At 45.6% G+C, this 72,089-nt stretch overlaps 1 protein-coding gene and 1 non-coding gene across 2 annotated transcripts; both read left to right on the top strand.

The window, feature by feature from the left end:
• The first annotated feature begins 58,601 nt into the window (after positions 1-58,601).
• LOC123043695 (WEB family protein At2g38370) lies at positions 58,602-61,262 on the top strand. The gene is made up of 2 exons (XM_044466226.1): positions 58,602-58,979; positions 59,277-61,262. Exons 1-2 carry the CDS (start codon positions 58,749-58,751, stop codon positions 60,927-60,929), a joined length of 1,884 nt encoding a protein of 627 aa, XP_044322161.1. The 5' UTR covers positions 58,602-58,748; the 3' UTR covers positions 60,930-61,262.
• An 892-nt stretch (positions 61,263-62,154) lies between these two features.
• Positions 62,155-62,236, top strand: TRNAS-UGA (transfer RNA serine (anticodon UGA)). The gene has a single exon. It is a non-coding gene; the product is annotated as a tRNA-Ser (tRNA).
• Positions 62,237-72,089: the final 9,853 nt, after the last annotated feature.

Raw genomic sequence — 72,089 nt, 5'->3', positions numbered from 1 at the left:
ACCAGAATAGATCTACAGGCAAGTGGCCCGTGAATTACATACAAAGTCAAGCGTGAGGAATAACTTTGGGAACAGGGGGTGTACAGGAGAGTCAGGTTTCGATCCTGTGAAACTGTGGGTTATGGGCCCACCATGTGGTTAAAAGTAGAAGGTTGGTGACATCTTGCACGATCATGTAAGCAAGGCATGTTAGAGGAGAGTCTGAGGGTCATGTCGGCAACAACATAGGTACCAAGGGCGAGGGACGAAGAGAACCATTTTCCTGCTCGTTGAACGAGGCGGACCAATAGGCAAGGTTCTCGTCCATCGGTGGTTACTGGAATGTCATCAACAATAGTAATAGGGTCTTACTTACAGAGTGGTACAACGAGGTGCTTACCTAAGCAGGGGATTATCACTGCTTAGATTATATAGGTCACAAGAAGGGTCAAACAGACCCATGGAAAGGAAAATGTGATCATTAGGTTAAACAGAACAATGGAAAGGAAAAATGTGTTTAAACACATATTTCGGGGGTATATCCTTCCCAAGGATAAGCAGAGCATGATATCCATGACAGGATATAATGTAGAAAACCCTTTAGGTAAGGGGAGAGAAATTTCATGACATTACCCATACAACGGTGTTCGGATAATTGAGCAAGAAACATTTAGCATTGGGCTTCGGATGTTCTTGTTGAAAATCAGAGTATCGCAGACATGCTTCGAGATAGCATTGACATGGCCTTCAGGTGAAGATCAGACTTTGGAATCACGAAGGATCCATCTGGAATAACTTGTAGAATAAGTCTTACAATTTCCTCATGGATGAATGGATAACCTTGCTGAAAAGGAATCTATATTGATAGGTCCTCCAGCCGGGGGGGGGGTGCTAGGCATGACATCATGTTAGCGGGTCATCAAAGGATCAACATCATAACTCTTGGAAAGGTGTCCCAACCATCATATCTGACCGAGATTCAGATCCGATTGGTGTCAGGATACCTGAGATTCAGGATGTCTGAGAAGAAAAGGCGCAACACAAATCGTTGAAATGGCATTGAAAGCTTCTCGGGAAATGAACTATGGGAGAGGGTTTCTGAAGCAATAGTTCACCATTAAACCAAGGAGAGGACAAGGAGGTGTCTGGTGAACTCAACGGCAATTCACCGAGATTCCCAAAAGATGGATTTCCACCATTAAGTGAACAATGGGATAACATTTGTTAGATCAAATGATATAAGGAAGTATGCTCGAGGAAAACATACACAATTAAACACTGGTTGAAGGGTGCGCCCGAAGTACGGGTTGGGTTGCACGACCAATGTTAGAATGGTGATTCAATTAGCGAAGGACTTAGAATGAACTATCGCCCATTCACTTCAAAGCAATAGGGTTGTTAGAAGTTTTGAATTCACATGTCATAGCTCCATTGTCGGTATTCCGGTTGAAAACAATACGGGGACCAAGGAATGAACGAAGATGGCAAGAAGTATTATGATATCAAGAATTATTAAGAGGTGGTGAAATTCTCACCACATTCTTGACAAAAAGAGATGGTAATACTTCCAAGGTAAGGAAGATCAACTGCTGGGTAGCAGTGATCTCAAGGTTTACACAAAACACGAACAAGTTGTGTTGAACGGAAGGCAATAAGGTGGTCGATGAGAACAGGAATCATCGAGGGGCAAGGATGGTATTACCCATTATGAATTCAATTGAATTCCTGGAAGAGCTCATAAGGTTGATGATGACCACGACACAATTGTCGAGAGATTTCATGCAGATGTAGTCAATCAGCGATGACATCAAGTCAAAGGAATGATGAAGCAAGAGGTTATTGGAACCACAGTTACGACACAAACTCGAACTCAAGCTTGTTGTTTAAGGTGAAAGGTTATGACGAGGAAAATCGACGTAAGGTTAGTTCATCGTCGAAAGTTGGTGCTCCGAGAATAAGGACCAGGTAGCACCGTTAGAATCGTCACGACAATGATATAGCCAAACAGGCTAGGAATGGCATGATCGGGTAACAAACTCGTACTTATAGAAGCTTACTGAAGAGTTGTTGAACCGTAGAGCAGACTCGGTTCAGTTATCGGTGTCTTTGAGTGTTCAATAACTCAGAGCCCGCGAAAAATTGGAATCAGTGGGAAGGTAGCACTTGATGAAGAACTCATAAAAAGTTATGCAGTTCCATGATAATCTCGAGATACCAGGGGGGTAATACTCGACACAAGATCAAAGTAAAGGTTGGACTGGTGTATTGATCCATAGAAGACAATTGTTTTAACTTGTCCGAGAAATGAGATCAAAGAAGAACAATCATGGTCGGAACCACGGTTGAAAAAGGCCAGATCCTAGATATAAGATGAACTTATACCAAGGGAATAATTGATTTTAAAAGAAGCTTCGATGAGAAGATGTACATCGTGTCCATGGGCATGAACGCAAAGTTCAAGGTCGACTCCCACTTCTCCAATGCACAACCTTTCATTCACTTCTCGCGCTCAATGAAGTTGTAGTTTTGAAATTTTATCTGGCAAAATACCAGAAAAGTACGACTCGTGAAAACTTTCGAGTTCACACCTATTAAGGAAGGCATAGGTTCAACCCATTGGGGCATCTTAGAATCATATACCAAATCTTCAGAAGTAATTAACTCAAGCTCAAAGGCAGAGCATGGTTGAGAAAGCAAAGGATACAATTTACCAAAGGCATTATGTATCAGAGGAAAGGCTCACAAGGTTATTGAATATGAAGGGCGTTGTCAGATAAAATCCAACAAAGGATCTGGTGGTCCACAAGGGATCTGACGTGAGCATCGGTACTCAACTAGAGGAAGAAGAATGCAAGGAGATCAAATTATAGAAACAACTGACTAACTCAATTGTCAAATGCAAAGGAATTTTGATTTCCAAATCAAGGGATCAGAAGCAATGCTCTGATTAAGGATGGATAAGTTGAATAGCCTTAGGGTACAATCAACGACAATTGGATTGGTCGAGAACCAATTCCAGTTAAAAGAATGGAAGCTCAGCCGGAAAGGTAATTTATAAGGATCAATAATGATTGCGTGTATTCGCAGAATATTGAGTCAACAGACTCAAAATGATAATGACAAGGAATGTCATTAAGACTACGAGACTTATGGGATTAACCATAATGCAAGCAAGCAAGAATTTCAAGAGCCAAAGGCTCCAGAGGATTTTCGGAAGATCGAATATTATTTTGAAGACTTTTGTGAAACACATGAACAACTGGGGATGAGCGGATACTCGACAAGTGCGAGAATTATCCATAGGGTATTCAGGTGACAAGGAATTGCAAGACAGTGGGCACAAGATATTCTCGGATCAATAGAGAGAATTTTGGGGTATCTTGTAATAACAAAATCAACTGGGAATAAAAGTAAGAACGTCAAGTGTATGTATTTATCCATAGGGATATTTCGATGGTAGGGAATTGCAAAGGCAACGGGCACAAAGTCTCAAAAGAGTTTCGGCGAGTAACTTCGAAATCTTCTGGTGCAGCCAGCGATCACCTGGACTGAAGGGGCTCTCCGGGAGAAAGTATTTTCGAGAACCTAAAGTCAGATTTTAGTAAAAATTGTTTAACCCGAATAGAAGAGATGTCAGAGTCCCAGAGCATAGGTCGAGGAATAAAAGATCCTACTACCACCCAATGGCGACGTGGGCCCGTGAGGCACACAGCCAAGTTAGTAAAAGTTTTGCAATGACTAGACTCAACTTCGGCCAAGGAGTTGGAAAGGGGGATTCCTACAGGCAGTCGGCTCTGATACCAACTTGTGACGCCCCCGATTCAATCGTACACTAATCATGCACGCAAATGTGTACGATCAAGATCAGGGACTCACGGGAAGATATCACAACACAACTCTACAAATAAAATAAGTCATGCAAGCATCATAATACAAGCCAGGGGCCTCGAGGGCTCGAATACAAGTGCTCGATCATAGACGAGTCAGCGGAAGCATCAATATCTGAGTACAGACATAAGTTAAACAAGTTGCCATAAGATGGCTAGCACAAACTGGGATATTGATCGAAAGAGGCGCAGGCCTCCTGCCTGGGATCCTCCTAACTACTCCTGGACGTCGTCAACCGGCTGCACGTAGCAGTAGGCACCTCCGGTGTAGTAGGGGTCGTCGTCGACGGTGGCGTCTGGCTCCTGGACTCCAACATCTGGTTGCGACAACCAGAAAGAAAGGAAAGGGGGAAAAAGGGGGGAGAAAGCAACCGTGAGTACTCATCCAAAGTACTCGCAAGCAAGGAACTACACTACATATGCATGGGTATATGTGTAAAGGGCCATATCAGTGGACTGAACTGCAGAATGCCAGAATAAAAGGGGGATAGCTAGTCCTATCGAAGACTACGCTTCTGGCAGCCTCCGTCTCGCAGCACGTAGAAGAGAGTAGATTGAAGTCCTCCAAGTAGCATCTCCAAGTAGCATCTCCAGTAGCATCGCATAGCATAACCCTACCCGGCGATCCTCTCCTCGTTGCCCTGTAGAAAAGCGATCACCGGGTTGTCTGTGGAACTTGAAAGGGTGTGTTTTATTAAGTATCCGGTTCTAGTTGTCATAAGGTCAAGGTACAACTCCAAGTCGTCCTGTTACCGAAGATCACGGCTATTCGAATAGATTAACTTCCCTGCAAGGGTGCACCACATAGCCCAACACGCTCGATCCCATTTGGCCGGACACACTTTCCTGGGTCATGCCCGGCCTCGGAAGATCAACACGTCGCAGCCCCACCTAGGCAAAACAAAGAGGCCAGCACGCCGGCCTAAACCTAAGCGCACAGGGGTCTGGGCCCATCGCCCATAGCACACCTGCACGTTGCGAGGGCGGCCGGAAGCAGAACTAGCCCCCTTAATACAAGAGCAGGCTTACGTTCCAATCCGGCGCGCGCCGCTCCGTCGCTGACGTCTGAAGTGCTTCGGCTGATACCACGACGTCGGGATACCCATAACTACTCCCACGTAGATGGTTAGTGCGTATAGGCTCGTAGCCGACTCAGATCAAATACCAAGATCTCGTTAAGCGTGTTAAGTATCCGCGAACGCCGAACAGGGCTAGGCCCACCTGTCTCCTAGGTGGTCTCAACCTGCCCTGTCGCTCCGCCACAAAGTAACCGTCGGGGACCGTCGGGAACCCAGGCCCACCTCTACCAGGATGGAGCCACCTGTCCTTTCAGCCCCCAACTCCGAACAGTATCACAGGTAATGTAACAGTGTAAAGTATATAGTATATGCCCGTGATCACCTCCCGAAGTGATCACAGCCCAGTAGTATAGCATGGCAGACAGACAAGAGTATAGGGCCACTGATGGAACACTAGCATCCTATACTAAGCATTTAGGATTGCGGGTAAGGTATCAATGACTGTAGCAGCAATGACAGGCTATGCATCAGAATAGGATTAACGGAAAGCAGTAACATGCTACACTACTCTAATGCAAGCAGTATAGAGAAGAGTAGGCGATATCTGGTGATCAAGGGGGGGGGCTTGCCTGGTTGCTCTGGCAAGAGAGAGGGGTCGTCAACTCCGTAGTCGAACTGGGCAGCAGCAGCGTCGGTCTCGTAGTCTACGGGAGAGAAGAGGGGGAAGAAACAATGAATACAATGCAAACAACTGCATAACGATGCATGACATGACAAGTAACGATGCTAGGTGCGCCCAATCACGATAGTAGGTGATACCGACGAAGGGGGGAAACATCCGGAAAAGTATTCCCGGTGTTTCGCGTTTTCGGACAGATGAACCGGAGGGGAAAAGTTGCGAGTTCGATAGGTTAGGGGTGTGTGGCGGACGAACGGACTGCGTATCCGACATCGTCTCGTCGTTCTGAGCAACTTTCATGTTGAAAACATTTTAATCCGAGTTACGGATTAAAAGATATGATTTTCTAAAGATTTTATTAATTTCTGAAATTTAATTATTTATTTAATTAATTCGAAAAAATGTATTAATGACGTCAGCATGATGTCATGCTGACGTCAGCAGTCAACAGGGGTTGACTGAGTCAACCCTGACATGTGGGTCCCGTTCGTCATACTCTATTAACTTAATTAGCCTAATCAAAGTTAATTAACCTTAGTTAATTAGGTTAATTAGTGGTTAGGGTTAATTAAACAGAATTAATTAGATTAATTAAATACTTAATTAATTAATTAATTAACTAATTAGTTAATTAGTTTTAATTCATTTTCATTTTATTTTTATTTTTGTTTTAATAAAAACCGTTCTCTTTAGGGGGGGTGGGGCCCCCATGTCATTGGCCCAGGGCCAAACGGGTTCGGTGGGTTCAGGCGCTGGAGCGGACAACCGGCCAGGGCGACAGGGAGCCCGTAGCCTGCCCGGGGCGGGGCGGGGCCGTGGCCACGGCGGGGTTGCCGCAGCGGGGCACCAGGAGCACCGGGGAGGCGTGGCCGTGGGCGCGGCGAGGGCGGTCGGCGCAGGCCACCGGGGCACAGTGGGGCGCCGGCCAACGGTCGCCGGCTAAGGTCGAGGCAAGGCACGGCCAAGAGGGAACGGGGCCGCAACCGGGGCTAGCGGCGCCCAAGACGGAGGGTCGAGCGGTCCGATGACCGGGGGGGAAACGAGGGCGAGGTTCGGGTCGCCGGAGACGGAGCTCCGGCGACAGCGCCATTCGGGAAGAGGAGAGGATAGGGAACGACGGAGGGGGAGGGGGCGAGCTCACATCGGGGCGCGCCGGGTCTATGCGAGCGGGCTCGGTGGAGGGCGGTGACGACCGGCGAGGAGGCGGGCGGGGGCGAGCTCGCCGGCGTCGGGGAGGCGGAGGGGGTCGGGATCGACCCGCGGCGGCGGTTGCTCATGCTTGGGGGCGACGGAGGGGAGGAGGGGACCTCGGACGATGGAGAGGAGGATGAGGGGGGGGGGGTCCGGGCGGCGGTGAGGCGGCGGGGGCCGCCGGCGAGGTGGGGGGCGATGGGGGTCTCGCCCCGATCTGGATCGGGCGAGGGAGCAGGGGAGCGTGGGTCGGGGCGCGTGGGGGGGAAGTGTGGGGCGGCTAGGGTTTGCCGCGGGGGGTGAGGGGATAAGCGACCGGCGCTGGGCCGGGCCAGGGGGGGGAATGGGCCAGGGGGGGAGGGGCCAAGTGGGGAGGGGGAATGGGCCAGGGGTTTTCCCTTCCCCCCTTTTTTTGTCTTTCCTTTTTCTTTTATTATTTCTCTTTTCTGTTTTTAGTTTACTTAAAATGCCAAAGCATTTTACCAAAATTAGTGCACCCCACCATAATTAGGTTAGCTATTTTAGACAACCCCCGAACATTTTTAGTCTTTGTTTTGAAACCTTTTATCTTTGCTTTTGTTTTGATTTTGAATTCGAACCGGTTTCGAACTAACGCGAGTTTATCCACGGTAACCGAGGTGACGTGGCAACATTAGTGGGGATTACTGTAGCATAATTACCCGGGCGTCACAAAGTTTCTGATCTATTTTATTTTGCAATCTTTACTTTCCAATCTATATCATAAACATACCAAAAATATTTATTTATTATCTCTATCAGATCTCACTTTTGCCAGTGGCCGTGAAGGGATTGACAACCCCTTTATCGCGTTGGTTTCAAGGTTCTTATTTGTTTGTGCAGGTACAAGGGATTTGAGTGTAGCCTCCTATTGGATTGATACCTTGGTTCTCAAAAACTGAGGGAAATACTTATGCTACTTTGCTGCATCACCCTTTCCTCTTTAAGGGAAAACCAACGCATGCTCAAGAGGTAGCAACAAGTACAATGGGGATCGATCATATTCTTCCACAAGAAACACACCATGTCCATGTAGAATAATAAGGAGTGAGAGCCCCTCTTGTGGATCCACCACAAGGGAAGTCATCACCCCCAACACAAGAACAAGATGCTATGGGAGATCATGTACCTATCCAAGAACTAGATCAAGTCCCTCATGTTCGCGTACTATATCAATGGCCCCTTGAACCAATGCTCTCTCGGTAACAAGTACTCACTTCATGCATTTATTTAAATTAGAGTCAATATTATGTATTGTAGCGACCTGACCCGGCTGGATTGAAGTCTCTGTGCTTAAGTGTCATCCCTAGATTGGTATGCTGACACACGCAGTACTCAAGGATTTATAACAGAGGTAAATCACATGTACAAAATAACGTAAATACTATTACCTCAAATAATATAGCGGAAGGAATAACAAGGTTGTGGAGTCCCAACAACACCAACAGCATAGTTGAGTGTAGTCATTGCAACCCTAATGTATCACTTACTCGTCGAATAATTCCTGCAACATGAGGCGTTGCAGCCGTGTAGGTCAGTATGTTGAATGTACTGGCAAATTCACACCACAGAATAATGCTGAACAATATCTATCACAACATGCATATTTGGCTGTTGGAGGCTCTAAGTTTAATTTTGCATAAAGCTATGTTTTCCCTACAACAAAGGAATAAATGTCTTATTCACTACCAAGTTTATGCCATTATTGAGAAGGTTCCTCCAACTCAATCCCAAAAATTCCCAAATTATTAATAACCCAATACATTAATTAAATAGAGTGATGAGATCAACAAATTAATTCACTTCTAGATACTCAAATTTGTCCATAACCGGGGACACGGCTAATCTTGATTAGTTTTTACACTCTGCAGAGGTTTGCGCACTTTTCCCCACAAGACTCGACCACCTCCATGATCGAAAGACCGAGACATAGCCTTTCTGAAGTATTTACTATTTACTCTGGTTAGACAGGTACACCTATTTTCCCCTACATCTGCTAGTTTTCCACTGAAAGAGGTCACACAACTTACTCAACTATGCCAGAGCCCATAATGGCGTGTGGCTGCACACGAAAGTTTCTACGCATGAAATATCGCATGATCCCTTTGAGCCTGGGTGGTGAACCTAGGGTAATCACACGGGTACTTCGGGGTTCCCTTGGGCAAGCACTGGTTTCTCCAGGTGCCCCAAACAATCCACCCAGATGTGTATTGAAGTTGCCACCTTAATTTTCCCTTAGTTATTATTACTCTCACAACTTTCATGAATCTCACATACCAATCCCCGTCTATGAGCATGGCTAAGCACCATATGACACAACGAATATTCCCGGGGTGTTTCAAAGTCATAGGTTCCTACCTCATGAACTACATAGCAATACCACATGTTCCCAATCCTACTCATGCAATCTTTGAGGGTGAAACTAATGCATAGTAAAAACTGGGTATTGAAAAGTATGATCAAAGTGTGAACTTGCTTTGTACTATTGATGAAGATTCTTCACACTCATAACTCCAGATAGTTCTACGTGTCACACTCCGATCAATCTATCATAAGTAAGCAATTTCATCCACACATAAGCAATCACTCAAAGACCCCAAAAAATGCAAAGGAAGATTGCAAAAACTCCAAAAGAACCAAATCAAATTATTTTGCAAGATCAGATCCTAATTTCGGTGAAAAAGTGTGGTGATGGCTCAAAATGTTAGATTATACCTAGGGATTCAATTTGAAAAAGGAATCGATTGAAAAAACCTATAGTTTACAAGATATGATCAAGTGAAGCTTCGAGTTCAAATTTGAATCGTTCAAATTTGAAAAGCTCAAAAGTTGAAACTAATGATGCTACTGGATGTAGGAAGTCAATATGAAAATGTAGGAAAAAGAATTACTAGATTGAAAATAACAGATCAAGTAATACAACATAGCATTGAATCTGCTTAGAATGTTGTGTAACAACTCTTTGGTGGATGTCGGTGTCAAAACCAGCGGATCTCGGGTAGGGGGTCCCGAACTGTGCGTCTAAGGCTAATGGTAACAAGAGGCGGGGGACACAATGTTTACCTAGGTTCAGGCCCTCCCTATGGAGGTAATACCCTACTTCCTGCTTGATTGATCTTGATGAATATGAGTATTACAAGAGTTGATCTACCACGAGATTGTAATGGCTAAACCCTAAAAGTCTATCCTATGAGGTTATGATAGTTGTGGCTTAACCCTAGAAGTCCCAACCCTCTGGTTTATATAGACACCAGAGGGGCTAGGGTTGTACAAAGTCGGTTACAGAGAAAGGAATCTACATATCTGAATCGCCAAGCTTGCCTTCCTCGCCAAGGAGAGTCCCATCCGGACACAGGACAAAGTCTTCTATCTGGTATCTTCATAGTCCAACAGTCCGGCCAATGTATATAGTCCGGCTATCCGAGGACCCCTTAGTCCAGGACTCCCTCATTAGCCCCTGAACCAGGCTTCAATGACGATGAGTCCGGTGCACAGATTGTCTTAGGCATTGCAAGGCGGGTTCCTTCTCCGAGTACTTCAAAGTAGACCTCGAACAGAAGAATCGTGTCCGGCTCTGCAAAAACAAGTTCTGCAAACCACTGTAGAGAGTATAATATTTACGAGTCCAAACTGCTGACAATTTTGGTAGCACGACATTACGTCATTACCCGACCATTATTTTAAATCGTTTTCTAGCAATGCCACCCCATGTTTCAGGGGCGGTTTTTATTGGCACGTCTTGTCAAAGCAGAGATCGTGTCCCCTTATTACGGGATTTTCATCAACACGGGCATGGGTAACCCAACCTTTCTGTTGGCATAATTCCTCGGGAATAGGCATGTTTTCAGGCCACGGAGGGGACGCTTGATATTCTCGCCTTTATAAAGGGGTAAAGGCATGTCCTTTTTCTTCCATGCTAGTTCTTTCCTCCACCCCTCACCTCAAGTTCCAACACCCAAGGGTCAATCCAGTCGCTTCGAACTTCCAGCCATGTCCGGACCCGGCCTTCAGGGCTGGTGGACGGCCTCTTTTGTCATAGAGGAAGACATCTCGAAGCTCAGGGAGGCAAGATACTTGCCTGCGAAAATCTACCACAGGCTTCCTGCTCAAGGGCGGGTTATTCCTACTCCCAGATCCAATGAGAGGGTCGTGTTTATCTCTCACTTCCTTCAAGGGCTTGGGTTTGCTCTCCATCCCTTCGTTTGAGGGGTCATGTTTTATTACGGGCTAGATTTCCACGATCTAGCCCCGGACTCCTTCCTCCACATCTCGGCATTCATCACCACATGCGAGGCCTTCCTCCGTATTTCCCACACTTCGGCTTATGGCTTAAGACCTTTAACGTGAAACCAAAGGTAATCGACGGGAAACAAGCGGAGTGCGGAGGCGCCTCAATAAGCAAGCTTATCAACTCCACTTGGACAAAGGGCTCCTTCGCAGAATCTTCTGATTTATGGCAATGGGAGTGGTTTTACATCACCGAACCGCGCGGTAAAAAACGGGCAGCCACACCCGCGTTTCGGTCCGGCCCTCCGCCACAGATCACATCGTGGATTAACAAGGGGCTGGACTGGGGATCTACAGATGAAGTGCGGACACTGCAAAGCCGTATCCGGAGCCTCATTGAGAAGGACACTGGTCTCATCGATGTAATCCAAGTAATGTTAGTTCGCGGGATCCTACCCTGTCAGCAACGCCCTCTCCACATGTGGGAGTTTAATCCAGAAGGTCCACGGACCTTTCAGCACCTTTCTGGAACGATGCTCAAAGAGATGTGGAAATTGTTCTTCGACGCACGAAAACAATGGCCGGATACTATAGAAGACATCGGTCTTGACTGCAACCATCCAGATACTCCGGTAAGTACTCGACCCCCGGACATGATTTAGTCAAATTATTCAAGACAATGTACTGATAAAACTCTATCTGGCCAGGGCTGGCTAAAGAAGGCGGAGAGAATTAGGTGTTCGGCTCCACTTCCCGAAGATATTGCCGATCCGTTATTAACAAGGATGTTGGCTCCGGCGCTGTATCAAGTGCCGGCGGGGGAAGATAAATAGGAGGACGAAGAGGCCCAAGGCAGCTTCCACTCTGGAGGCTCACCAGGCAATTCGTCAGGGGAGATTAGAACTCCCGCTTCCAAAGGTGGAAAGGAAGGGCGAACTGACATCCCTTCTCCCCATGGGAAGAAAAGGGTCGCCTCCGAAGACTTGGAAAGAGAAGCTTCTAAGCGGGGGAAGGTATCTCAGTCAGGGGGTGAGGTTGACACGCGGTCACCCCATAAAGATAGGCCCTCAGCCGCATCGTAAGTGAATCCGGGTGTTTTAAACATGTCTCGTTCTTTCCTGGCTATAAGGGCAATATTTTAAACTCATGTTTGCAGTCCAGCATGCAGCCCTCCTCAACAGTCCTCTTCGGGGGATCTACTTCTGGAGATGATGGAGAGCGAGACACCTCCACAGATCTCCCTGCCTGATAAGGCAGACGACGCCAAGGTGTCGTCCCGGAGGATCCTTCCCGATCTGCGAGTGGCCCAAGGGACAGTGAGGACCGGGGCCGAAGGTAATACTTTGGCCGCCCAGGGTCCTGGGTGTGCGGCCTCTATAGGAAATAACCAAAGTCCCGGACTATCGAATGTCCAAGGGATGCCGAACACATTGATGGACATTTTGCAACATGCCTCCGTCTCAGAGGAACATCGTACCTTGATGGGTACGGTGTTGGAAAGATTTCAGTCCACGAAAAGCAGATTGAATGAAGCCTTTTCTAGCCTACTAAGGGGCTTCGAGGTATGTAGTGTAATTTCAATTATGTTGTAAGTGCAAATTGCATGTGTGTATAGATAGTAGCCCCTGAGACTCTGCTTGACATCCAAAGGAATGCAATCAGAGGATCAAAAATATATGCCCAGGAAATGATATGACTGGTTGAAACACAGGTTGTTACATCCGTGGGGACTGCCCAAGCTATCGAGGTAGCACATTTGAAGAAGAAAGTTGATGTGGCGGATGATGACATCACGCTTATGAACAGGCGGCTCGACGATATGTCTCTGTGGCACTCAGTACATGCTAGTATTGTGAAATGAGCGTGATATTGAAAATTTGTATATGCATAACTGCAGATAGTTCCACCGTAGTGGAGACCCTTCGGGCGGAACTTGCCCGGGCCAAGGAGCAAGCCAGGATGAGTAATGCAACTCCCGAAAAGGTAGCCGCCGAATTGAAAGTCGAGCAGACTGCTCGGTATCAGTGCGAGGAGAGGATATCTACCATGGCACTCGAGCTGAAGAATGCCACTAGTCAATTCCAAGTTCTTGAGAAAGAGAACAAAGCCAAAGTTGACGATCTTGACAAGGCCTTACAAGAGGCAAATGAAGCCCGGACTGAGTCTAGAGTAGCTCGCGAGGAGATCCCGCAAGCTGGGGAGATCGCGGCTGGTAAGCCCTTTTTATTGCAAACTAAGTTTGGCGATCCGAAGTATGCGCCGCTTAATCAACAGTGGAGTTCTCTGGACCCCTTTATGGACCTGCCGAAGAGTGGTGCTGATGCGAATCAGTTTTCCACGCGCAAGAAGGACATGCAATAGAAAAGCTTTTTTGGTCACAATTTGATACGCCGAAGCATCCACTGTTGAACGAACAGATGGCCCAATGGGTCGAGCTCCAAAAGATGTCCGGCACTGCCATGAAGAATGTCATAGCCCGGCTGTGGCCAACTGAACCCATTCCGTATAGTTATTTCGGTTTGGTGTGGCAGCTTGTTAATGCGGTGCCGCGTATCGACACTGTGAAGTGGTCAACGTGCATAGAAGATGCACGGATGGCCCTTGCCCGTGTCAAGATATAATGGGCGAAGATGACGGCCACCGATATTGCAGCGCAGAGTCCACCGGAAGGCAAGGACCTTAATATGCCAGAACATTACTTTGAAGATGTCCTAGAGGGTGCCCGCTTAATAGAGGGGCAGTGCTCGAAAAATATTATGTTCGAGTAAAGTGTATCAAAATTGTAATAACAATATTATGATATATTTAAGGCTGTGGTTTTATACTTTTTGCCTGAAAATTTTTGGTGCCTCCTGTGCGGCCGTCTTTTTTATAAACAATCTGAAAGTTTGCAGTCATCGGCTTCAGCCCCCTCATATAATGCGGGGGTATTCGGAAAAGCTCTTGATCACACTTGACCCAACGTCTTGGTCCATTAAGGAGGTGTTAGTGCGGCGAACTAGGCAATCAGACTATAGAGCTTTAACACTTTCACTTAGCCAGAGGAGTTTGACTGTGGGGCTACTATATAGCCCCTGGTATGTCCGCGGTTATCCGAATATGGTGCGTGTACATACGTGACCAGAAGGACGGTCCTTCGTTTAACACGGAGGGAATCGTGAAGATTCTGATGAGTCATCGAGTGGTTAACCAGCTCTCGCCACATCATGACAGTCAGTTTTCGGCTTTCTCTACTGAGGTGCTCATCCGGGCTAGCCGGGACACAATCGCAGTAGTTCTCCCTTTACTACCCTAAACGATATAGCGGAACGTAAGGTAGTAAGCACAGGAGCCGGGCAACCCAACTATTGACCAAAGACATGATTCAGAGATGATGCATATAAGGCCCAACTCGCGATGTCGAACATTCCCTATAGGTGTTCGGACTTTACAATATACACCGGGCTGAATACAGCCCCTGGTGATAAACCCATGGTATCAAGGCACGTGTGGCAATCCGACGTGGGGAAAGAGCGCAGGTGGTGAGAGCATAAATCTCGAAACACAATACGAACCGGGCTGCTTTTATAACATCCACTTTAGTACGGCGAGCCGTATGTTCATAGATAATGCCGATATCTTTCTTGGACATTTTACATGCAAGGAAAGTATAAAACAACAAGAGATAAAAAAAGGTTTACACAGGGTCTTAATCTAAAAAAGAAACCTTAATGCGGGGCCCTGCTGCATGTCTGCGACTTTGTCTCCGTTGTGAAGTGCCCTTGAAGGGTATAGTATGATGGCCATCTATAAAGAAAAAGGAAAAAAACAAGATCAGATAAAGAATCTGGTGTGGCCGTGAGTAAAGCTGGTTCGTTTTAATGAACCGTGAAGGATGACTTCCAGGGTCTGAATAGGGTCAAGCCGGACTATGGACCTTTTGTGTGCAGAGTGCCCCCGAAGCCACCCAAGGAATTTTGAGTATATCTCCTTATGGGGCGGTCAATGGGGGCGTAGCTGCTAATCGAGCTCAGGTTTATCTAAGCCACCGAACTGAGGTGTGCACCGGACACATTTAGTTGTGTTTGCGGTCTTAACGACCGATGAAGTGTTCGGCTTGAATAAGCCGTTTTGTGCTTCAGCTGCTAGAGCCGACGTGTATTCCACTGTGCAAAGAGAGCGCTCCATATTTCCACTGACCGTAATGACGCCACGAGGTCCAGGCATTTTGAGTTTTAGATAAGCATAATGCGGGACTGCATTAAAACGGGCGAAGGCCGTTCTTCCGAGTAGTGCATGATAGCCGCTTCGGAATGGAGCAATGTCGAAGATTAGTTCTTCGCTTCGAAAGTTGTCCGGAGAGCCGAATACAACATCCAATGTTAGAGAGCCTGTGCAGCGGGCTTCCACGCCCGGTATAACTCCTTTAAACATAGTGCTGCTTGGCTTGACTCTTGATGGGTCTATCCCAATCTTGCGGACAGTGTCCTGATATATTAGATTGAGACTGATGCCGCCGTCCATGAGGACTCGAGTGAGATGGTATCCATCAATTATTGGGTCGAGCACTAGGGCAGCCGAACCCCCGTGACGGATACTAGTCGGATGATCCCTACAATAAAAGGTGATCGGACAGGCCGACCATGGGTTGAACTTGGGAGCGACGGGCTCGACGGCGTAGACGTCTCGGAGTGTGCGCTTGCGCTCCCACTTTGGGATATGAGTGACATAGATCATGTTCACTGTTTTGATCTCCGATGGAAATTTCTTATGTCCCCTCGTGTTCGGCTGGCGAGGTTCGTCCTCGTCTTCGCTCTGAGGTCCCTTCCCTTTGTGTTCGGCGTTAAGTTTGTTGGCCTGCTTGAAGACCCAACATTCTCTATTGGTATGACTAGCTGGTTTATCGGGAGTGCCGTGGATCTGGCAGGGCATGTCTACGATTTTGTCCAGGTTGGATGGACTGTCCTTGTTTCCTTTAAATGGCTTCTTACGTTGACCTGGTCTGGAGCCCCTGAATCCGGCATTTACCGTTGTATTGTCTGGGCTTTCTTCATTGTTCCGACGTTTGTTTTTGTTGCGTCGTGGTTTTCCTTTGCCATCCCCTGAATCCGGCATTTACCGTTGTATTGTCTGGGCTTTCTTCATTGTTCCGACGTTTGTTTTTGTTGCGTCGTGGTTTTCCTTTGCCATCCCTGACCTCAGATGTGTCGGGATCACTGGTGCTGCTACGGGCTAACCAGCTGTCTCTGCCTGCGCAAAAGCGGGTCATGAGTGTATTTAAGGCGGCCATTGACCTTGGCTTTTCCTGGCCGAGGTGTCTGGCTAGCCATTCGTCCTGGACACTGTGTTTGAAGGCCACTAACGCTTCAGCGTCTGGACAGTCGACAATTTGGTTCTTCTTAGTGAGAAACCAGTTCCAAAGCTTACGGGCTGATTCTCCGGGTTGTTGGATTATGTGACTTAGATTGTCTACATCCGGGGGCCGGACATAGGTCCCTTGGAAATTGGCCCGAAAAGCATACTCAAGTTCCTCCCAGCTTTCGATGGAATTTTTAGGGAGGCTTTTTAGCTAGTGTCGAGCTGGTCCTTTTAGCTTGAGGGGTAAATATTTGATGGCGTGGATATCATCTCCGCGAGCCATGTGGATGTGAAGAATAGAGTCTTCTATCCAAACCACAGGGTCTGTCGTTCCGTCATACGCCTCGATGTTTACGGGTTTGAACCCTTCTAGAAAATCATGTTCTAGCACCTCATCAGTGAAGCACAGGGGGTGTGCGGCACCCCTGTATCTGGTTGTGTCATGGATTGGGTCCGACGGTTGTAGTGTCCGGTATTGGTTCCAAGCTGGTAAATGGTCGGCGTATTTTGTTTGATAATCATCATCCCGCGTAGGAGCACGTTCCCTGGATCCGTAGATGGACCTGGTTTTGCCAGCCTTTTTGTCCAGGTCCTCACGTAGATCGTGTTTCTGGTCCTGGGTCGCGACCTTCCTTCCTTTGCGGGGAGGGGGTCCGGGCTTGTGTACGGCATTACTAGCCGCTATGTCTCGACCACGAGGTGGTCGGTCCGTCCTGTCGGTCGTATTGTTTTTCGGAGGTATGGGCGTGATAGCCTCGTCGTCGAATTCGGGCAGCAGCTTACATTTAGGATAGCTCTTTGTCTGGCGATTACCACCGTATTTTTCCTCAGCGTCTAGCACTTCGTTCCATTTAACGTTGAGTGTATCTTGTGCGGCTTTAAGCCGTTGCTTCTGCTTCTTCAGGCTCCTTGCAGTGGTGATAAGCCTTTGGTGGAGGCGTTCTTGTTCTAATGGTTCTTCTGGGATGACGAACTCGTCGTCGCCCAGGCTGATCTCCTCTTCATAGACAAGTTGGTAATTGCTATCTTCGGCGTCGCTGTGGTCAGACAACGTCTCCGGACTGTGTTAGCCGTCCTCTCGCACGCCCTGCTCCAACGTTGGGTCTGCGGGGTCCTCAGCTTGGTTCAGATTATCATCGTCGTCCGTGACAATGTTTTTGTTTTTGTTTTTGCTAGATTGAGGTCGGCACTTAGGACGCCGACGCTTGGGAGGTTCATCGACAGGCATGCTGTTATCGCCGTCGGCCTCATTCTCCTTTGGTGTGTCCACCACATATATATATATATATATATATATATATATATATATATATATATATATATATATATATATATATATCATATGATGATGTAGCTGTCCACTACCTAAAGGTGGTGGTTTTTGTGCCTGCTCCTCTCCCGCATCGTCGTCCATGCCGTCGATGTCCTCGGAGCCGTAATCGAGCGTGTCGGTTAAGTCCTTGACAGTGGCAATGAATTGGGTGGTGGGTGGGAAACGAAGTTCTTCGTTATCCGCTTCCCATTCGAGCCGGACATAGTTCGGCTGAGAATTCCTTAACAAGGAGAGGGACTTCAATGAGCTTAACATGTCGCCAAAAGGCGAGTGCTGGAAATGTCCGCGGAGCTGAACTCCAATACCGGCGCCCAATCGGGTTTGATGGACACGGATGCACGCGGTCCGGAACCCATGGCCGGAGACGAGTCCGAGGTTCCAATAACACAAGCCCAGCCTGATGTTGGGTCTGTGTGTGGCTCGAGCGCCGCTGAGTCTGCGGCCTCCACGGCGGGGTTGAGCATCCCGTCTTCGGATGATGCAGTTCGCTCCGGCTCTAGGGCCAGGGCAGTCACAGGCGCTATCTCCTGTGTACGGCCGGATGACAGATCTAGGTCAAGTTCATTGTGGTAGCCGGGGGCAGCCGTCACGGGCTCAAACCCGTCGAAGATCAAGTCTCCGCAGATGTCGGCCATGAAATTCAGGCTCCCGAATCTGACCTGACGGCCAGGGCATAGCTGTCAATATTCTCTAGATGGCCAAGTGAGTTGGCCCGTAGTGTGAAGCCGGCAAATATGAAGATCTGTCTGGGGAGGAAGATCTCTCCCTGGACTATGTTGTTGTAGACGATCGATGGAGCCATCAAGCCTTCTGGTGACGGCGCAGCGGAACTCTCAATGAAAGCACCAATGTCGGTGTCAAAACCGGCGGATCTCGGGTAGGGGGTCCCGAACTGTGTGTCTAAGGCTAATGGTAACAGGAGCCGGGGGACACAATGTTTACCCAGGTTCGGGCCCTCTCTATGGAGGTAATACCCTACTTCCTGCTTGATTGATCTTGATGAATATGAGTATTACAAGAGTTGATCTACCACGAGATCGTAATGGCTAAATCCTAAAAGTCTAGCCTATGAGGTTATGATAGTTGTGACTTAACCCTAGAAATCCCAACCCTCCGGTTTATATAGACACCGGAGGGGCTAGGGTTGTACAAAGTCGGTTACAGAGAAAGGAATTCACATATCTGAATCACCAAGCTTGCCTTCCACGCCAAGGAGTGTCCCGTCCGGACACGGGACGAAGTCTTCTATCTGGTATCTTCATAGTCCAACAGTCCGGCCAATGTATATAGTCCGGCTGTCCGAGGACCCCTTAGTCCAGGATCCATGAGTGGACTAGTAGAGTAACTGGCTAATATTAAAATTATTGTGTGAATGGAAATATTACTTCAATACGAATCCGATGCAGTTGGGTTCATCAGAAACGGAGGTACGGATAAAAAGATATGATCGAAATAAATATGAGTATGAATGTGAACAAATTTTTGAATTTGAAAGTTCAAAAAAGTTTATTTGATAGATTCACTAGATAGGTGGAGTCAAGACGAAAATATTGCCGTTAGTTTCGTCTAATTTGGATGAACGAGTGAAAAGTTATGACTATTTGAAAAATCAGGGTCAAGCTATTTTACGGAAGAAAAAGAGCTATGGCTAAAAGAATTCTACTCTTAAAATGTAAATACATAGATTAATTTATAAATCTAATAATTGTACCGTACTAATCTAAAAATAATAAGTTATGGAAGTATAAAAATACGAAGAAAGATACATTTATAAGATAGAGAAAAGACGACTTCGATTGATCCAAAAGTCCCGCCAGAGAGAAGAAATATAATTTTTCTTTTGCGAAGCTAGTCAAACCAAAATATTGATTTAACCCATAGTGGATGATTTTTGGAGTTCTATGGTTTTATATTTATAGGTGGAAAAGAGACTTAGGGGTCAAAGGCTAGACAACGTGGGATTAAACGCAGAAGAAAGGAAAAGAAATAGAGGTGAAAGGAGAGGCGCTTGTTTGGCCTAAAAGTGTTCTGTCGGCCGCGCGCTGTAGTTTTTCTTTTAACAAAATTCGACCAAAGTGAAAAAAAAGATAAAATGGCTGGTTGGGCCTGACCCATGTAGGGGAGAAGAAAAACAATGATAGGGCGCCCGATGCCACTATGTTGCGCACGTGGGCGACAGTTCGTTCCAGGCGTACGTGCAGTTTTTGTTTTTTAAAAAGAAACAGAAAAGGAAAAATTGAATAACGAAAAAAAATTGTACGTAGGCATATTATATATCTAAGGAAATAGAAGAAGATTTTCTAAATGATGAACATATTTTCAGCAGCAAATAAAATCTACAAAAATTTATATAGAGCGAACAGTACAAGTACTTCATTTTAAAACCAAATAAAAAATATTTTAAAATACCAAAATGATTACAAACTCATTTTTCTCTACTTTTTACTGTAGGTAATCATTTTACACTATTTTTCATATATTTTATTTTTGGAGAAAAATAATTTGAATAAAAACAAAATAACTCCAAATTGAAAGTGGGTTTCAAAAGAACTTTAAAGGGACTTTCAATTTGATTCTTTGAAACTTACAACTCACTTTCTTAGCATTTGAAGAAGTCATTTTATTTTCTCTAATGAAACTCATTGAGTTGCATAAAGTTTCTGAATTTGAAATATTTCCAAATGGAATTCAAATCTTTTGAAAACCCTTTTCATTTATTTAAATGGAAGAAGTCATATCATCTTCACCCCAGGGTTTTGTGATGAAATTAATAGGAATTCGTGGAGATCATAAATGCAAGGTGAATGTTTGGGAAAGTAATTTCATTCCCTCTCATTCAACTTTTAAAAAGTTTCAAATTTCACTCAATTTCACACAACAAATCACACAAGAAATCATTATTACTTAATTAATATAACATTCCAAAATTTAGAATTTTGGGATGTTACATGTATGTTGCATCTTGGCATGATTAGTACTTTGTTGAGTTTGTGTTTCTTGCAAAATCTTAAACCTCCTTTTTTGCATCTATGAGCAATTTGAGAAGGAGCATACCATGGGGATCTCTAAAAACCATGCTCATGGTTCACTTATCCCAAATATGCCAATTAAGAAATGTATTGCATACCAATTCCTCAAACTGCTCTTATGTGCAATATTGGTAAATTTGCAAAAAACACTCAATTTGATTGTGGTATTTTCTCTCATGCTTAGTAATACATTTTATGCAGATGAGATCAATTTATGCCATGTGCCATGTGATAAAGCTCTTATGCTAAAGATGAAGTTTGGATAATAATGGATTCATTCATGGATATCAAGTTCTTATCTTTTGTACCTTCTTGTGTGTGAAAGTTTTCTGTGGATGCTCATCTTGATGATTATTTGCCACATAAGAAACTTATACACATGAGAAAGTGCATATCTTCCTTTGATATATGTTCATTTTCTATCGGTCATTGGGATTGTCTCTTTTTTTATTCTTTTATGGATCCGGTAAGAGGACGAGTAGTGAGTGCTTGTATGTATTTCTTATATCTTTGCACTCATGAGTTTTTGGATATATTTTGGAGCCATTCTTAGCATGATGATCCTATTGGATACTTCCCATATATCTTGTCCAAAATATGTTCTTTGGATCTTTTGAATGTGTGACTCTCATGTTTTATCTTCTTGTCGCATTCTATGGATCCCCAATATAGTTTGAGCACCTCCATTTATTCATAAATGGGTATGTGCATTTGATTCCACTCACATTTGAGAAATGCACAAATTAAGGAGGAACTCATACTATATTGGCCTTCTAGATTTCTTACATTTTGGCATTTTATGCCAATGGGGGATAAGTTTAGAGGGTTTACGAGAAGTGGGCTGGTTCTTAATTATCATTCATGCATATCTACATTTGTTGTGTTTGCTTGTTGCATGGATGTGTATATATAGAAAACTTCACCAAGTTCTTTCACGTGCATATTTTGTGGGGGAGTTTGCTGTATATAGTGTGGTTTTACTAGCATCAAATTCGTGTGTAGCATTTCGATGCTAGTACAACCGGTTTTGATAACGTCAACTATCTTTGTGATATTTGAGGCTATCAAAACCACCTCAGGTATACGATTTATTCTCCGATATATTGCATACTTGTTTTAAATTCACTATATAAACCCTCTTGTTGAGATTGTCATCAATTACTGAAATGGGGGAGATTGAAAGGCATGTAGCCCCTAAGTGTGGTTTTGGTAATTAATGACAATCTCTATGGACTAATGTTTTCATTGAGATATATTTGAAGGTATTGTCCATAGAAGGTGCATCAAGGATATTAGAAGGAATCAAGGTGAAGTCCATATATATGAAGATATATTTGCTCTAAGCTCTGCTATTCATGAACAATTCCTATGGAGCATCAAGTGCATTGAATCCAATAAGAAGAAATGTTCCATAGTGATGCATGAAGCATGTTGGATTTATGTGGGAAGAATGCCATCAAAATCTTCGAAGGAGTCCTCATGGTATCCCTCTCTGGATACCCCGTGCACACAGGGACTAGGTTTTGGCACTCGAGGTCCCATATCTAGTGAGGTTTCAAGTTGGTCTTTGGGGATTTATGTTGAAGCCATCAAGATTTATTTTAATGTCTAACCAAATATATTGAAGGTGGAGTTCGTTAGAGGATCTGAAAGATTGACATATTTGGGCTTTTAAGGATCAAGGGCTTGAGAGGATAATCAAAGAGAAGAATTCAAGTTATGGTTTCAAGACAAGATCATGGTGAGCTCATGTGTTGGGTTTCGGTTGATCGAGTCTTGAAGCAAGCAACTAGAGGGAAGAATTCATTGTGCCTCTCAAGAGATTATGATGGAGTTTTTAGAAGAGAAAATGATGACCAATGTGATATTCATAGTGAAACTTGATATGATCATGAAAGAGTCTTTGGTGATATCTTCTTGAAGCGATGAAGGGAAATGAAGAGTTCCTTATGGCTTTCAAGAAACCAATATAGAGCTTGAAGTAAATATGTTGGTTGATCAAGATGAAGCTCGAAGATTGTATCTAGATGGTCAAATCACAAGTGCAAACAATGTACCATGTGGTATCAAGTATCTAGTGGTATGGTAAGTAATTGTGAATTGTGCTTTTTTATCTAACACATGACATGTGTTTGTTATGTCTATGTGGGTTAGGTGTTTCTCATGGGCTTGCATCAAAATAAAGATTTCAAGTAGCCTATGTGTCGATGACATCAAGTGGTGATGGTCATCGGGTTCGAGGAGTCCAAATGCAAGATGAGAAGCCGGAGGTTATATGCTTTGAAGCTTGCGGTCCACATCATGATAATGTGCATGTGAAGATGAGCTTAAGTTAAGGCTTCCCTCACTGCAATATGAGGAAGCAGTTCGAGTATCTTCACCAAGTGGTTGTGGACAAGAAAGGAATTCCAACTTGAGGCAAGCATTAAAGTCATCATCAAACTCAAGTTGTACTTGCAAGGCAATGGTATAACTTAGCTAGGTTTTCCTAGTTTTGCTGGTCTCATAGTGCTTGGTGGGAGACCGGATTATAGGTTTGATGGTCGTACTATCAAGAGGGACTTTTGGGCGAGCAACTTGATCACGTTGCACCTAGATAGCTCAAAACTCTTCATTACTTGCATCATTATTTCTTGACCTTGGGTGGTTCTCTATGTGAGGACCTTGGGCTTTTCCATAGCTTCAAAACGAGCCCAAGATCATCAAATTTGGAGTCTGTATGCCAAGTTATCACTGTTTCAGTGGGTTGCTGCAAGCAGTTCTGGGTACCCCGTGGACACGGGGTTTTTGACCCCCGTGGGCACAGGGCCCCGTGCGCACGGGCTGGTACCATGCGCATGGGACCCCGTGGGCATGGGTTCTAAACTCCCGTGGGCATGGGGTGTGTAGGAACTGCCCATTGAGCCCCAACGACTAGTTTTGGGTTTTGGCTATTTAAGGGCTCCTTCCTCCCACCGGTTGGGGGGTTGTTCATACACTTTCTAAACATCATTTTGATCATCATACCACCTCTCCCAAACCCCTACCCCCCCTTCTATGTGAAGGGGGATTTGTGGATGGATCTTGGAGTCATTTGTTGATTTCCTCCATTGCATCCCCTCTCTTCAATCTCCTACTTTCTTGAGTTGCATCTTGTGAGATTGAGAAAGTGAGTTGAGAATTTGTTGCTTTACCTTGCATTGCATTTGTTGCATTAGTTTGAGCTCCCCGCAGCGATTTGTTCGTGTGAGAGCCCGTGAGTTTATTACTGTTGGAGGCTTCACCTCCTAGACGGTTTGGTGATATCTTTGAGAAGTTTGTGAAGAGGCCTAGGTGGCCAAGGTTCCTCCGGAAGCTTCCTTTTGTGGTGTGCTTCGGGGAAGGGTGTGAAGTGGCCTAGGTGGTCAAGTTCCTCCAAAAGCTTCCATGGTTGCGGTGTGCTCCGGAGAAGTTTGTAAAGTTGTGGTGGTCGCCTTCAAGACCAATCCCGAGTGAACCGAGGCTCATCCGTTGGGGTGACTTGGAAGGGAGAATACGGTGAGTCACTTGGTGACGGTGTTGGTGTCAAAACCGGCGGATCTCGGGTAGGGGGTCCCGATCTATGCATCTTAGGCTGATGGTAATAGGAAGCAAGCGACACAATGTTTACCCAGGTTTGGGCCCTCTCGATGGAGGTAAAACCCTACTTCCTGCTTGATTAATGTTGAAGATATGAGTAGTACAAGAGTAGATCTACCACGAGATCGTAGAGGCTAAATCCTAAGAGCTAGCCTATGATGGTATGATTGTAATTGTGATCGGCCTTCTAAGGACCATCCTCTCCGGTTTATATAGACACCGGAAGGGCTAGAGTTTACATGGAGTCGGTTACAAGGAAGGAAATATAATATCCGGATCGCCAAGCTTGTCTTCCATGCAAAGGAGAGTCCCTTACGGACACGGGCCGAAGTCTTGAGTCTTGTATCTTCACGCTTCAATAGTCCGGACGATGTATATAGTCCGGCTGTCCGGATACCCCCTAATCCAGGACTCCCTCAGTAGCCCCTGAACCAGGCTTCAATGACGATGAGTCCGGCGTGCAGTCTTGTCTTCGGCATTGCAAGGCAGGTTCCTCCTTCCGAATATTCCAAGATTATTATGGAACACGTAGACCATGTCCGGGTCTGCTATGACGAATAGTGTTTGGTTCTGCAAGATGATCTTCACACACCATTGTAGGGAACATAGCATAAATCCGTTCTGCTAGCAATCTTCGTACGTCGTGCTCTTGCATAGTGGCCTGGTCCAACACGAACCGGCGTTTCCTGCCCCGTTGCGAGGCGGTTTTATTGGCACGTCCTGCAAAGGAGAGATCGTGTTCCTCTTATTACGGGATCTTTCATCAATATGGGCGTGTGTGACCCCACGGCGACCGTTGGTATGACTCTGCGTATTCTAGATAAGTCTCAAGCGGTCACGCTGAGGACTCTTGATATTCATCCCTTTTATAAAGGGGTCGAGGCCTACGCCTCTTTTCCACCTCCCTTACTTCTTCTCGCACCTCGAGTTCTAACACCCAAGACCTAAGCTCCAACACCCCAGATCCTCCAACATGTCCGGATCCAACGCAAAAGGCCGGTGGGTGGCCTCCTCGATCCAAGAGGAGGACATTACCAAGCTTAGGGAGGTCGGATACCTGACCGCCGATATCCAGCACATGCTTTCTGCTCCAGGGCAGGTTATCCCCACGCCGAAGCCCAATGAGAGCGTCGTATTTGTCCCTCACTTCCTCCGAGGCCTGGGCCTCACCCTCGACCCCTTTGTGAGGGGGCTCATGTTCTACTATGGCTTGGATTTTCATGATCTGGCTCCAGACGCTATCCTTCATATCTCATCGTTCATTATTGTGTGCGAGGCTTTTCTCCACGTCAATCCACACTTCGGCTTATGGCTCAAGACCTTCAATGCAAAGCCGAAGATAATCGAGGGGCAACATGCGGAGTGCGGAGGTGCTGTGATAAGCAGGAACATCGATGCCCCATGGCCAGAGGGTTCTTTCTCGGAAGTATCCGATGTATAGCAACGGAGGTGATTTTATGTTACGGCTCCCAGAGGCACAAAGTGGGTAGCCGCCCCCGAGTTCCGCTCGGGCCCTCCGTCACAGCTGGCGTCTTGGACCGACGTAGGACGGAATTGGGGGCCCGCTGGTGATATACCTGTTGGAAATATGCCCTAGAGGCAATAATAAAATGGTTATTATTATATTTCTTTGTTCTTGGTAATTGTTTGTTATTCATGCTATAATGTATTATCCGGAAATCGTAATACACGTGTGAATACATAGACCACAACATGTCCCTAGTGAGCCTCTAGTTGACTAGCTCGTTGATCAACAGATAGTCATGGTTTCCTGACTATGGACATTGGATGTCATTGATAACGGGATCACATCATTAGGAGAATGATGTGATGGACAAGACCCAATCCTAAGCATAGCTCAAAGATCGTGTAGTTCGTTTAGCTAGAGCTTTTCTAAATGTCAAGTATCATTTCCTTAGACCATGAGATTGTGCAATTCACGGATACCGTAGGAGTGCTTTGAGTGTGCCAAACGTCACAACGTAACTGGGTGACTATAAAGGTGCTCTACGGGTATCTCCGAAAGTGTCTGTTGGGTTGGCACGAATCGAGACTGGGATTTGTCACTCCGTATGACGGAGAGGTATCTCTGGGCCCACTCGTAATGCATCATCATAATGAGCTCAATGTGACCATGTGTCTGGTCACGGGATCATGCATTACGGTACGAGTAAAGTGACTTGCCGATAACGAGATTAAACGAGGTATTGGGATACCGACGATCGAGTCTCGGGCAAGTAACGTACCGATTGACAAAGGGCGTTGTATACGGGGTTGTTTGAATCCTCGACATAGTGGTTCATCCGATGAGATCATCGAGGAGCATGTGGGAGTCAACATGGGTATCCAGATCCCGTTGTTGGTTATTGACCGGAGAGGCGTCTCGGTCATGTCTGCATGTCTCCCGAACCCGTAGGGTCTACACACTTAAGGTTCGGTGATGCTAGGGTTGTAGAGATATGAGTATGCAGTAAACCGAAAGTTGTTCGGAGTCCCGGATGAGATCCCGGACGTCACGAGGAGTTCCGGAATGGTCCGGAGGTAAAGAATTATATATAGGAAGTCGAGTTTCGGCCATCGGGAAAGTTTCGAGGGTCACCGGTATTGTACCGGGACCACCGGAAGGGTCCCGGGGGTCCACCGGGTGGGGCCACCTATCCCGGAGGGCCCCATGGGCTGAAGTGGGAGGGCAACCAGCCCCTGGTGGGCTGGTGCCCCCCCCTTGGGCCCCCCCTACGCCTAGGGTTGGAAACCCTAGGGTGGGGGCGCCTCCACTTGCCTTGGGGGGCAAGGCACCCCCTTGGCCGCCGCCCCCCCTAGGAGATCCCATCTCCTAGGGCCGGCGCCCCCCCTAGGGGCCCTATATAAAGAGGGGGGAGGGAGGGTATCCGCACCCATTCTCTTGGCGCCTCCCTCTCCCTCTGCTGCACCTCTCCCTCTCGCAGACGCTTGTCGGAGCCCTGCCGAGATCCCTGCTGCATCCACCACCACGTCGTCGTGCTGCTGGATATTCATCAACCTCTCCTTTCCCCTTGCTGGATCAAGAAGGAGAAGACGTCTCCCTGACCGTATGTGTGTTGAATGCGGAGGTGCCGTCTGTTCGGCGCTAGCATCTCCGGTGATTTGGATCACGACGAGTACGACTCCCTCAACCCCGTTCTCTTGAACGCTTCCGCTCGATCTACAAGGGTATGTAGATGCACTCCTCTCTCTCGTTGCTAGATGAACTCATAGATTGATCTTGGTGAAAATGTAGGAATTTTTTTATTTTCTGCAACGTTCCCCTATAGTGGCATCATGAGCTAGGTCTATGCGTAGTTCTCTTTGCATGAGTAGAACACAATTTTGTTGTGGGCGTAGATGTTGTCTACTTTCTTGCCACTACTAGTCTTATTTTGCTTGAGCAGTATTGTGGGATGAAGCGGCCCGGACCAACCTTACACGTACGCTTACGTGAGACAGGTTCCACCGACTGACATGCACTAGTTGCATAAGGTGGCTAGCGGGTGTCTGTCTCTCCCACTTTAGTTGGAGCGGATTCGATGAAAAGGGTCCTTATGAAGGGTAAATAGAAGTTGACAAATCACGTTGTGGCTTTTACGTAGGTAAGAAAACGTTCTTGCTAGAACCCTATTGCAGCCACGTAAAACATGCAACAACAATTAGAGGACGTCTGACTTGTTTTTGCAGCATATGATTTGTGATGTGATATGGCCAAAAGTTGTGATGAATGATGAATGATATATTGTGATGTATGAGATCATGTTCTTGTAATAGGAATCACGACTTGCATGTCGATGAGTATGACAACCGGCAGGAGCCATAGGAGTTGTCTTAATTATTGTATGACCCGCGTGTCAATAATTTAATGTCATGTAATTACTTTACTTTATTGTTAAACCGTTAGCCATAGTAGTAGAAGTAATAGTTGGCGAGCAACTTCATGGAGACACGATGATGGAGATCATGATGATGGAGATCATGGTGTCATGCCGGTGACGAAGATGATCATGGAGCCCCGAAGATGGAGATCAAAGGAGCTATATGATATTGGCCATATCATGTCACTGTTTAATTGCATGTGATGTTTATTATGTTTATGCATCTTGTTTACTTAGAATGACGGTAGTAAATAAGATGATCCCTCATAATAATTTCAAGAAAGTGTTCACCCTAACTGTGCACTGTTGCGAAAGTTCGTCGTTACGAAGCACCACGTGATGATCGGGTGTGATAGATTCTAACGTTCACATACAACGGGTGTAAGATAGATTTACACATGCAAAACACTTAGGTTAACTTGACAAGCCTAGCATGTACAGACATGGCCTCGGAACACAAGAGACCGAAAGGTCGAACATGAGTCGTATGGAAGATACGATCAACATGGAGATGTTCACCGATGATGACTAGTCCGTCTCACGTGATGATCGGACACGGCCTAGTCGACTCGGATCATGTATCACTTAGATGACTAGAGGGATGTCTAATCTGAGTGGGAGTTCATTAAATAATTTGATTAGATGAACTTAATTATCATGAACTTAGTCTAAAAACCTTTGCAAATATGTCTTGTAGATCAAATGGCCAACGCTCATGTCCACCTCAACTTCAACGCGTTCCTAAAGAAAACCAAACTGAAAGATGATGGCAGCAACTATACGGACTGGGTCCGGAACCTGAGGATCATCCTCATAGCTGCAAAGAAAGATTATGTCTTAGAAGCACCGCTAGGTGAAGCTCCCATCCTAGAGAACCAAGACGTCATGAACGCTTGGCAGTCTCGTGCTGATGATTACTCCCTCGTTCAGTGCGGCATGCTTTATAGCTTAGAACCAGGGCTTCAAAAGCGTTTTGAGCAACACGAAGCATATAGAGATGTTCGAAGAGCTGAAAATGGTTTTCCAAGCTCATGCCCGGGTCGAGAGATATGAAGTCTCCGACAAGTTCTTCAGCTGTAAGATGGAGGAAAATAGTTCTGTCAGTGAGCACATACTCAAAATGTCTGGGTTGCACAACCGCTTGACTCAGCTGGGAGTTAATCTCCCGGATGACGCGGTTATTGACAGAATCCTTCAGTCGCTTCCACCGAGCTACAAGAGCTTTGTGATGATCTTCAATATGCAGGGAATGGAAAAGACCATTCCTGAAGTATATTCAATGCTGAAATCAGCAGAGGTAGAGATCAAAAAGGAACATCAAGTGTTGATGGTGAATAAAACCACTAAGTTCAAGAAAGGCAAGGGTAAGAAGAACTTCAAGAAGGACGGCAAGGAAGTTGCCACGCCCGGTAAGCCAGCTGCCGGGAAGAAGTCAAAGAATGGACCCAAGCCTGAGACTGAGTGCTTTTATTGCAAAGGGAAGGGTCACTGGAAGCGGAACTGCCCCAAATACTTAGCGGACAAGAAGGCCGGCAACACTAAAGGTATATGTGATATACATGTAATTGATGTGTACCTTACCAGTGCTCGTAGTAGCTCCTGGGTATTTGATACCGGTGTCGTTGCTCATATTTGTAACTCAAAGCAGGAGTTGCGGAATAAGCGGAGACTGGCGAAGGATAAGGTGACGATGCGCGTCGGGAATGGTTCTAGAGTCGATGTGATCGCAGTCGGCACGCTACCTCTACATTTACCTACGGGATTAGTTTTAAACCTCAATAATTGTTATTTAGTGCCAGCTTTGAGCATGAACATTGTATCTGGATCTCGTTTAATACGAGATGGCTACTCATTTAAATCCGAGAATAATGGTTGTTCTATTTATATGAGAGATATGTTTTATGGTCATGCCCCGATGGTCAATGGTTTATTCTTAATGAATCTCGAACGTGATGTTACACATATTCATAGTGTGAATACCAAAAGATGTAAAGTTGATAACGATAGTCCCACATACTTGTGGCACTGCCGCCTTGGTCACATTGGTGTCAAGCGCATGAAGAAGCTCCATGCTGATGGACTTTTAGAGTCTCTCGATTATGAATCATTTGACACATGCGAACCATGCCTCATGGGCAAAATGACCAAGACTCCGTTCTCCGGAACAATGGAGCGAGCAACCAACTTATTGGAAATCATACATACTGATGTGTGCGGTCCAATGAGCGTTGAGGCTCGCGGAGGATATCGTTATGTTCTCACTCTCACTGATGACTTAAGTAGATATGGGTATGTCTACTTGATGAAACACAAGTCTGAGACCTTTGAAAAGTTCAAGGAATTTCAGAATGAGGTAGAGAATCAACGTGACCGAAAGATAAAGTTCTTACGATCAGATCGTGGAGGAGAATATTTAAGTCACGAATTTGGTACGCACTTAAGGAAATGTGGAATCGTTTCACAACTCACGCCGCCTGGAACACCTCAGCGTAACGGTGTGTCCGAACGTCGTAATCGCACTTTATTGGATATGGTGCGATCTATGATGTCTCTTACCGATTTACCGCTATCTTTTTGGGGATACGCTCTAGAGACAGCTACATTCACTTTAAATAGGGCACCGTCTAAATCCGTTGAGACGACACCGTATGAATTATGGTTTGGGAAGAAACCTAAGCTGTCGTTTCTAAAAGTTTGGGGATGCGATGCTTATGTCAAGAAACTTCAACCTGAAAAGCTCGAACCCAAGTCGGAAAAATGCGTCTTCATAGGATACCCTAAGGAAACCATTGGGTATACCTTCTACCTTAGATCCGAAGGCAAGATCTTTGTTGCCAAGAACGGGTCCTTTCTGGAGAAAGAGTTTCTCTCGAGAGAAGTAAGTGGGAGGAAAGTGGAACTTGATGAAGTACTACCTCTTGAACCGGTAAGTAGCGCAGCTCAGGAAGATGTTCCTGTGGTGCCTACACCGACTGGAGAGGAAATTAATGATGATGATCAAGGTACTTCGGATCAAGTTGCTACTGAACTTCGTAGGTCCACAAGGACACGTTCCACACCAGAGTGGTATGGCAACCCTGTCCTGGAAATCATGTTGTTAGACAACGGTGAACCTTCGAACTATGAAGAAGCGATGGCGGGCCCAGATTCCAACAAATGGCTTGAAGCCATGCAATCCGAGATAGAATCCATGTATGAAAACAAAGTATGGACTTTGACAGACTTGCCCGATGATCGGCGAGCGATAGAAAACAAATGGATCTTTAAGAAGAAGACGGACGCGGATGGTAATGTTACCATCTATAAAGCTCGACTTGTCGCTAAGGGTTATCGGCAAGTTCAAGGGGTTGACTACGATGAGACTTTCTCTCCCGTAGCGAAGCTGAAGTCCGTCCGAATCATGTTAGCAATTGCCGCATACTATGATTATGAGATATGGCAGATGGACGTCAAAACGGCATTCCTTAACGGTTATCTTAAGGAAGAACTGTATATGATGCAGCCGGAAGGTTTTGTCGATCCTAAGAATGCTAACAAGGTATGCAAGCTCCAGCGATCCATTTATGGGCTGGTGCAAGCATCTCGGAGTTGGAACATTCGCTTTGATGAGATGATCAAAGCGTTTGGGTTTATGCAGACTTATGGAGAAGCCTGCGTTTACAAGAAAGTGAGTGGGAGCTCTGTAGCATTTCTCATATTATATGTAGATGACATACTTTTGATGGGAAATGATATAGAACTTTTGGACAGCATTAAGGCCTACTTGAATAAGTGTTTTTCAATGAAGGACCTTGGAGAAGCTGCTTACATATTAGGCATCAAGATCTATAGGGATAGATCGAGACGCCTCATAGGTCTTTCACAAAGCACATACCTTGATAAGATATTGAAGAAGTTCAATATGGATCAGTCCAAGAAAGGGTTCTTGCCTGTATTGCAAGGTGTGAGATTGAGCTCGGCTCAATGCCCGACCACGGCAGAAGATAAAGAAGAGATGAGTGTCATCCCCTATGCCTCAGCCATAGGATCTATTATGTATGCCATGTTGTGTACCAGACCCGATGTAAACCTTGCCGTAAGTTTGGTAGGAAGGTACCAAAGTAATCCCGGCAAGGAACACTGGACAGCGGTCAAGAATATCCTGAAGTACCTGAAAAGGACAAAGGACATGTTTCTCGTTTATGGAGGTGACGAAGAGCTCGTCGTAAAGGGTTACGTCGACGCTAGCTTCGACACAGATCTGGATGACTCTAAGTCACAAACCGGATACGTGTATATTTTGAATGGTGGGGCAGTAAGCTGGTGCAGTTGCAAGCAAAGCGTCGTGGCGGGATCTACATGTGAAGCGGAGTACATGGCAGCCTCGGAGGCAGCGCATGAAGCAATCTGGGTGAAGGAGTTCATCACCGACCTAGGAGTCATACCCAATGCGTCGGGGCCGATCAAACTCTTCTGTGACAACACTGGAGCTATTGCACTTGCCAAGGAGCCCAGGTTTCACAAGAAGACCAGGCACATCAAGCGTCGCTTCAACTCCATTCGTGAAAATGTTCAAGATGGAGACATAGATATTTGTAAAGTACATACGGACCTGAATGTGGCAGATCCGTTGACTAAACCTCTCCCTAGGGCAAAACATGATCAACACCAGAATTCCATGGGTGTTCGATTCATCACAATGTAACTAGATTATTGAACTCTAGTGCAAGTGGGAGACTGTTGGAAATATGCCCTAGAGGCAATAATAAAATGGTTATTATTATATTTCTTTGTTCATGATAATTGTCTGTTATTCATGCTATAATTGTATTATCTGGAAATCGTAATACACGTGTGAATACATAGACCACAACATGTCCCTAGTGAGCCTCTAGTTGACTAGCTCGTTGATCAACAGATAGTCATGGTTTCCTGACTATGGACATTGGATGTCATTGATAACGGGATCACATCATTAGGAGAATGATGGGATGGACAAGATCCAATCCTAAGCATAGCTCAAAGATCGTGTAGTTCGTTTAGCTAGAGCTTTTCCAAATGTCAAGTATCATTTCCTTAGACCATGAGATTGTGCAACTCCCGGATACCATAGGAGTGCTTTGGGTGTGCCAAACGCCGCAACGTAACTGGGTGACTATAAAGGTGCACTACGGGTATCTCCAAAAGTGTCTGTTGGGTTGGCACGAATCGAGACTGGGATTTGTCACTCCGTATGACGGAGAGGTATCTCTGGGCCCACTCGATAATGCATCATCATAATGAGCTCACTGTGACCAAGTGTCTGGTCATGGGATCATGCATTATGGTACGAGTAAAGTGACTTGCCGGTAACAAGATTAAACGAGGTATTGGGATACCGACGATCGAGTCTCGGGCAAGTAACGTACCGATTGACAAAGGGCGTTGTATACGGGGTTGTTTGAATCCTCGACATAGTGGTTCATCCGATGAGATCATCGAGGAGCATGTGGGAGACAACATGGGTATCCAGATCCCGTTGTTGATTATTGACCGGAGAGGCGTCTCGGTCATGTCTGCATATCTCCCGAACCCGTAGGGTCCACACACTTAAGGTTCGGTGACGCTAGGGTTGTAGAGATATGAGTATGCAGTAAACCGAAAGTTGTTCGGAGTCCCGGATGAGATCCCGGACGTCACGAGGAGTTCCGGAATGGTCCGGAGGTAAAGAATTATATATAGGAAGTCAGGTTTCGGCCATCGGGAAAGTTTCGGGGTCACCGGTATTGTACCGGGACCACCGGAAGGGTCCCGGGGGTCCACCGGGTGGGGCCACCTATCCCGGAGGGCCCCATGGGCTGAAGTGGGAGGGGAACCAGCCCCTGGTGGGCTGGTGCGCCCCCCCTTGGGCCCCCCTGCGCCTAGGGTTGGAAACCCTAGGGTGGGGGCGCCTCCACTTGCCTTGGGGGCAAGGCACCCCCTTGGCCGCCGCCCCCCTAGGAGATCACATCTCCTAGGGCCAGCGCCCCCCCTAGGGGCCCTATATAAAGAGGAGGGAGGGAGGGCAGCCGCAACCATGCTCTTGGCGCCTCCCTCTCCCTCTGCTGCACCTCTCCCTCTCGCAGACGCTTCGCGAAGCCCTGCCGAGATCCCTGCTGCATCCACCACCACGCCGTCGTGCTACTGGATCTTCATCAACCTCTGCTTTCCCCTTGCTGGATCAAGAAGGAGGAGACGTCTCCCTGACCGTACGTGTGTTGAACGCGGAGGTGCCGTCCGTTCGGCGCTAGGATCTCCGGTGATTTGGATCACGACGAGTACGACTCCCTCAACCCCGTTCTCTTGAACGCTTCCGCTCGATCTACAAGGGTATGTAGATGCACTCCTCTCTCTCGTTGCTAGATGAACTCATAGATTGATCTTGGTGAAACCGTAGGAATTTTTTTTTATTTTCTGCAACGTTCCCCTACAATACCAGTATTGCAGAGTCGCATCCGGGAGCTTCTTGAGAGTGACATAAATCTTGTCAGCGTAATTCAAGTGATGTTAATCCGACGGGTGTTTTCGTGCAAACGTCGGCCTCCCCGGATGTGGGAATTCAATCTGGAGGGTCCGCGGACTATTAAGCACTTCTTCGAACTGAAGCTCAAAGGGATGTGCAAATCATTCTTCGGACCACAAGTAAAGTGTCCGGACACCACCGAGGATGCGGGCCTAAGCTGCAATCGCCTAGACGCCCAAGTAAGTAACCTTAAAGCCGGACACTTCGTTTATATTTGTCATAATCATTATTCCGATAAACCCTCCGTGGCCAGGAATGGCTCATCAAGGCGGAGAGAATCAGGTGTCCGGCGCCACTTCCTGAAGGCTCGCCTGGCCCAACCATGGCCAAGATGCTTGGCCGGGTGCTCAGCAAAATCCCCTCAGGTAAAGGCAAAGGAAAGGGCGGTGAAGCCGAACTTCACACACTAGCATCCAAACCGGGGGAATTGTTACCTCCCTTGGGGAGGATAGTCGGGAAGGGGAGGTTAAAGCCTCCTCCCCGCGCGGGAGGAAGAGGGCCTCCTCCGAAGACTTGGAGGCGGAGATGCCCAAACAAGGGAAGAAGTCATCACCAGGGGGCTCTGCGGCGACGGGCACCCTCACCATGTCGTGCCCACCAACGGGATAGCCCTCCGCCGAGTTGCAAGTTAATCATTAATTTGAAGGTGTGGTGTTTCTCCAAGATCCATAATCGGGACTTCGTCTTTTGAAGTCCGGCGAGCAGCTCCTCTCAACAGAGTTCGTCTTCGGGGGATCTTCCTCCAGAGATGATGGAGAGTGAGACCCCACCCACCTCTCCGCCTCATGAAGCGGGCGACACTGAGGTGTCGTCACGGAGGAGTCCGAATCTGGCGAAGCCAGAAGCGAACACGTCAGTCGCCCTGATCCCGGAGCGTTCGGCTCCCATGGGGGGCGATGAGAAGGGTCCGGCACAGTTTAATGTTCGGCCGGACGTACTGACAGGCCTTCTGGAGCGAGCCGTGCTCTCGGAGGGGCACCGCTCTTTAATGAGCATGGTGCTTACGAGGATTTCATCCACTACCAGCGGTTTGAATGAGGCATTTACAAGCCTGCTCAAAGGCTTTGAGGTATGTCGTGAAAAATGCACTATTTTTTGGTTGTGAAGCACGCGCTAGGTGCGCTCCCTATGGGTAGTAGCCCTTGAGACTCTGGTTGCCCGCCATAGGCGCAAACAGGGGATCATATAGTAATGGTTGCGCTGTACGTGTGCGCAGGTGTCTAAGGATCCGGCAGCTGACCAGTCTGTTGAAGTTGCCGAACTAAGGAGGCAGATCGGATCAATCGATGCCGATATCACGCTGGTGAACAAGAGGCTGGAAGAGTCACAGGGTATGAGCTCTGCTTCCCTTATTATGTTTTATATAGGAAAATGCGAGAGGGGCATAATATTAATGCAATGTGTTTGCACTACAGATGGTGTTGCTGACATGGAGGCCCTTAGGGCGGAACTTGCTCAGGCCAAGGAACAAGCTCGGGCTAGCAATGCGGCTGCCCTAAAGGCGGCCGAAGAATTGAGAGCCGAACAGGCTGCTCATCGCCGAAGCGAGGAAAAGATAGCCGAAATGGCTGGAGAGTTAAAAAATGCCACCGACCAGTATGTACTCCTTGAAAAGGAGAATAAGGCTAGTTCGGTCGAGCTGGACAAGGCACTTAATGCCGACAAGGAGATGCGGACCGAGATCCGGGGTATGCGGGAGGAGCTCCAACAGGCCGACAAAATCGTGGCTGGGGACTCCTACTTCCTGCGGACGAAGTTTTTGGATCCAAAGTATGCTTCCCTGGCTGGGCGCTGGAGTCCTGCACACGCATATGCGGACTTGGCGAATAGTACAGCTGACGCTGCCAAGTTTTTCGAGGATCAAGGTGATAAGGAAGTGGAGAAGCTTTTCTGGTTGCAATTCAATGCTCCCACTCTCCCGCAGCCGTTAAATGAGAAGATGGTTGCTGTGGCGGAGCTTCATAGGTTGTCCGGGCTTGCAATGTGGTCTGTAATAGACCATCTTTGGCTGAAGGGGCCTAAGTCGGACAGTTATTTTGGTTTGGTGCAACAATTTCTTGGGCCGTGTCTCGGATCAATGTCATGAGGAGGTCGGCGTGCATAGAGGGTGCATGAATGGCTCTTGCCCGCGTTAAAGCCTATTGGACTGATATGGAGGCCACAATTATAGCGACCCAGGATCCGGCGGGAGACCGATATCTGGTCGAGCACTACTTGGCGCAGGTCACAGAAGGCGCCCGCCTAATAGAGGCGCAGTGCTCGAAGAATGTTTTGTTCGAGTGATAAGTCGAATCATTGTATAAACAATGTTTATTTTGATTATGAGGCTATATTTATACTTTTTGCCTGAAAATATGATTGTGTCCCCTGTGCGGCCGTTTTCATATGTATAAGTAGTCCGAAAGATAGCAGTCGTTGGCTTCAGCCCCCACGCATACAATGCGGGGGTGTTCGTGAAAATATGCTTAATCACACTTGATCCAACATCTTGGTCCATTAAGGAGGTGATCGCACGTCGAACTAGGCAACCGGACTATATAGCTGTAACACTTTCGCTTAGCCATGGGAGTCTAATGGTGGGGCTACTATCTAACCCCTGGTACCTTCGCATGCATCTGAATACGGGCGCGTGTGTACATGGTCAGGAAACAGCCCTTCGTTAATGCGGAGGAATCCTAAAGATTCCGGTGAATCTTCGAGTGGTTGAACAGTCTCTCGCTGCATCATCACAGTCAGTTTTAGGCTTTCTCTACTGAGGTGCTCATCCGGAATAACCGGGGCACAATCGTAGTAGTTCTCCTTTGGCCGCCTTAGCCGATAATAACGGAACATAAGGCGGCAAACCCAGGAGCCGGGCAATCCCAACATTTGACCAAAGACATGATTCGGAGCTGATGCATATAAGGCCAAACTCGTGACGCCGAACACTCCCGAAGGTGTTCAGGCTTTATAACAGAAGATGGGCTCAAGAATGCCCATTCATTATGAACCATGTGTTTCCAGGTACGTGGGGTAATCTGTCATGGCGAAATGCCAATAACGACAGTATCCTCTGTGGGTATGGAACCCATGGGATGGTTTAAACAACAAGAGGCAATAGAAAAGGTTTACACAGGGGCTTAATCTAAAAAGAAACATGTTGAACGGGGCCCTGCTGCACGTCTACGCCTTTGTCTCCGTTGTGCCGTATCCTAGAAGGGTATCGCGCGAACGTTGTCTGTGGAAAAAAGGAAAACTCATAGGAGAGTACAACGTGAGTATGCAATGGATAGTAAAAGTGTAAGATGTTGGCCTGCCAATAAGGTTGAGCCCAGTGTGGGGCTGTATTAAATATTTATAGCCCTTGGTTTCCGCTATGGGATTACATATACGGTGCCCTGGTTGAATTTTATCTGGGCTACCGGACTCGTCTAACCGTGTCTGTGTCTTAATGACCAGTCATGTTTTCTGATATTGGAGGCCGCTTATAGTCCGGCCGTCAGGGCCGTCGTGTGTTCCTCTGCGCGTGAAGAGCGCTTTGTGATTCCGCTAACAGTGATGACGCCACGGGGACCGGGCATCCTGAGTGTAAGGTAGCCATAGTGCAGCAATGCGTTGAAGCGGGCGAAGGCCGTTCTTCCAAGCAATGTGTGATAGCTGCTTTGGAAGGGTGCGATGGTGAAGAGTAATTCTTCGCTTCTGGAGTTGCCTGGGGAGCCGAATGTTACTTCCAGGACGACGGAGCCCCTGCCGTAGGCTTCAACGCCTGGTATCACCCCTTCAAAGGTGGTGTTGCTTTGGCTAATTCTGGATGGGTTTATCCCCATTCTGCGGACAGTGTCCTCGTATATTAAACTGAGACTACTGCCGCCGTCTATGAGGAGACGGGTGAGACGGTATCTGTCGATTATTAGGTCAAGCACCAAGGCATGTGATCCTCTGCGCCGAATACTAGTTTGGTCGTCCATGTGATCGAAAGTGATCGGACGAGACATCCAGTAGTCAGATGTGGGTACGATGGGCTCTACATCGTGCGCGTCTCTGAGCACGCGTTCATGCCTTCTCGTGAATGTGTGAGTCGCGTGGATCATGTTTACTGTTTTAACCTCTGGCGGTAATTTTTTCTGTCCCCCAGTGTTTGTGTGGCGAGGTTCGTCCTCGTCTTCACTTGGTGTCCCCCCCCCTTTGTGTTCGGCATTTAATTTGCCGGCCTGCTTGAAGACCTAGCACTCTCTATGGGTGTGGTTCGCAGGTTTCTCCGGGGTGCCATGAATTTGGCATAGTCTGTCCAGGACTCTGTTTAGACCGGACGGTCCCTCTTTATTGCCTTTAAATGGCTTCTTTTGCTGATCAGGTCGAGAGCCCCTGAATCCGGCATTGACCGTTGTGTTATCCGGGCTCTCTTCCTTGTTTTGGCGTTTGTTTATATTACGTCATGGCTTCCCGTTGCCATCCCTTATTTCGGATGTGCTGGGGTCGCTGGTGCCTTTACGGGCTAGCCAGCTTTCTTCACTCGCGCAAAAGCGGGTCATAAGGCTTGTTAAGGCTGCCATTGTCCTTGGCTTTTCTTGGTCGAGGTGTCTGGCGAGCCATTGGTCACGGATGATGTGTTTGAATGCCGCTAAGGCTTCGGCGTCCGGACAATCGACAATTTGATTCTTCTTAGTGAGGAATCTGTTCCAAAGCTTGTGGGCGGACTCTCCGGGCTGTTGGATTATGTGACTTAGATCATCTTCATCCGGAGGCCGGACATAAGTCCCTTGAAAATTGGCCCTGAAAGTGTCTTCGAGTTCCTCCCAACTCCCAATTGAGTTTTCGGGGAGGCTTTTCAACCAGTGTCGAGCTGGTCCCTTCAGCTTGAGGGGAAGGTATTTGATGGCGTGGAGGTCATCCCCACGAGCCATGTGAATATGCAGGATAAAATCCTCGATCCAGACCCCTGGGTCTGTCGTTCCGTCGTATGCCTCTATGTTCACAGGTTTAAAACCTTGTGGGAATTCATGGTCCAGCACTTCTTCGGTGAAGCACAGGGGGTGAGCAGCCCCTCTGTATCTGGACGTGCTGTGGCATGCAGTCGGCTGTTGTTGTGTCTGGAGTTTATTCCGAACTGGTATTTGGCTTGTATGAGCGTTTGGGTGACCATAGTCCCTCGCCGGGGTGTGTCCTTTAGATCCATAGATGGACCTGGCTGCACCGGCTTTCTTATCCAGATGCTCATGCAGATCGTGTGCAGCGTCAGTAGCCATTCTATTGCGGTTGTGGAGCGGTACGTCTGGTCTCCTGGTCGTATTATTCTTTGGTGGAACGGCCTCGTCGTCGAATTCTGGCAGTAGCTTGCGCTTTGGATAGCTTTTTGTATGGCGATCGTCGCCATATCTTTCTTCAGTGTCTAGCACTTTATTCCATCTACGACTGAGGGTTTCCTGTGCGGCTTTGAGCCGTTGCTTCTGCTTCTTTAGACTTCTTGTTGTGGCCATAAGCTTTCGGTGGAGGTTGTCTCGTTCCACCCGTTCGTCCGGAATGATGAATGCATCGTCGTCCGGACTCTGTTCCTGTTCTGGGGCGGTTTCATGAGCTCGTCCCTCCGGATCATTGTGCTCGGGTATTTGCTCCGAACTCGGTTTGGCGTGACCTGGCTCGTCCTGCTCTATCACTGGGTCCATGTGGTTGTTGCTGCCTTCGGGGTTTACTCGTATGTCAATCCTTCTTGCGCTCTTGTCGCTATTTTTACTATTGCTGGACTTTGAGCGGCGTCTGCGCCACCGTTTTGGCTTTTACCCGGGCGTTTTATCTTCTGGATTATCGCCGTCGTCCTTCTTGGGCGTATCCACCATGTATATATCGTGTGACAAGCTAGTAGTCCCGCGCCCCAGAGATTCTGAAGCTTCTCCTGCATCGTCGTCCATACCGTCGATGTCTTCGGATTCGAAGTCAAGAACGTCGGTTAAATCATCGATTGTGGCAATGAAGTGGGTGGTGGGTGGGCAACGAATTCCTTTGTCGCCTGCTTCCCACTCAGGCCGGACATAGTTCGCCCCAGAGCCTCCAGACAAAGAGAGAGACTTTAATGAGTCTATCATGTCGTCGAAGGGCGAGTGCTGGAAGATATCCGCAGCGGTAAACTCCATGACCGGAGCCCAACCTGGCTCGGCTGGTTCGAGGGTATGCGGACCGGGACCAACAACCGGACACGAGTCCGAGGGCCTGGGGCTACAGGCCTCCACAAAGGTGAGACCTGTGTTCAGCTCCACTGCCAATGAGTATGCGGCCTGCGGGGCGGGGTCCACCCCTCCGTCCTTAGGCAGCACAACCTGCACCGGATTTAGATCCGGGGCTACTGCAGGGGTGATACCCCGAGCATTGTCCGACAGTAGGTCTAGGCCGTGCTCGTTGTGACTGTCCGGCACTCCTGGCACAGGCCCGAATCCGTCGAAGATCAAGTCTCCGCGAATATCCGCCGTGTAGTTCAAGTTTCCGAACCTGACCTGGTGGCCAGGGGCGTAGCTGTCGATCTGCTCCAGATGACCAAGCAAATTAGCCCGCAGTGCGAAGCTGCCGAACACAAAGATCTGTCCAGGGAGAAAAGTTTCACCCGGGATGGTGTTGTTGGCGATTGAAGACGCCATCAGGCCTCAAAGCGACGACACAGAGGAACTCTCAATGAAAGCACCAATGTCGGTGTCAAAACCGGCGGATCTTGGGTAGGGGGTCCCGATCTGTGCGTCTTAGGCTGATGGTAACAGGAAGCAAGGGATACAATGTTTACCCAGGTTCGGGCCCTCTCGATGGAGGTAAAACCCTACTTCCTGCTTGATTAATATTGAAGATATGAGTAGTACAAGAGTAGATCTACCACGAGACCGTAGAGGCTAAACTCTAAGAGCTAGCCTATGATGGTATGATTGTAATTGTGATCGGCCTTCTAAGGACCAAGCTCTCCGGTTTATATAGACACCGGAGAGGGCTAGGGTTTACATGGAGTCGGTTACAAGGAAGGAAATATAATATCCGGATCGCCAAGCTTGTCTTCCATGCAAAGGAGAGTCCCTTTCGGACACGGGCCGAAGTCTTGAGTCTTGTATCTTCACGCTTCAATAGTCCGGACGATGTACATAGTCCGACTGTGCGGATACCCCCTAATCCAGGACTCCCTCAGAAGGCTCAGAGCTTTGGCTTTGACACCGCTCTAATGGAGATTAGCACTCTCACGAGTGTGAACTTCGGGATAAATCCACGTCCCTGACTCACTTGTGGTTATCTCATACCCACACCCTTTACTTTCTGCAATTCATACTTGCTCATATTGATATATCTTGTGCTAGTTGAATTGCTTAGGTGTTCCTACATTTCCATATCTTGTGATATAGTTTGTGCTTGCTAGTTTCCTAAAGTGCCTCTCTTGTTTAGCATAGGTTGTTGGTGCACTTAGTTGAGCCTACCATATTTAGAATTTGTGCTTGAAAAGTATCCGTTAGTTTAATTCCGCATTAGGATAAAGCCAAATTCGTAAAAGTTTTAAAACGCTTATTCACCCCCGCCCCCTCTAGTCGTCATCTAGATCATTTCAACATCCCAGTGCACCAGGACAGGTGGCACTGGCAGTATTGGCAGGCGGTGCCCTATCCGGATGTCTTAAGGGAATATGCCCTAGAGGCAATAATAAAGTTGTTATTTTATATTCCCTTATTCTTGATAAAGTTTTATTATTCATGCTAGAATTGTATTGATCAGAAACTTAAATACATGTGTGAATACATAAACAAATATCGTGTCCCTACTAAGCCTTAACTAGACTAGCTCGTTGATCAAAGATGGTTAAGGTTTCCTAACCATAGACATGTTTTGTCATTTGATAACCAGATCACGTCATTAGGAGAATGATATGATGGACAATACCCATCCATTTAGCTTTGCATAATGATCGTTCAGTTTATTGCTATTGCTTTCTTCATGTCAAATAAATATTCCTTCGACTATGAGATTATGCAACTCCCGGATACTGGAGGAATACCATTTTTGCTATCAAACATCACAACGTAACTGGGAGATCATAAAGATGCTCTACAGGTATCTCCGAAGGTGTTTGTTGAGTTGGCATAGATCGGTATTAGGATCTGTCACCCCGAGTATCGAAGAGGTATCTCTAGGCCCCCTCGATAATACACATCAAAAGAATCCTGGAAAATGACTAAGGAGTTAGTCACGAGGTGATATATTACAGAACGAGTAAAGAGACTTGCCGGTAACGATATTGAACTTGGTATGAAGATACCAACGATCGTATCTCGGACAAGTAACACACCGATGGACAAAGGGAATTATGTATGTTGTCATAAGTGTTCGGCCAATAAAGATCTTCGTAGAATATGTAGGAGCCAATATGGGCATCCAGGTTCCGCTATTGGTTATTGACCGGAGAGGTGTCTCGGTCATGTCTACATAGTTCTCGAACCCATAGGGTCTGCGCGCTTAACGTTCGTTGACGATATAGTGTTATATGAGTTATATAATTTGCTGGTCGAATGTTGTTGAGTCCCGGATGAGATCACAAACATGACGAGGAGTCTCGAAATGGTTGAGAGGTAAAGATTGATATATAGGACGATGGTATTCAGACACCGGAAGAGTTTCGGAGTGCACCGGGTACTCATCGGGTCATCGGAAGGGGTTCCGGGCACCCCTGGCAAGTGTATGGGCCTTATTGTCCAAGGGGGGGGGACAGACCAGCCCACTAGGTGGCTGGTGCGCCCCTTCCATTGGTTGGCCAGCCCTAGGGGAAAGAAAGGGGAGGGGCGGCCCCTCCTGCCTTTCCCTCCTCAGGAGAGAAAGGAAATGGGGGCGCCACCTCCTCCTTCCTTCCTCACGCACTCCAAATAAGGAAGGGGGCGCCACTTGGAGGAGGACCCCAAGTACGACTCGGCCTACTTGGGGGAGCCTCTTGGCTGCTCCCTCCTCCCCCCACCAATATATATGTGGGAGGGGGCGCCTACCACACTAGAACATTGTCTTAGCCGTGTGCGGCGCCCCCCTCCACCGTTTACAACCCCGGTCATATTTTTGTAGTGCTTAGGCGAAGCCCTGCGGAGATAGCTTCACCATCACCATCACCATCACCACACCGTCTGAAGGAAATATGCCCTAGAGGCAATAATAAAGTTATTGTTTATTTCCTTATTTCATGATAAATGTTTATTATTCATGCTAGAATTGTATTAACCGGAAACATAATACATGTGTGAATACATAGACAAACATAATGTCACTAGTATGCCTCTACTTGACTAGCTCATTAATCAAAGATGGTTAAGTTTCCTAACCATAGACATGAGTTGTTATTTGATTAACGGTATCACATCATTAGGAGAATGATGTGATTGACTTGACCCATTCCGTTAGCCTTAGCACTTGATTGTTTAGTATGTTGCTACTGCTTTCTTCATGACTTATACATGTTCCTATGACTATGAGATTATGCAACTCCTGTTTACTGGAGGAACACTTTGTGTGCTACCAAACATCACAACGTAACTGGGTGATTATAAAGGAGCTCTACAGGTGTCTCCAAAGGTACATGTTGGGTTGGCGTATTTCGAGATTAGGATTTGTCACTCCGATTGTCGGAGAGGTATCTCTGGGCCCACTCGGTAATGCACATCACTATAAGCCTTGCAAGCATTGCAACTAATGAGTTAGTTGCGGGATGATGTATTACGTAACGAGTAAAGAGACTTGCCGGTAACGAGATTGAACTAGGTATTAAGATACCGACGATCAAATCTCGGGCAAGTAACATACCGATGACAAAGGGAAAACGTATGTTGTTATGCAGTTTGACCGATAAAGATCTTCGTAGAATATGTGGGAGCCAATATGAGCATCCAGGTTCCGGTATTGGTTATTGACCGGAGACATGTCTCGGTCATGTCTACATTCTTCTCGAACCCGTAGGGTCCGCACGTTTAAGGTTTCGATGACAGTTATATTATGAGTTTATGAGTTTTGATGTACTGAAGGAGTTCGGAGTCCCGGATGAGATCGGGGACATGACGAGGAGTCTCGAAATGGTCAAGACGTAAAGATCGATATATTGGACGACTATATTCGGACTTCGGAAAGGTTCCGAGTGATTCAGGTATTTTTCAGAGTACCGGAGAGTTACGGGAATTCGCCGGGGAGTATATGGGCCTTATTGGGCCATACGGGAATAGAGGAGAGAGGCCAAAAGGAAGGAGGCCTGCGCCCCCCCCCCCTCTGGTCCGAATTGGACAAGGGGCGCAACCCCCTTTTCCTTCTTCCTCTCCCCCTCTTTCCCCTTCTCCTACTCCAATAAGGAAGGAGGGAGTCCTAGGACTCCCCTTGGCGCGCCCCCTCCTAGGCCGGCCGCCCCCTCCCCCTTGCTCCTTTATATACGGGGGCAGAGGGGCACCTCAAGGCACAACAACAATTGATCCTTGAGATCTCTTAGCCGTGTGCGGTGCCCCCCTCCACCATAGTCCTCGATAATATTGTAGCGGTGCTTAGGCGAAGCCCTGCGACGGTAGAACATCAAGATCGTCACCACGCCATCGTGCTGACGGAACTCTTCCCCGACACTTTGCTGGATCGAAGTCCGGGGATCGTCATTGAGTTGAACGTGTGCTAGAACTCGGAGGTGCCCTAGTTTCGGTGCTTGATCGGTCGGGCCGTGAAGACATACGACTACATCAACCGCGTTGTTATAACGCTTCCGTTTTCGGTCTATGAAGGTACGTGGACACACTCTCCCCTCTCATTGCTATGCATCACCATGATCTTGCATGTGCGTAGGAATTTTTTTGAAATTACTACGTTCCCCAACAGTGGCATCCGAGCCAGTTTGTATGCGTAGATGTTATATGCATGAGTAGAACAGAAGTGAGTTATGGACAATACAAGTCATACTGCTTACCAGCATGTCATACTTTGGTTCGGCGGTATTGTTGGATGAAGTGTCCCGGACCGACATTACGCGTACGCTTACGCGAGACTGGTTCTACCGACGTGCTTTGCACACAGGTGGCTGGCGGGTGTCAGTTTCTCCAACTTTAGTTGAACCGAGTGTGGCTACGCCCGGTCCTTGAGAAGGTTAAAACAACACTAACTTGACGAACTATCGTTGTGGTTTTGATGCGTAGGTAAGAACGGTTCTTGCTCAGCCCATAGCAGCCACGTAAAATTTGCAACAACAAAGTAGAGGACGTTTAACTTGTTTTTGCAAGGCATGTTGTGATGTGATATGGTCAAGACGTGATGAGATATATGTTGTTGTATGAGATGATCATGTTTTGTTGAAGTTATCGGCAACTGGCAGAAGCCCTATGGTTGTCTCTTTGTTGCATAAGATGCAAGTGCCAAATAATTGCTTTACTTTATCGCTATGCGATAGCAATAGTTGCAAGAGCAATAGTTGGCGAGACGACCATGTGACGACACATTGATATAGATCAAGATGATGAAGATCATGGTGTCGTGCCGGTGACGATGGAGATCATGACAGTACTTTGGAGATGGAGATCAAAGGCTCAAGATGATCATGGCCATATCATGTCACATATTTTGATTGCATATGATGTTTACCTGTTATACATCTTATCTTGCTTTGATTGACGGTAGCATTTTAAGATGATCTCTCACTAATTATCAAGAAGTGTTCTCCCTGAGTATGCACCGTTGCGAAAGTTCTTCGTGCTGAGACACCACGTGATGATCGGGTGCGATAGGCTCTACGTTCAAATACAACGAGTGCAAAACAGTTGCACACGCGGAATACTCAGGTTAAACTTGACGAGCCTAGCATATACAGATATGGCCTCGGAACACGGAGACCGAAAAGTCAAACGTGAATCATATAGTAGATATGATCAACATAGTGATGTTCACCATTGAAACTACTCCATCTCACGTGATGATCGGACATGTTTAGTTGATTTGGATCACGTGATCACTTAGATGACTAGAGAGATGTCTGTCTAAGTGGGAGTTCTTAAGTAATATGATTAATTGAACTTTAATTTATCATGAACTTAGTCCTGGTAGTATTTTGCAAATTATGTTGTAGATCAATAGCTCGCGTTGTTGCTTCCCTATGTTTTTGCTTCCCAATGTTTTTATATGTGTTCCTAGAGAAAAACTATGTTGAAAGATGTTAGTAGCAATGATGCGGATTGGATCCGTGATCCGAGGATTATCCTCGTTGTTGCACAGAAGAATTATGTCCTTGATGCACCGCTAGGTGACAGACCTATTGCAGGAGCAGATGCAGACTTTATGAACGTTTGGCTAGCTCAATATGATGACTACTTGATAGTTTTGTGCACCATGCTTTATGGCTTAGAACCGGGACTACAAAAACATTTTTGAAACGTCATGGAACATATAAGATGTTTCAAGAGATGAAATTGGTATTTCAGACTCATGCTCGTGTCAAGAGGTATGAGACCTTTGACAAATACTTCGCCTAAAAGATGGAGGAGAATTGCTCAACTAGTGAGCAAGTACTTAGATTGTCTGAGTACTACAATCGCTTGAATCAAGTGGGAGTTAATCTTCCAGATAAGATAGTGATTGGCAGAGTTCTCTAGTCACCATCACCAAGTTACTGGAACTTCATGATGAACTATAATGCAAGGGATGACGAAAACGATTCCCGAGCTCTTCGTGATGCTGAAATCGACGAAGGTAGAAATCAAGAAAGAGCATCAAGTGTTGATGATTGACAAGACCACTAGTTTCAAGAAAAGGGCAAAGGGAAAGAAAAGGGAACTTCAAGTAGAATGGCAAGCAAGTTGTCACTCCCGCGAAGAATCCCAAAGCTGGACCAAAGCCTAAAACTGAGTGCTTACACTGCAAAGGAAATGGTCACTGGAAGCGGAAATGCCCTGAATATTTGGTGGATAAGAAGGATGGCAAAGTGAACAAGGGTATATTTGATATACATGTTATTGATGTGTACTTTACTAGTGTTTATAGTAGCCCCTGAGTATTTGATACTTGTTCAGTTGCTAAATATTAGTAACTCGAAACAGGAGTTACAGAATAATCAGAGACTAGTTGAGGGTGAAGTGGCAATGAGTGTTGGAAGTATTTCCAAGATTGATATGATCATCATCGCACACTCTCTATACTTTCGGGATTAGTGTTAAACCTAAATAAATGTTATTTGGCATTTGCGTTGAACATGAATATGATTTGATCATGTTCATTGCGATACAATTATTCATTTAAAGTCAAAGAATAATTGTTGTTCTGTTTACATGAATAAAACCTTCGATGGTCATACACCCAATGAAAATAGTTTGTTGGATCTCGATCGTAGTGATACACATATTCATAATATTGATGCCAAAAGATGCAAAGTTAATAATGATAGTGCAACTCATTTGTGGCACTGCTGTTTGGGTCATATCGGTGTAAAGCGCATGAAGAAACTCCATAAAGATGGATTTTTGTAATCACTTGGTTATGAATCATTTGATGCTTGCGAACCATGCCTTTTGGGCAAGATGACTAAAACTCCATTCTCCGGAACAATGGAACGAGCTACTGATTTATTGGAAATAATACATATCGATGTATGCGATCCAATGAGTGTTGATGCTCGTGGCGAGTATCATTATTTTCTGACCTTCACAGATGATTTGAGCAGATATGGGTATATCTACTTAATAAAACACAAGTATGAAACATTTGAAATGTTCAAAGAAATTCAGAGTGAAGTGAAGAATCATCGTAACAAGAAAATAAAGTTTCTACGATCTGATTGTGGAGAAGAATATTTGAGTTACGAGTTTGGCCTTCATATAAAACAATGTGGAATAGTTTCACAGCTCACGCCACATGGAACACCACAGTGTTATGGTGTGTCCGAACATCGTAACCGCACTTTATTGGACATGGTGCGATCTATGCTGTCTCTTATCGATTTACCACTATCATTATGGGGTTATGCATTAGAGACAGCTGCACTCACTTTAAATAGAGCACCATCAAAAATCTGTTGAGACAACACCTTATTAACTGTGGTTTGGCAAGAAACCAAAGTTGTCGTTTCTTAAATTTTGGGGCTGCTATGCTTATGTGAAAAAGTTTCAACCTGATAAACTCGAACCCAAATCGGAGAAGTGCGTCTTCATAGAATACCCAAAGGTAACTATTAGGTACACCTTCTATCACAGACCCGAAGGCAAAATCTTTGTTGCTAAGAATGGATCCTTTCTAGAGAAGGAGTTTCTCTCGAAAGAAGTGAGTGGGAGGAAAGTAGAACTTGATGAGGTAACTGTACCTGCTCCCTTATTGGAAAGTAGTTCATCACAGAAATTAGTTCATGTGATTCCTACACCAATTAGTGAGGAAGCTAATGATGATGATCATGAAGCTTCAGATCAAGTTACTACCGAACCTCGTAGGTCTTCCAGAATAAGATCCGCACCAAATTGGTACAGTAATCCTGTTCTAGAAGTCATGTTACTAGACCATGATGAACCTACGAACTATGAGGAAGCGATGATGAGCCCAGATTCCGCGAAATGGCTTGAGGCCATAAAATCTGAGATAGGATCCATATATGAGAACAAAGTGTGGACTTTGGTTGACTTGCTCGATGATCAGCAAGTCAAGTTAAATAAATGGATCTTCAAGAGGAAGATGGACACTGATAGTAGTGTTACTATCTACAAAGCTCGACTTGTTGCAAAAGGCTTTCGACAAGTTCAAGGTGTTGAATACAATGAGATTTTCTCACTCTTAACGATGCTTAAGTCTGTCCGAATCATGTTAGCAATTGCCACATTTTATGAAATCTGGCAAATGGATGTCAAAACTGCATTCCTTAATGGATTTATTAAAGAAGAGTTGCATATGATGCAACCAGAAGGTTTTGTCAATCCTAAAGATGCTAACAAAATGTGCAAGCTCCAGCGATCCATCTATGGACTGGTGCAAGCATCTCAGAGTTGGAATATACGCTTTGATAAGTTGATCAAAGCATATAGTTTTATACAGACTTGCGGTGATGCCTGTATTTACAATAAAGTGAGTGGGAGCACTACCGCCTTTCTGATAAATATATGTGAGTAACATATTGTTGATCAGAAATGATGTAGAATTTTTCTGGAAAGCATAAAGGAGTATTTGAAAGGAGTTCTTTAAAAAGAAAGACCTCAGTAAAGCTTGATAAGTTTTTCAATAAGTTTGAGCATCAAGATATTGAGATATTAATACCCATAGTTCACATATTGAGCATCAAGATCTATTGAGATAGATCAAGACGCTTGATAAGTTTTTCAATAAGTACATACCTTGTCAAGATTTTGAAATAGTTCAAAATGGAGCAGTCAAAGAAAGAGTTCTTGCCTGTGTTGCAAAGGTGTGAAATTGAGTAAGACTCAAATCCCGACCACGGCAGGAAATAGAAAAGAAGAATGAAAGTCATTCCCTATGCCTCAGTCATAGGTTCTATAAAGTATGCTATGCTGACCAGACCTATTGTATACCTTGCTCTGAGTTTGGCAAAGGAATACAATTTTGATCTAATAGTAGATCACTGGACAGCGGTCAAGAGTATCCTTAGTGAGGACTAAGGAGATGTTTCTCGATTATGGAGGTGATAAAAGAGTTCGTCGTAAAAGTTACATCGATGCAAACTTTTACACTGATCCAGATGACTCTAAGTCTCAATCTGGATACATATAGAAAGTGGGAGCAATTAGTTAGAGTAGCTCCATGCAGAGCATTGAAGACATAGAATATTTGCAAAATACATACGGCTCTGAATGTGACAGACCCGTTGACTAAACTTCTCTCACGAGCAAAACATGATCATACCTTAGTACTCTTTGGGTGTTAATCACATAGCGATGTGAACTAGATTATTGACTCTAGTAAACCCTTTGGGTGTTGATCACATGACGATGTGAACTATGGGTATTAATCACATACAGATGTGAATATTGGTGTTAAATCACATGATGATGTGAACTAGATTATTGACTCTAGTGCAAGTGGGAGACTGAAGGAAATATGCCCTAGAGACAATAATAAAGTTATTATTTATTTCCTTATTTCATGATAAATGTTTATTATTCATGCTATAATTGTATTAACCGGAAACATAATACATGTGTGAATACATAGACAAACATAATGTCACTAGTATGCCTCTACTTGACTAGCTCATTAATCAAAGATGGTTAAGTTTCCTAACCATAGACATGAGTTGTTATTTGATTAACGGGATCACATTAGGAGAATGATGTGATTGACTTGACCCATTCCGTTAGCCTTAGCACTTGATCGTTTAGTATGTTGCTACTGCTTTCTTCATGACTTATACATGTTCCTATGACTATGAGATTATGCAACTCCCATTTACCGGAGGAACACTTTGTGTGCTACCAAACATCACAATGTAACTGGGTGATTATAAAGGAGCTCTACATGTGTCTCCGAAGGTACATGTTGGGTTGGCGTATTTCAAGATTAGGATTTGTCACTCCGATTGTCGGAGAGGTATCTCTGGGCCCACTCGGTAATGTACATCACTATAAGCCTTGCAAGGATTGCAACTAATGAGTTAGTTGCGGGATGATGTATTACGTAACGAGTAAAGAGACTTGCTGGTAACGAGATTGAACTAGGTATTAAGATACCGACGATCAAATCTCGGGCAAGTAACATACCGATGACAAAGGGAACAACGTATGTTGTTATGCGGTTTGACCGATAAAGATCTTCATAGAATATGTGGGAGCCAATATGAGCATCCAGGTTCCGCTATTGATTACTGACCGGAGACATGTCTCGGTCATGTCTACATTGTTCTCGAACCCGTAGGGTCCGCACGCTTAAGGTTTCGATGACAGTTATATTATGAGTTTATGAGTTTTGATGTACCGAAGGAGTTCAGAGTCCCGGATGAGATCGGGGACATGACGAGGAGTCTCGAAATGGTCAAGACGTAAAGATCGATATATTGGACGACTATATTCGGACTTCAAAAAGGTTCCGAGTGATTCGGGTATTTCTCGGAGTACCGTAGAGTTACGGGAATTCGCCGGGGAGTATATGGGCCTTATTGGGCCATACGGGAATAGAGTAGAGAGGCCAAAAGGAAGGAGGCCTGCGCCCCCCCTCTCGTCCGAATTGGACAAGGGGCGCAACCCCCTTTTCCTTCTTCCTCTCCCCCTCTTTCCCCTTCTCCTACTCCAACAAGGAAGGAGGGAGTCCTACTCCCGGTGGGAGTAGGACTCCCCTTGGCGCGCCCCCTCCTAGGTCAGCCGCCCCCTCCCCCCTTGCTCATTTATATACGGGGGCAGGAGGCACCTCAAGGCACAACAACAATTGATCCTTGAGATCTCTTAGCCGTGTGCGGTGCCCCCCTCCACCATAATCCTCGATAATATGTAGCGGTGCTTAGGCGAAGCCCTGCGACTATAGAACATCAAGATCGTCACCACGCCGTCGTGCTGACGGAACTCTTCCCCGACACTTTCCTGGATCGGAGTCCGGGGATCGTCATCGAGCTGAACGTGTGCTAGAACTCGGAGGTGCCATAGTTTCGGTGCTTGATCGGTCGGGCCGTGAAGACGTATGACTACATCAACCGCGCTGTTGTAACGCTTCCGTTTTCGGTCTACGAGGGTACGTGGACACACTCTCCTCTCTCATTGCTATGCATCACCATGATCTTGCATGTGCGTAGGATTTTTTTTGAAATTACTACGTTCCCCAACACTGTCGTGCTGCCGAAACTCATCCACTACATCGCCGTCTTACTGGATCAAGAAGGTGGAGGACATCATCGAGTTGGACGTGTGTTAAACGCGGAGGTGTCGTACGTTCGGTACTCGATCGGTTGGAACGCGAAGAAGTTCGACTACATCAACCACGTTGTCAAACACTTCCACTTACGGTCTACGAGGGTACATATACACACTCTCCTCTCTCGTTGCTATGCATCCCTCGATAGATCTTGCGTGTGCGTAGATTTTTTGTTTTGTTTTCCATACAACTTTTCCAAACAGTGGCATCCGAGTCAGGTCTACACGTAGATGATATGCATGAGTAGAACACAGAGTTGTGGGCGGTGATAGTCATACTGCTTACCACCAACGTCTTCTTCTGATTCGACGGTATTTTGGGATGAACCGGCCCGGACAAACCTTACTTGTCCACGCATATGAGACTGGTTCCACCGACTGACATGCAACTAGTTTTGCATAAAAGGTGGCTGGTGGGTGTCTGTTTCTCCTATTTTAGTTGAATCAAATTTCACTGCGGCCGGTCCTTGAAGAAGGTTAAAATAGCAAACTTGATAAATCACTTCTGTGGTTTTTGCCGTAGGTAAGAGCGGTTCTTGCTATAAGCCCGTAGCAGCCACGTAAATCTTGCAACAACAAAGTAGAGGACGTCCAACTTGTTTTTGCAGGGCATGTTGTGATGTGATATGGTCAAGACATGATGTGACGATGGAGATCATGACGATGCTTTGGAGATGGAGATCAAAAGCACAAGATGATGACGGCCATATCATGTCACATATTTTTGATTACATGTGATGTTTATCTTTTATGCATATTTTGCTTAGAACGACTGTAGCATCATAAGATGATCCCTTCACTAAATTTGAAGATAAAAGTGTTCTCCCCGAGTATACACCGTTTCCAAAGTTCGTCGTTCAAAGCACCACGTGATGATCGGGTGTGATGGACTCTACGTTCTCATACAACAGGTTTAAGATAGTTTTGCACATGCAGAATACTTGGGTTAAACTTGACGAGCCTAGAATGTACAGACATGGTCTCGGAACACTAGAGACCGAAAGGTTGAACGTGAGTCATATAGTAAATATTATCAACATAGAGATGTTCACCATTGACTACCCCATCTCACGTGATGATCAGACATGGGTTAGTTGATTTGGATCACGTATCACTTAGATGACTTGAGGGATGTTTATTTAAGTGGGAGTTCATTAGTAATTTGATTAATTGAACTTAATTTATCATGAACTTAGTCTTATAGTTTTTCATATCCATGTTGTGTGCAGGCTCGATTTGATGACTAGTCTATAGTTCAGTGTGCCATGCTTTACAGCTTAGAACCGGGACTTCAAAGACGTTTTGAACGTCATGGAGCATATGAGATGTTCCAGGAGTTAAAGTTAATATTTTAAGCAAATGCCCGGGTTGAGAGATATGAAGTCTCCAACAAGTTCTATAGCTGCAAGATGGAGGAGAACAGTTCTGTCAATGAACACATACTCAAAATGTCTGGGTATTATAATCTCTTGACTCGGCTGGGAGTTGATCTTCCAGTTGATTGTGTTATTGATAGAGTTCTTCAATCACTGCCACCAAGCTACAAAGGCTTTGTGATGAACTATAATATGCAAAGGATGAACAAAACAATTCCCGAGCTCTTTGCAATGCTTAAAGTCGTGGGTAGAAATCAAGAAGGAGCATCAAGTCTTGATGGTTAATAAGACCACTAGTTTCAAGAAAAAGGGCAAGGGAAAGAAAGGGAACTTCAAGAAGAATGGCAAGCAAGTTGCCACTCCCGGGAAGAAGCCCAAAGCTGGACCCAAGCCTGAAACTGAGTGCTTCTACTGCAAAGGGACTGGTCACTGGAAGCGGAACTGCCCCAAATACTTGGCGGATAAGAAGGATGGCAAAGTGAACAAAGGTATATTTGATATAAATGTTATTAATGTGTACCTTACTAATGCTTGTAGCAGCGCCTGGGTATTTGATACTGGTTCAGTTGCTCATATTTGTAACTCGAAATAAGAGCTGTGGGATAAACAAAGATTGGCTAAGGACGAGGTGACGATGCACGTCGGGAATGGTTCCAAGGTCGATCTGATCTTCATCGGCATACTACCTCTACATCTACCTTCAGGATTAGTTTCAGGCCTGAATAATTGTTATTTGGTGCCCGCGTTGAGCATGAACATTATATTTGGATCTTGTTTATTGCGAGACGGTTATTCATTTAAGTCAGAGAATAATGGTTGTTCTATTTATATGAATAATATATTTTATGGTCATGCACCCTTGAAGAGTGGTCTATTCTTATTGAATCTCGATCGTAGTGATACCCATATTCATAATATCGATGCCATAAGATGCAAAGTTGATAATTATAGTGCAACATACTTGTGGTACTGTCGTTTAGGTCATATTGGTGTAAAGCGCATGAAGAAACTTCATGCACATGGACTTTTGGAATCACTTAATTATGAATCATTTGATACTTGCGAACCATGCCTCATGGAAAAGATGACTAGAACTCCATTCTCCAGAACAATGGAGTGAGCTAATGACTTATTGGAAATAATACATACTGATGTATGCAGTCCGATGAGTGTTGAAGCATGCGGCAGCTGTCATTATTTTTTGATCTTAACAGATGATTTGAGTAGGTATGGATATATCTACTTAATGAAACACAAGTCTGGAACATTTGAAAAGTTCAAAGAATTTCAGAGTGAAGTGGAGAATCATTGCAACAAGAAAATAAAGTTTCTATGATCTGATCGTGGAGACGAATATTTGAGTTATGAGTTTGGCCTTCATTTAAAACAATGTGGAATTGTTTCGCAACTCACGCCATCTGGAACACCACAGCATAATGGTGTGTTCGAACGTCGTAACCGTACTTTATTAGATATGGTGTGATCTATGATGTCTACCGATTTATCACTATCTTTTTGGGGTTATGCATTAGAGACAGCCGCATTCACGTTAAATAGGCACTATCTAAATCCGCTGAGACGACACCGTATGAACTATGGTTTAGCAAGAAACCTAAACTGTCATTTCTTAAAGTTTGGGGTTTTGACACTTATGTCAAAAGGCTTCAGCCTGATATGGTCGAACCCAAATCGGAGAAGTGTGTCTTCATAAGATACCCTAAGGAAACAATTGGGTACACCTTCTACCACAGATCCGAAGGCAAGATCTTTGTTGCCAAGAATGGGTCCTTCTAGAGAAGGAGTTTCTCTCAAAAGAAGTGAGTGGAAGGAAAGTAGAACTTTATGAGGTAATTGTACCTTTTCTCGAATTGGAGATTAGCACATCACAGAAAACTATTCCAGTGATGCCTACACCAACTAGAGAGGAAGCAAGTGATGATGATCATGGAACTTCAAATCAAGTTACTACTGAACCTCGTAGGTCGACCAGGGCACGATTCACACCAGGGTGGTATGGTAATCCTGTCCTGGAAGTCATGTTACTAGACCAAGGCGGACCTATGAACTATGAAGAAGCTATGATGAGCCTAGATTCTGAAAAATGGCTCGACGCCATGAAATCTGAGATAGGATCCATGTATGAGAACAGAGTGTGGACTTTGGTGAACTTGCCCGATGATCGGCAAGCCATAGAAAATAAATGGATCTTCAAGAAAAAGACTGACGCTGATGGTAATTTTACTGTCTACAAAGCTCAACTTGTCGCGAAAGGTTTTCGACAAGTTCAATTAGTTGACTACGATGAGACTTTCTCACCCATAGCGATGTTTAAGTCTGTCTGAATCATGTCAACCTGCCGCATGGTTGGCATCTGGACCCGCACCACATCTATACATCCCAGCGCACTAGGCGAGGTGGCACTGGCAGTACCGGCATGTGCTGCCCTATCCAGATGTCAACTCGCCCCATGGTTGGCATCTGGACCCGCACCACATCCCGGTGCGGGCGGTGCCCCGGTCGGCACACGCACGCGGAGGAGGTGCGCAGGCGACGCGAGTTACTGACGTAGGAGCGGTAGCGCCGCCCTGCTTATGCGGCCGACTCCCCCCATAGGGAGATCTGGTTCGCCATGGAGCATGAGAAGGAGCGCCTCCACGGAATCCTGCTCGACCCCGCCGCCGGCGGAGGTCAAGCCGGAGGAGGAGGCGGCATTGCACAATGCTATCGACAAGAGGAGGCACGACGAGGACGCACACTTGGAGGGCCTGGAGGAGGCCCTCACGCTGTCTGCGGCCGGCGACTGCATCATCCCCCCTATCCCCCCCTCTCCTCTGCTGCTACCGCTCCTCGAGCTCAAGGTCGAGGCTTCGCAGGAGCTCGAGCCGGTGCGGTACCACTGGACCGGCCAACTCCGCGAATGGGTCTGCGCGCCGCCCGTGTGGCTCGTCGCGACACTGGAGCAGGAGACGACGTACCTCCAGCAATGGAGGACGCGAGCGCTGACGGCGAGTGGCAGATGGAGCTTGAACACCGCTGGACGTGGGAGGAGGAGGAGGAGTGTCGGGAGAGGAAGGAGGAGGAGCGCGACCACTAGCCGGCGGCACAACCCCCGTAGGTTGCTTCTCGGGCCTGGGTGGCGGCATTCCCCTGGGCTGGGCTGGCGCCGGAGCTCGTCGACCTCACCGGCCCGGGGGACGACGACGCCTAGGGTAGCACGCGGGCAGGCGAAGTCTTTATTTTTAATGTTTAATTAAGTTTAAGTGGACTTTGGCGGCGTTTGACCAGAGTTTTAATGTTTAATTATGTTAGTTTGGACTTCTTTATGCTTGGTTATTTTATAAAATCCGCACGGAAAAATGTGTCATGCCTGTGTTGGATGCATGTGTCAATCCAAGTGAAAGGCGTCTGCTCAATCGATCCAAACAGACACAAAATAGACAAATCGCAGAGATAATTACGGCTACAGTCCTTGTACTCTCCGGCGCGTAACATGATGGTCCTCGAACTCACGGAATGCTCCACTATGGTTCTTAAATATGAAAATACGCTCCAATATGGTCCTGGCTACGTAATACGTCCAGACTGATACCACATCAGCATACAGTAGAAATATGGGTCTACAGACCTGAATGCAGTTTTTATTATTTCTGGTGTTCGTTGTATTGCCATTATTGAAGATGAACAGAATGAAAGTTTTCTCGCAAAACAAAACAAATTTTAGAAATGTATTAAAAATTCAACTTGTATTTAGAAAATCAACGTGTTCCTTGAAATGCAAGAATGAGTTTACACAATAATATTTTAATACACCACGAACATGTTTTGAAATACACGTGGTCAATTTTTTGAATGTAAAACTTCCTTACATTTATTTCTTAAATGAGAAAAGGATAAAAAAATGTGAACCTGAAAAAAAACAGTGGAAAAGGAACGTGATGGAGGCACACTATATGTTGTTTTTTGTGTTGTGTTATATATAGGTCAGAAATTAAAACTAATCACAATTGTGATCTGTGGGTAGCCTGTGCGTACATTACAATCAGCGAGCAAAGGTTTCAGGTTCGAACCACTTCTACTGTATGCTGACATGGCACCAGGCTGAGCTGTAGGCGTATCGTGAGACGTAGTCGGGACCGTTTTGGAGCGTATCCACATATCTGAGGACAGTAGTGGGGCATTTCGCGAGTTTAAGGACTGTCGTGTTACATGCCGGAGAGCACAAGGACTGTACGTGTAATTATCGTCAAATCGCACGGCAAGTTTGGGTCGCTGCGTTGGAGTTGGTTTAACAGATAGGCGAGCGAGAAGAGATAGTGTGACCAGTGACCAGTGAGACGTGACGTATCCAACCAACGGCTCGATTCACTGCCACCTCGTGATGCCCGTCGAACGACGGTCGGCACCGCAAGGCTGACGCCGCGGTAATAATGCAAGCCATGGCAGGACGCTCGTGCACCGCCGTGGGAGTTGCCACGCGGTGCGCAACGGCCCTCTGCCACCAAAAAGATTAAAGAAAGAACCACCCGCGGGTCCGGCCGTGACCAAGAACTGCCGCCTCGGCCGCACTGTTTTCCGTGTCATCATGCTTAATGTACGCCGCCACTGGTCCATTTGCTGCCGTGATTAGCCACAGGCGTGCCGTCTCAGTCTCGGCCCAACGGCTACCTCAGAAGCAGCCGGTCAACGACCACTATTAAACCCAACCCGAGCAAGCCGCACTCCCCGTTGTCCGCTTCCAGCCCACCCACTCTCTCTCCCTCGCTCTTCGCCCAAACCCAAGAACCTCTCTCTCCCTCGCTCTTCGCCCAAACCCAAGAACCCTGACCCAGCAGCACGCGCAGGACCCGAGAGAAGAGAAAGGGATGGAAGAGGAGGCCCGCCCGCCCCTGCTCCCGGTGCGCGTCCCGGTGAACGGCGAGGACCTGGCCCCGCCCTCCGCTGGCGCGTGCGGCGTCGGCGTCGGCGTCGGCGGCGGCAGGGCGGAGATCGACACCTCCGCGCCGTTCGAGTCCGTGCGGGAGGCCGTCGACCGCTTCGGCGGCAGCGCCGCCTGGAGCTCCCACCTCGTCAACCGCATCTTCGCGCACCACAAGGTGAGCTCCTCCCCGATTCTCCATCTTGCCGCGGCTCATCTTGACCGGATTTACATTCTTGGTGGAGGAACGGTGCCATTTCCTGTTCCGCAGAGTACTTTTTGTTCTTGCACAGTACTACATGGCCGTACCCCTGTACTACTTTGGGTCACATAGTTCGTCATTCAATTAGGAGCAGAGCGGAGCGGTTGTTGTCCGTGATTCGGCGGCAAATGCAGCTAGTTAAAATCAGCCAGCACTGATGTTTCTCTTCGTTCTGTCGATTAATTTTGTTCTTGCCACATTTTCCGCCTGCAGAAACAGAACCAGACTGTGTGTGGGGGGACTGAAGACGAGCAACGCGCCAATCTGGCGGAGCAGACCGCGCAGATAGAGAAGGAGCTCGGCGCCAAGGAGAGGGAGACGCTCGACGTGCTCAAGCAGCTGGAGTCCGCCAAGAAGATCATCGCAGATTTGAAGCTCAAGATTCAGAAGAAAACAGGTGAAGATACATTGCAGCCTGAAGAAGAGAAGCAGCAGCAACAGCAAGATAGCAACTGCTCTTTCACTGAACTGTCCACAGCAGAACCTGAAGTGAAGCGGCCTGAAGGAAATGCTGAGGCTACAGAAGTGCAAACAGCAGAACCTGAAGCCAAGCAGCAGCCTGAGGGAAATGCTGAAGTTGCAGAAATGCAAACAACAGAACCTGAAGTGAAGCAGCCTGATGGAAATGCAAATGCTGGAGCTGATGTGGACATGTGCGCCGGTCTAGATGAACAAGAGCACCAGCAGCAGCATCCTAACTTGGTTCTGATGGAGCTCGAGCAGGCAAAGTCGAACCTGAACAGAACCACGGGTGACCTCGCTGCCATCAGAGCCTCCATCGAGTCGCTGCGCAACGACATCGCAACGGAGAAAGTCCTGGTGGAGAGGAGCCGGGAGAAGGTGTCCTCGGACGCCACCTTGGTTTCTTCTCTGAAGCAGGAGCTGGACCAGACCACGCAGAAGCTGCAGACGCTGAAGGATCTTCAGAGAAGGCGCGAGGATCCCTCGGACATCTTCTTCGAGATCAAGAGGATGACTTCCGAGATAGAGCAGCTCAGGAATGCTGCAAATGCTTCGAAATCTGAAGCCATGATGTTAGCTGCCGAGATTGAGCAGACCAAGGCCACCATCGGCACTGCTGAAGTGAGATGTCTTGCAGCCAAGAAGATGGAAGAAGCTGCAAGAGCAGCTGAAGCTCTTGCACTAGCTGAGATCAAGGCCCTGCTCTGCAGTGAAGCCTCAGCTCAAGATCTCCAGGACACAGATGGAGTGAGCCTTTCAGTGGAAGAGTACAACGAGCTTGCTTCGATGGCTCAAGAGGCCGATGAAAGCTCAAGGAACAAGATTGCAGCTGCCATGGTCCATGTCGATGAAGCCAACCAATCGAAGTCGGAGTCACTCACAAGGCTAGAGGAAGCGAAAATGGAGGTCGAGGAATGCAAGAAGGCGCTACAAGAGGCCCTGAAGAGGGTAGAGACTGCCAACCGAAGAAAGTTTGCGGTGGAAGAGACCCTTCGTCGATGCCGATCCGAGACCGGACACAAGAGGCGCTCATTCCGTGGCTCCCCCAAGTTCAAAACTGCAGCACATCGCCACAGAGATGACTCTCACTGCATGGACATCATCGATGTTTCAGACAACTCCATGAAACCGACACTGTCGATCGGGCAAATACTGAGTATGAAGCTGATGGGGCCTGATGGGTACGACAAGAGCGTGTCGGACGACACGAGTACGAGTGAAACTTCTAGTGTCTCCCTTGGCCAGATCCTGAACAGGAGGCAGGCAATCTTGACTTATAGCAGTGATGCAAGTGCTAACAAGAAATTCTCCGGAAAGAGGAAGAAGTTTGCCTTCACTGGGCTTTCAGTTTTCTTGGCAAAGCAGGCCAAGAGCAAGAAGAAGAGAGGATCAGATGAGAACTGATGTTAACTCTGCCAGAACACTAGCTTAGTTACTGAGTGTTTTGACCCCCTATGTCCATGTCCTGTGTTCCTGTATAATGTTCCTAGGAGTATATGTTTCTAGGTCTAATGAGGTTCTGATATTTCTGTAGCTCCATGTACCAGCTTGTCAGTCTAGCATCTCCTGAGTGATGTTGCTGATTAGTTAGTTAAGAGTTAGGTTGGTATCATGTGCTCTATGAACATGGAAGATTTCAGTTGAGTTATAGCTCTGTATCATGTACCCTGTGGTCGTGTAAGACATTGATTTGTAGTATTCGAATCTGTTTGGGTAAAGCCTGTTCTTATTCTGTTGTGCCTGGACTTGGACGTGTATTATTCCTCGGTTAGACAGAGAAAATACAGTCTTAGAGTTAGATATGCGGCTCTAAATACTGTACACAGAAAAAAATGACGGCAAAATACTGTACATATAGGTTAACAAAGTGCTAGTTAACAGGAGAGCGGCAATTACCGTAGTTAACAGTAAGTAGTTCATTTGCTCAATGAAGTATGAACAGGGAAAATTATCAGTTCAGTGTAACTCTTTATGATGTACCATGTGCGCATGATAGACACTGGTTCGGTTAGCTCTGCAATCATGTACTCCCTCTGTAAACAAATGTAAGAGTGTTTAGATCACTATTTTAGTGATCTAAACGCTCTTATATTAGTTTACGGAGGGAGTACCTGTTGACATGGATGACACTAATCGTACTCCTTCAAGTAGTATTTTGCTATCTTTTGATTAAAAAACCTTTCTTACTGCTCCCTGGAGTAGGATGAGAATTCCTCCTTTGAGAATTTTTTAAAAAATACTTATATGTAGTTTCAGTCAGTATATACAATCTTAGAGTTAGATTCTCTAAATACAGTACATATATATAGGTTAACAAAGGGCTAGTTAACGGTAAGTATATGATGTGCTCAATGAAGTAGGAACATGAAAAGTATCGGTTCAGTTAACTCTGCGTGATGTACCCTGTGGACATGATAGACACTGGTTCAGTGAGCTCTCTAATCGTGTACCTGTGGACATGGATGGCACTAATTTGTACTCCTTCAGAAGTATTCTGCCGTCTTTCGTTAAAAAAAAACGTTCTTATCTCTGTCCCTGGAGTAGGATGAGTAGTGTTCCTTTGTGCAAGGAGGAATATCTGTAGCACGCATGAGTACATATAAGTAATAGAAGCACAAAGCAACACAAAGTCGATATGTCCGAGTGGTTAAGGAGACAGACTTGAAATCTGTTGGGCTACGCCCGCGCAGGTTCGATCCCTGCTGTCGACGATTAACTTTTTTCTTCTTGCTCTGTCTTTTTGCTGGGCTGGGCCTCCGGTCCTATTTTTTGAGACCTCATGGCCCTTATATCCTCTTCTTGTTTTTCAAATTTTGCGCCCAAATGATATACTTACTGTTAAAAGTCAGAGACCAAAACATCACCCGCGTCCCTTTGATATGCTGGGGACAAAAAAAATACGCCCATACCTCTACCCATAATTACTGTATTGCTCTCCATTCTCTTGAGAGCAAACCATCTTCTTGCTCTGTCTTTTTGCTGGGCTGGGCCTCCGGTCCTATTTTTTGAGACCTCATGGCCCTTATATCCTCTTCTTGTTTTTCAAATTTTGCGCCCAAAATGATATACTTACTGTTAAAAGTCAGAGACCAAAACATCACCCGCGTCCCTTTGATATGCTGGGGACAAAAAAAATACGCCCATACCTCTACCCATAATTACTGTATTGCTCTCCATTCTCTTGAGAGCAAACCATCTTCTTGCTCTGTCTTTTTGCTGGGCTGGGCCTCCGGTCCTATTTTTTGAGACCTCATGGCCCTTATATCCTCTTCTTGTTTTTCAAATTTTGCGCCCAAAATGATATACTTACTGTTAAAAGTCAGAGACCAAAACATCACCCGCGTCCCTTTGATATGCTGGGGACAAAAAAAATACGCCCATACCTCTACCCATAATTACTGTATTGCTCTCCATTCTCTTGAGAGCAAACCATATAATCATTGTCAGTGGCGGAGCTGGAGGGTGGACAGGGCCACAGGGCCCAGCCGCAACATAGGTCCGGTATAAGAAAAAATTAACCAGGCCACAGTGCACATCTAGGTCTAAACCCCAAAACTATGAATCTGATAACTAGCTCACTCGTTACTTCCTATGATTTAGGTCTATGCTTTACCCAAGAAACGTTCCCTCGTATGCTTAAGTTTTTTAGTACGCTAGAGGATGGACTTGATCACTCGAAGTGTCCAACCGACCGCACCGCGACGGCAAACCCTAGCGTTCAGCGTGACAGAAGCCGATGATGCATTGTGTCAGGTAGGCATAAAGCGGAGGAATGCCAGCGAGGCGGATGAGTAGTAATGCATGCACAGGGTAGAGCTAAACACCGAGGCAGGAACTCCACCGACTTCACACCTTTACAAGTTAAAATATGATTTCCATTTTCAATTCAAAGTTTGACTTTGCCTTCAAGGTTGAACTATGAGGGGTTTTTATTGTAGAATTGTTGCAAACATTAAACTTCGCCCGCGCAGGTTCGATCCCTGCTGTCGACGATTAACTTTTTTCTTCTTGCTCTGTCTTTTTGCTGGGCTGGGCCTCCGGTCCTATTTTTTGAGACCTCATGGGCCTTATATCCTCTTCTTGTTTTTCAAATTTTGCGCCCAAAATGATATACTTACTGTTAAAAGTCAGAGACTAAAACATCACCCGCGTCCCTTTGATATGCTGGGGACAAAAAAATACGCCCATACCTCTACCCATAATTACTGTATTGCTCTCCATTCTCTTGAGAGCAAACCATATAATCATTGTCAGTGGCGGAGCTGGAGGGTGGACAGGGCCACAGGGCCCAGCCGCAACATAGGTCCGGTATAAGAAAAAATTAACCAGGCCACAGTGCACATCTAGGTCTAAACCCCAAAACTATGAATCTGATAACTAGCTCACTCGTTACTTCCTACGATTTAGGTCTATGCTTTACCAAAGAAACGTTCTCTCGTATGCTTAAGTTTTTTAGTACGCTAGAGGATGGACTTGATCACTCGAAGTGTCCAACCGACCGCACCGCGACGGCAAACCCTAGCGTTCAGCGTGACAGAAGCCGATGACGCATTGTGTCAGGTAGGCATAAAGCGGAGGAATGCCAGCGAGGCGGATGAGTAGTAATGCATGCACAGGGTAGAGCTAAACACCGAGGCAGGAACTCCACCGACTTCACACCTTTACAAGTTAAAATATGATTTCCATTTTCAATTCAAAGTTTGACTTTGCCTTCAAGGTTGAACTATGAGGGGTTTTTATTGTAGAATTGTTGCAAACATTAAACTTCCACATACATTCTATTAATAATTTCTATACTAGCATGCAATGGCGGAGCAAGACGACAAGTCGGTTTGGATCCTTCCTGTGCTCGCCATATGCCAATATTGGTGCGTCAAATAATTGGCGGAGGATTCTGCTGCCGGTCATTGGCTTAGAAACCAACAGGGAAAGTTGTTGCGGCCGGGGCGAACAAAAAAATTGAACAAAGTCCCAATAAAGGCCAACACTGAAGTCAACGTCAATTTTTTTGCTGCATTGCTCGGAGTGCCAAACCAAACAGATCCTATATCTTTTCCCGCGGAGGGCAAAAACCATGAGTCTTTTGGGGGGAGGGAGGAGGCTATAACATTTCCTGTCCAAGTCCTTCCATTATTATTTTCAAAAATAAATTTAAAGCCGGGGGAGGGGGGCATTGGCCCACTCATCTTAACACACATAGCTCTACCTAAATATATTGGTATATTATATTTTCTATATAACTATTTTATATATCAATTGGACCACCCTAGCCGAAAATCCTGGCTACGCAACTGATCATTGTGATGCTCTACATGCAGTCTCAAAGCGTTTCTCACGTCTAAAAAATTGTTCCCGGTAAGCTGGGGTAATCCCTATTTGGTGCAGCTGGCGCCCGTTAGTAGTGTTTTTTTTTTTGCAAACGGGCGTCTGCAGCGCCCCCGCGCTGGGCCGACCCATCTATTTTTTTTCCTGTGTCTTAGCTCGCAAGAAAAAGGCTCCTGTGAGTGGAACCAGCGAGGGTGCAACCACCACACCACCCAAGTGGATATGGTCACCACCCAAGTGGATATGGTAAAGTTTAACCTTCAGCCTCTTTTATTCTTCCCTTTTTCTGTTTTTGGTTTTTTTCTATTTTTCTTCTTTCTGGATCGATGAATTGTTCTCAAATACGTGAACGTTTTCTCCAAATTAACGAATTTATTTGAATTTTGACGAACTTTTTTCGAATTCGGTAAACTTTTTAAAATTCAACGATTTTTTCACAAATTGGATGAACTTTTTCCAAAATCGATGAACTTTTTTAAATTGAACGCTTTTGTCATAAATTGATAAACTATTTCCAAAATCAATGAACTTTTTCCGACTTTTTGACTTCTTTTTCAAAATTGATGAACTTTTTTGAAAATTAATGAACTTGTTTCAAATTTGATGATTTTTTTTCAAATACGATTAACTTTTTTCAAAATTGGTGGACTTTTTTTCCAAAATTGATGAACTTTTTACAATTTCCTGATTTTTTTCGTGAACTTTTCCCAAATTCATGAACTTCTTCTTAAAATTCTTGAATTTTCTTTAAATATTTTTAATAGTGAATTGTCAATGTGTCAACAGACGAACAAATGAACGAACGAGGCAGGAATTTTTTTTAAAACGAACAAGGCAGGCATTAAGGATTAATGGGCCAGTCCAACTGGCAGTGCACGTGAGCGCCAACGGGGAACCGGTGCCAACCGAAGTCACTAATTAAGGACAGAGCGGCGTTTTGGCTCCTAGGTGCATATGCACCCATTGTTGAAATACACATTTTAAAAAGTTGAAAAATTCGGAACAAAAATCCCACGTGTATATTCGGACATTTTATGTGCGTTCACAAGGTTTCAGTGAAAAACGACGTTTTTTGTGGCTTGTGTAAAAAAGATAAAGAAATGCCTCGTGAATAGTTAGAATGAAGCATCAGAAATTATCTTTTTTACACAAGCCACAAAAAACGTCGTTTTTCACTGAAACCTTCTCCATGCACATAAAATGTCCGGATATACACGCGGGATTTTTGTTTCGAATTTTTCAACTTTTTGAAATGTGTATTTCGACAGTGGGTGCATATGCACCTAGGAGCCAAAGGCAATTACCGTTTCAAAGATACACTCCCACCTTCTCAGCTTGTGACAAGTGGTGCTCATGTGTCAGCGCCACTTGCTGCAACCTGAGAGTTTTCCCCTTTTCGTACATCCGTTTATTCAAAATATTTTATTTCTTAAACCTTGCATCCAAATCTCGAACCATTTTCATCATTGGATTCCTCGCATAAAAAAAACTAGATCTCATGTTGATAGATTTGACGAACTTTTTTGATCAAAAAAATATCAAAAAAACCAGACGAAAAAACTGAACCGGTAGCACGTTTTGTTTCCTTTCCGTCGCCGAAGCAAAACCGTGCCTCTCAGGATGGACAAAAACAAGAAACGTGTTTTTTTTTGTTTTTCTAATATGCACGACCATGCCTCTTGCGAAAGTACAACCATACCTCTCGCGGAAGCAAAAACGTGCCTCTTGCGGAAGGAAAAACAAAAAACATATTCTTTTTTTTTAGTTTCGGAACTCTCGCGAAACCATAACCGTGCCTCTTGCGAAAGCAAAACCGTGCCTCTCACGAAAGAAAAAACATAAAATACATTTTTTTTTCGAGATGCATGACCGTGCCTCTCGTGGAAGAAAAAACATGTTCTTCACACAAAAAAATTGAATTTTTTTCCGAAAGCTAAGGTGACCGGTGAAAACCTAAAAAAAACCCTGAAAATCCGTTTAAAAAGCTGAAAACGTGTGTGAATTTTTTTTCGAAGGCATCGCCCAGAACGTGACACGTGACGGCGGCTCAAAGCGTGTCAAGTGACGCGCTCTCAGCCCATCCCCAAACGATTGTTGGGGCCTTTCGAAGGAGTGCTCGCCAACTAGTTGCTTCCCACGCCAACAGTGCTGATTAGGTGCTCCCCGAGGCGGGTTCCTATATGGCGCATAGGGCGCCCCCGAGACGCGCACCCCCGTTGGCGCGCTGAGCACTCGTATGGGCCTGCCCATATCCTATTTATTTTTCTTTTATTTTTTTCTTTAGCTCTCTTTTCCTTTTTCTTTTTTCTTATTTTTCTTTTCTGTTTCCCTTTTTCGCTTATTTTTCTTTTCTTTCCAAAATCGTGAACATTTTTTCTATCAAATTCAAAAAATGTTTGCAATGTGTAAAAATGCTCAATGATTCAGAAAATGTTCATAACATTCCTTTTTTGTTCATCGGATTGAAAAAATGTTCATCAAAATTCAACAAAAGTTCATCGAATTGAAAAAATATTTACCAAATTCAAAAATTGTACAACAATTTCAAAAATTGTTCCCCAAATTTAAAATTTGTCCATCGATTTCAATATTTGTTCATCAAATTAAAACTTTGTTCATTTCCTTAATTTTCTTTTCTTAAAATTTGTTTTTCGTTCATCAGATTGAAACAATGTTTGTCAATATTCAGTATTTGTTCATCGAATTCAAAAAATGTTCATCAAATTCGAAATTTGTTCATCGATTTAAAAAAAATGTTCACCAAATTCAAAAAAATGCATCATCGATTTCAGCGCTCTGGAGATGCTTACCGTCTGGATGTTTTTTGTTCATCGGATTGAAAAAATGTTCATCAAAGGTCCGGCTGTAGATGCTTACCGTCTGGATGTTGTTGAAGGAGTGTAACGGACGCGTTTTTCAGCGCTCGACAGTCGTTGCTTCTGAGTTCTATAGGCGCATTGTTAGCGAGATTGAGCTATGGATGTAGTCAGGTGCAAAAGGGTTGTCGGACATTTGGAAATGGGTATTGGTAGGAGATATGGCATTGACAGGTGTTCTTGGTTGCTCGCAATATGTTGCCGTGGTGATATTTGTAACCGCGGCTTGCAGCCGGATCCTTTGTCGTTCTAATTCTCTCTTCCTCTAATACATCAAGACGCAGAGCTTTTGCACGTGCGCCCAAAGAAACACACACAAAGAGAAGAGACTTAATTAGCAGTTGATTTTAATGGTGTTGTGGTGAAACGATATCGTTGAAGACTAAGATCCAGTTCTTTTGTCAGAATCTGACCCCTACCTTGCTTCTTCCAGAACCTTTGAGCCACATTTGTTTTACAATCCTATCTAGTTAGGATCTAATTAGACATAATTGTAAAACAAATGAGGCTCAAAGATTCTGGGAGAAGCTGGGTAGGGATCGGATTCTGGGAGAATCCCCAGATTTTGGCAAAAGAACTGAGCCTAAGCCGATCCCCTCCAATCCATAGGAATTATCGTTATGTGGCTCATTTACTTGGTAGCATTTCAATCCATAATAAATATTCCAGAATTCATGTATATAGTTCATAGGAATTTTGTTACCACTTATTTGAAACAAGCCAAAAGACTTGCCATTTCATTGATTAAGCAAGAAGGTTTTAGACAAAAGCTACAAGCGGCAAACGAAAGCAAAATTACTCTCGCTGCACACTATCCCTATGAACTATATACATGCTCTTTTCTGAACTTCCCGTCTTTCTTACGGTCCTCTTTATGCCATCGCACCAACTTGGCATGCTTTGTGTTTCTGAACAAATATTTCAACCATGGTATTATAGGAGCATACCAACTCACCTTAGCAGGAACCCTCTTCCTGGGATGCTTGCCGTCAACATCACCAGGGTCATCTCGTCTGATCTTATACCACAATGCACCGCATACCGAGCATGCATTCAAATCCTTGTACGCACCTCGATAGAGGATGTAGTCATTAAGACATGCATGTATCTTCTGCACCTCCAATCCTAGAGGGCATAGGACCTTCTTTGCTCCGTATGTACTGTTGGGCAATTCGATATCCTTTGGAAGCTTCTTCTTCAATATTTTCAGTAGCTTCTCAAATCCGTTGTCAGATACACCATTGTCTGCCTTCCATTGTAGCAATTCCAGTGTGGTACCGAGCTTTGTGTTTCCATCTTCGCAATTGGGGTACAACCCTTTTTTGTGATACTCTAACATGCGATCAAACTTAAATTTCTCCTTTTCACTTTCGCATTGTCTCTTTGCATCAACAATGACCCAGCGAAGATCATCATCGGGCACATCGTCTGGTTCCTCTTGATCTTCAGCTTCCCCCGTTGCAGCATCATCGTATTCAAGGGGCACATAGTTGTCATCATTCTCTTCTTCTTTGTTGTCTTCCATCATAACCACTCTTTCTTCGTGCTTGGTCCAAACATTATAATGTGGCATGAAACCCTTCTCAAGTAGGTGGATGTGAAGGGTTTTCGCGTCAGAGTAAGACTTTGTATTCCCACAAATAGGGCATGGACAACACATAAAACAATTCTGCTTGTTTGCCTCAGCCACTTCGAGAAAATTATGCACACCCTTAATGTACTCGGAGGTGCGTTTGCAAGCGTACATCCTTTGCTAGATTATCTATGTGCATTATATATAATTAAGTGTGGCAAAAACTATTACAGAACATCATGAATAGAGAAGTGACCAAATTAATAGAAGTTCATCATCACATTAAAACCAAAGTACAGTAGTGATCAAATGTTATTACTGAAAAAATAAATACATAAAGTTCATACATAGTTCTCATTGAACAACATATAGCTCTCTAAAGCATCTAATCAAACCATACATTGAAACTATGTAAAACATTTCAATGCAACAACAAATGCGATCTTAATCGCAACTAAGGTAACAATTGATCCAACAGCATAATGATACCAAGCCTCAGTATGAATGTCATATTTTTTATTTTTTCTAATCTTCAAGCGCATTTTATCCATCTTGATCTTGTGATCATTGACAATATCCACAACATGCAACTCCAATGCCATCTTCTCCAACTCAATTCTTTTCAATTTTTTTCTTTAAGTAATCTTTTTATTTTTCAACTAAATTTAACCTCTCAACAACAGGGTTGGTTGGAATTTACGGTTCACAAACCTCCTAGATAAAACATCTATGTCACGTTGGTTGGCATAATTGTCATAAATACTAAATGAAACAAATAGTTATAAAAGATAATATATATCACATCCGAATCATAGACAGGACGAGGACCGATGGGGCCAGATACCAAAACCATCGCACTATATAATAACATACAATAATACAAATAAGAAAATTATACAAGTATCAACTCGGAAATCAGAGCATAGAAAAGGCGGGGTTGGCTAATTAAATGAAAGGATTTCGAACCAAAATCTTCGCTAATTCGACAAGGATTGTATTCTTTAATTATTTCTCTATTTTTATTACTTAATTTAAGAATAAAAAAATATTCTGATGAATTTTATTCTTTTTCTTCGGATTCAAAATAGAAGAATAAATGGTTTTAATGATGATCCTGCATGTATTTCGCGTGTATCTCACAGGGGGATTTAAAAAACCCCGTGAATTAACTTGGGTCACAGGTGTGGTTTTGGCTGTTTTGACTGCTTCATTTGGTGTAACTGGTTATTCTTTGCCTTGGGATCAAATTGGCTATTGGGCAGTCAAAATTGTGATAGGTGTACCTGACGCCATTCTGGTAATAGCATCACCTTTAGTGGAGTTATTACGTGGAAGTGCTAGTGTGGGCCAATCCACTTTGACTCGTTTTTATAGTTTACATACCTTTGTACTGCCTCTCCAGCGAATTAAATTAGCTAAAGGTGTGCGTTCATGAGCCCATGCTCAAGTCTCAATTAATTCCTGCCAATACCTCTGCCAGGAAATTAAGAACATAAATCCAGTAGCCCAAACAAGATGTCCAAATAAGAACATCCACGAATTTATTACGACCTAGGATAATAAGCTCATGAGCTTGGTCTTACTTCACCCTAAACGAAAGAAGACTTACCTATCCAAGTTTAGCTCATACGTAGTTGCCTTCTTTTTGGGCGTGAAGAAGGAATCTATTTGCATTAAAAAAACCAATCAAAAAAGGGCGAGCAAAGTAAGTGATCAAAAAACTTTGTTCTTTGTTCGTCCTATCTATAAGAGGAGAACATATGAAAATTGTAACCCATTCTTTCATTTTTTAGCTCACTGGCCTTTTTCCGTCTTTCATAATACGATTAACCACCATGTTAACAAATCGATTACTAAAAATTGGATCGGATTTTGCAGTACTTTTTTCTGCAGTACCTCAACGTGACATGGGCGTGAAAGAGGTTCAAGAATCTGTTTTCTTTTTATAAGGGCTTAAATCCCGGATAACGCTTGCATCCTCTATCTTACCGCGGCTGCTGGCACAGAGTTAGCTGATGCTTATTCCTTAGATACCATCATTGTTTCTTCTCCGAGAAAAGAAGTTGACGACCCATAGGCCTTCCACCTCCACGCGGCATTGCTCCGTCTAAATCATACAAGTAAGGACTTTTTTTATTTTAGAAAGAATATAATAACAAGAGGCTCACCACGGTGGTGCCGGCGACGAGATCAGCACGGGCGATCGAGGACGGTGAGGACGAGGACGGGACATGACGGACCGCCAAACCTAAACAAGTCTTGAGGAAAATGGAGTTTGGACAAGAAGCTTCAAGAAGAGAAAGCTTAAGTGTGGCTCGGGCATTTCATCGAACACCTCATGTGCATAGGAGGTGAGCTAAAGCAACACAAAGCTTTCCCACGGCCGACCAAAAAACAGAGCAGTGCACTGTTCTGCTCGCGGCCAGGGGGTACAAATAGGCCTCTCTTTAGCCTCGGCTGGTGGCTAAAACCAGGAGTAAAGTACCACATTTGGTCTCGGTTCCAGCCACCAACCGGGACTAGAGGTTGTGGGCCAGGAGCGAGGGCCATTGGTCTCGGTTCGTGTCTGGAACCGAGACCAAAGAGGTCAGACGAACCGGGATCAATGGCCCTTGTGGCCCGGCCGACCCCCGGCCTCACGAACCGGGAGTGATGCCCCCTTTGGTCCCAGTTTGTGAGTGAACCGGAATTAATGCCCTTACCCAGGCCTCAACCTAATACATGTTTTCTACTAGTGGTAGTACGTAGGTTATTTCGTTTGCATGTATTTGTATGGATTTAAGAATCTAG

Source organism: Triticum aestivum, chromosome 2B, assembly GCF_018294505.1.
Source record: "Triticum aestivum cultivar Chinese Spring chromosome 2B, IWGSC CS RefSeq v2.1, whole genome shotgun sequence".
NCBI lineage: Eukaryota > Viridiplantae > Streptophyta > Magnoliopsida > Poales > Poaceae > Triticum > Triticum aestivum.
This window is presented reverse-complemented; position numbering and strand designations above follow the sequence as displayed.

Bases quoted from the DNA above. Each gene is read 5' to 3' on its own strand.
- LOC123043695 (XM_044466226.1), top strand. From the start codon at position 58,749: ATGGAAGAGGAGGCCCGCCCGCCCCTGCTCCCGGTGCGCGTCCCGGTG. The intron at 58,980-59,276 runs GTGAGCTCCTCC...TTCCGCCTGCAG, and splicing joins GCATCTTCGCGCACCACAAG to AAACAGAACCAGACTGTGTG.